This window comes from Panicum virgatum, chromosome 5K, assembly GCF_016808335.1.
Source record: "Panicum virgatum strain AP13 chromosome 5K, P.virgatum_v5, whole genome shotgun sequence".
NCBI classification, from domain to species: domain Eukaryota; kingdom Viridiplantae; phylum Streptophyta; class Magnoliopsida; order Poales; family Poaceae; genus Panicum; species Panicum virgatum.
In genome coordinates, this window is record NC_053140.1 from 13,146,078 (window position 1) to 13,215,500 (window position 69,423).

Consider the following 69,423-nt stretch of genomic DNA (forward strand, 5'->3'; position numbering starts at 1 on the left):
CCCCTTCAGTACACACAGCCTCAGGGGACAGTCAGACCTTCTGTTCCTCAGCAGAATGAGCAGAAGGTATGGGTGCAGCAGCCGGGGATGCGCCCCAATGTATTCCCATGCTATAATTGTGGGCAGCCTGGTCATTTTGCACGAAATTGCCCAATGCCACCCAAGCAAGGTCAGCAATCGAGTCAGCAGAACCAGAAGCAGCAATTGGCTCATTTCAAACCCGGGCATGTGCACTACACCACCCTCGAGGGCATTCCAGAGGGAGCTCCAGTGATGGCGGGTACGTTTTCCATAAACGATCAACCCGTTACGGTATTATTTGATTCTGGGGCATCTCACACGTTTATTAGTAAGGAGTGTGCTACTAGACTTGGATTGGAAATAGGGAATATGTCGATTCCATACAATATCCATTCGCCTGGAGGGCAATTAATAACCAATCAAATAGTTAAGCAAGTACCTTTACGATTCTAAGGAAAAATCTTTGACACTTATCTGATTATGTTGCCAACTCAGAAAGTGGACATTATCCTTGGAATGAATTGGATGAAATTTCATGGGATTTTACTAGATACGTCATCATATGTGGTGTACGTAAACTCTCCCCATCATGGTTTCATGACACTATCCCTGATGAACCATAAGTCGATGACTCCTATTGTGCACCACACTGAGGGCAAGAGCCTAGCCGATATACCAGTGGTGTGTGAATACCCGGATGTTTTTCCGAATGATTTGCCTGGCATGCCACCGGATCGAAATGTGGAGTTTGCCATTGAGTTGCAACCGGGCACGGCACCGATTTCCCGAAGACCATATCGGATGCCACCGAATGAACTAGCTGAGTTAAAGAAGCAATTGCAGGAATTGCTTGATAAGGGATATATTCGTGCTAGCACTTCGCCCTGGGGCTGTCCGGCGCTCTTTGTTAAGAAAAAAGATCAAAGCCTCAGGTTGTGTGTGGACTATAGACTTTTGAATGCCGTCACAATCAAGAACAAATATCCCCTTCCCAGAATTGATATTTTGTTTGATCAGCTATTCGGGGCCAAGGTATTTTCAAAAATCGACCTCCGCTCTGGTTATCATCAGATAAAAATCAGAGCTGAGGATATTCCCAAAACGGCTTTCTCCACCAGATACGGGATCTATGAATATCTGGTCATGTCTTTTGGGTTAACAAATGCCCCTGCTCATTTCATGTATCTCATGAACTCAGTATTTATGCCCGAGCTGGATAAGTTTGTCGTGGTTTTCATCGACGACATTCTTATATTTTCCAAGAATGAAGAAGAGCATGTAGAACATCTTCGCATTGTCCTTCAGCGTCTCAGGGAGCACAAGTTATACGCCAAATTCAGCAAGTGTGAATTTTGGCTCAAAAAGGTACAATTTCTAGGCCATGTCATCTCGGAGGACGGTATTTCTGTCGACCCCAGCAAAATCTGAGATGTGCTAGATTGGAAGACCCCTGAGATAGTTCCGGAAATTCGAAGTTTTCTTGGGCTAGCAGGATATTATCGCCGGTTTGTACCGGACTTCTCCAAAATTGCTAGGCCCATGACAGAATTGTTTAAGAAAGGGGTAAAGTTTGTTTGGGACGACAAATGTGAACATGCTTTCTAGACTTTGAGGAAGTTATTGACGTCGGCCCCTGTTTTGGCTCAGCCGAACATTACTCGACCTTTCGATGTTTATTGTGATGCATCAGGCACGAGGCTAGGCTGCGTCATTATGCAAGATCACAGGGTGATTGCTTATGCCTCCAGGGCCTTCAGGCAGCATGAGAAAAACTATGCCACCCATGATTTGGAGCTAGCAGCAGTGGTTCATGCTCTGAAAATCTAGCGTCACTATCTCTTGGGTAATCCAGTTCATATATATTCGGACCACAAGAGTCTCAAGTACATTTTTACCCAGAGTGAGTTGAATTTACGCCGGAGAAGGTGGTTAGAGTTAATTAAGGATTGTGATCTGGAGATCCATTATCACCCCGGAAAGGCAAATGTTGTTGCTGATGCGCTGAGTCGCAAGACAAGTTGCAACTGCACCTCAACAACGTCGTTGCATGCAACTTTATGTCAGGAAATGGAGAGATTAAATCTGTCTATTGTGTCTGAGGGCACACTTGCCAATGTTTCCCTCACACCTACCCTTCGAGATCAGGTTGTTACTGCACAGATAAATAATACAGGCATGGAAAAGATCAGACAAAGACTTATGGAAAATGATCCTAGGGCTGCATGTTTTCACCAGGATAGTGAGGGTGTCTTGTGGTTTGATAATCGCCTGGTCGTACCTAAAGATCTGGAGCTACGAAAGCAAATTCTTGATGAAGCTCATCTATCGAGGTATTCAATCCACCCAGGCAGTAATAAAATGTACCAAGATTTGAAGCAGCGCTTCTGGTGGACAAGGATGAAGCGGGAAATTGCCAGATATGTGTCGAAATGTGACACTTGTCAGAGGGTTAAAGCAAGCCATTTGAGATCAGCTGGCCCTTTACAGCCCTTGATTATTCCATCCTGGAAGTGAGAAGATATCAGTATGGATTTCATTGTCGGCTTACCCAAAACTTCCAAGGGATATGATTCAGTATGGGTTATTGTGGATCGCCTCACCAAGTCGGCTCATTTTCTGCCGGTAAAAACAACACATACGGCGAAACAATATGCTCAATTGTATATGGACCATATTGTAAGTCTCCACGGAATTCCAAAAACGATTATTTCGGACTGGGGTACTCAATTCATTGCTCGGTTCTGGAAACACTTTCACGCTGCTCTTGGTACACAACTGATCCGCAGTTCAGCCTATCATCCTCAGACAGATGGCCAGACCGAGAGAATAAATCAGATTCTGGAGGATATGCTCAGAGCGTGTGCGTTCACCTATAGCAAGAAATGGGATGAATGTCTACCCTTAGCCGAGTTTGCTTATAACAATAGTTATCAGGAGAGCATCAGAATGGCTCCTTTTGAGGCCTTATATGGGCGAAGGTGTAGGACCCCATTAAACTGGTAAGAAGCCGGAGAAAGGAACTTTTTCGGACCCGATATTGTTTGCGAGGCTGAAGAACAAGTTCGGGTTATTCAGGAAAATTTAAAGATTGCGAAATCCCGACAGAAGAGTTATGCGGATAAGAAACGTCGATCTGTCCTATTTCAAGTGGGAGATTATGTCTATTTGCGGGTATCTCCAATGAAAGGGGTTCAGCGATTCGGCGTAAAAGGAAAGCTTGCACCTCGCTATGTTTGGCCTTTTCCTATCAGTGAGCAATGTGGGCCAGTGGCATATCGCCTGAAACTTCCTGCCCAATTATCAGCGGTTCATAATATATTTCATGTCTCTCAGCTCAGGAAATGCCTCCGTGTTCCAGACAAGATTATTGACATAGAGAAATTGCAGCTGGAGCCTGATCTTGTCTATCCAGAGCATCCAGTGAAAATAGTGGATCACAAGACCAGGGTCACACGGAATCAAACCAGCCATTTCTACAAGGTACAATGGAGCAATCACTCCGAGCGAGAAGCCACCTGGGAAACCGAAGAGTTTCTTAAATCCAAATATCCGGAGTTGTTACAAACTCATCAAGGTAACTAACCCTTACACTTCCTTTTCAAATTAGCACCTTCATTAAATCTCGGGACGAGATTTCTTTTAGGGGGAAGGATTGTAACACCCGACTGTTAAACTTGGGTTTAACTAGCTAACTAGTGATCCAACTCTCTCGGTTACAAGTCGAGTCACAAATCGATTCAAAAATCGATTTCAAATTCTGGAGCCAGAGGAACCCAGATACTCCGGGTTTGAATCCAAAAATTCCGGATTTACCCGGATACTCCGGATCTTCTCCCGGATAGTCCGGACTTGAAATCCTATATCACGTGTTAGGGTCTTTTTACTGTTTCCAAATGGTTAAACATCAGCTTTTCTCTCTTCCTCACTCCCCCACAAGCTCTCCCTCTCTCCTTAGCCCTAAATTCCAAATCCTTCCTTACAAATCCATTCCAAGGCCCAGGAAGTTTCTATCGGCGTGGGGAATCATCCTTTCTATGGGCTTCACCTTGGGGTGGCTTCGGTTCAAGCTCTTGGTGCAAGGGCAGCCTACTCAAGGTACTCGAGCTAGGGTTTAAGGGAGTGATCATTCTCGGATGTTTTAAGCGATTTCTTTTGGGTCAATCATCTCCATATGAGTCCCTCTGCTAGGGTCTAGAAGGGTTTCGATTTTTGTAGGTTGGTTTTGCTAGAAATCAGAATTTCAGTTTTGGTGGCGAAAGCTGTGCAAAACACGTATACTCCGGGTATAAGCCCGGATACTCCGGGTTTGGAACACTCGGGGGAAACTCCGGGTATAGGCCCGGAAACTCCGGACTTGGGGGTCCGGACACTCTGGATCTTGGTCCGGATATTCTGGATCTTGGTCCGGATATTCCGGATATCTGAAAATGTCGTCAACTGATATGGGCGTACCTTTGGGTAGATTATTAGTACCTATACTCGTGCAATGACTAATTTATCATTACAAATCATAATTGCATTCCTCATATCATATGCATACGTGTAGCAGCCGCCGCGGAGGAGGTTGTGTACTAGGTGGTTGCGGAGCCACGGGGGCTGCTAGAGCAGGCCCAGCAGGTGGAGAGGCGTGAGAACCAGGCCCAAGGCCCAGTTGACCCCGGTGCTGAGCAGCAGACTCAAGGCAAGCCCCGGTGCATGTCCTATTAGTTCAACTTATGATTCACTATAAATTATATAAATATGCTTATGTATTGCTTGTGCATTATGTTTTAGGAGTTAATTGGAGCCCTAGTTGCATGATCCATAGGATACCTTGAGTTTGTACTAGTATATAGGGGTCGCTAGCGATGCCATGCTTAATAGGACTCGGTAGAAGCCGAGTGACTTCTTATCACTCGCGAGTTATAGGATGTTTCAGAAGTCGAGTAATTTCCGGTTACTCGCGAGATGTTTAATTATTTATGTACTCCAGTAGTGAGATGTGGAATGCAATGTGGAATTGATGAAAATTTGAGACCGGACGGGGAATGATGGTGGTGTATAGGTATGGCAGCAGGACAGGGTTCCTGGTTGTCTTAGCCCCATCTGTGTCGATTAAGGACTGGTCGTTGTGGCAGTGTTGATCGGGGATTGAACTGTACTAACCGCATGCCGGGAGTAGGAGGTAGTCGAAACCGGTAAGCCTAGTACTTCCTCGCTTCGAAAGTACGGAACTTCATCACCACCCCTTAGGGCTCGAAAGTACAAAACTTCATCACCACCCCTTAGGGCGAGTCGAGTAGTCGCGGAGAAACGGGATGCATATGTTTACTTTTGGTGGTCTCACGTTGAGCTCGACTGACTATATGTAGGTGGGGCGGTTCTGTAGTTCGAGGAGGGGAGGGGAAGGGTTGGCGCGTGGGGTCCGACGGGGCTTTTGCGTGCCGTGTTGGTTAGGTCCACCTTATAAGGTTAAATCGGATCGATTCGCCGTGTCTTGTGGATATGAGGGCCTTGATCTCTTTGTCGCCTCGTAGAAAAATGAGTTAGAATATTGGTGATATATGATGGATACTACTTTGAATCATTATTGAATGCTCCAACATGGTTGCTTTAGATATGCAAACATTAGTGGATAGTCTTTCTATATAAAATATGCGGCTAAAATATTGAAAATAAGGATCCATCTATAGATGCATTTCTGCAAAATAAATCACCAGCCAGAAAGCTTTGCATGTCTAGATATGTGGGCTAAGTATACCCATTAGACGGGTAAGTCTTGCTGAGTATTAATATACTCAGGGTTTTGTTGGAAAAATAATTTCAGGACCCGCACACGTAGACTTCTGTCAGTGTTGCGCTAAGTTCGTTCGACTGGATGCGGATGGGTGGAACGTCGAGGACCCAGGCGCGTAGCTTTGGAGTGTTGGAATTGCACACTCGTGGGCTGAGTGTGTAATTCATTTCCGTTCTTATATATTGTAGTGGGCAGATTCCATGTTTATCAAATTTTGTATAAAAGGCAGATACACTCGTATAATATTAGGTATTTCGAACTCGGTTTGTAAAACTCTTTGTTGTTATCGTTGTCACTCGCGTATATTTTCAAGTATGGTCATGTCGTACGGTTTGTAATTTAAGTGTTTCATAGCAGGGTGTTTGTATTTTTAAGTATGGTGTGATGCTCGTACCATCTGCGCTCACCTTCGTGTGAGACTACCGGTGTTGTTTCGATCGGATTGTGGGTTAAGAAAGGATCGCCAAATTAAGCCGTTAAGCTAATACGCCCGATGTGTTCAAATGACGGCCATTACGCTTAATTAGAGTTTTAATTTGGCGGTTCCGTCACAGGTTTGAACACCAGTAACAAAATGGTTCAAATGGAAGTTAATGAACAAGCAGGCATGTTTAGTTAAAAGTACTACCTAGTGTCCATACAATAGAGAGAAACCTCCTTATTTGCCATTATGAAAGTCCATAGATGTAACAAATAGCCTGACAAATGGGACTTAATGGACCGCATTTGTAACCAATACATTCACAAAAAGTAACCGATGAACATCCATTGTGTGGACACTTAATGTTTCCCTTTAGTTAACCAGTCATTTTTAGGTACTTATCTGGGCCATAAATATACCGTTTATATCTTTGCTACTGAATATGCCATTCAGTCATTGTTTAAAAAGTTTTGATATGTGCTGATGGGAAATTGAAAAGATCATTTTTACATGCACTTGCTTTGCACCACAAATCAGATGCACTGACGTCTCTTTGTTCAACCTTTCAGATGGAGTTTGCAAGCTCTGGAGTTTGCGAATGGTTTAATAGTATTTGAAATCCAAAGGATTAGAGTCTCATCTTCTATTAGAAAAAAAGATTATTTCAGTGGAAGTCTGGAATTAAGTTATCTGACCCTCTAGTTTTTATTTAGTACGGACTTCTCTTCTTAATTTAGTTAATATGGATGCTAAGTATTGTGTTTTGTGATCCCTTTTAGTACCGGGGAACATTATCAAATCATACCCTATTTAAGCTATTATGTGCAGTTGCATCTGTGGATTTTCAGCAGAAATGTGTATGAATGGATCATTTTGTTATTTTTCTTTCAATTTCTCATCATAGTTGTTTTATTTTATTTTCTAATCATACTCAAATCCAATTTGTTATTTGCATATCAAATGTGTTCAACTGCATTCATCTTCAAAAATTCGATGCAAATATAATTTTTTTAACTCTAATCCACTGTAAGTTATTAATATTTTTGCCAGTTAAACACATCTTGAACCACTGGAACTGAACAAATACATCATCAATTTTATATACATTTAGAAATTTTATAAATTTGATCGCATGGATCAGAAATTTAGAATGGCTTTGGATATGAATTTGATCCAAATGCCGTCAAGTGCAAATACACAAATCGTTCACTTGCGGTGTCCGCTGCAGATTAAGCAGGACACAAAATGTTAAGCATTAAATACCAGAAAACCCCCAGCAAGCACAATGCCAGTCAATAAAAAAGCTCGAAGTTTCACTCTGTCAGGCATCTTGCCATTGTCAGTCCTGAGAAACATTGCCTCATATATCGGCCAGCTATTGGCCACGCCATATCCAGTTAACAGCATTTCTGCAACCATGTTGATGTTGTATCTGAAAATTCCCACCAGGAACCCACACAGATTGAGCAATGCCGCTGTGCTTAGTATGACGAAGAATGGAGAATCTACACCAAAATCGAAAGTGCCCTCATCGTACCTGTTAAAATCACAAGGACTTGTAAAACCTCCTTTTTTTTAGTAATATGGTACCAATCTACATGTAATGTTGATATATTCCTCAACTATTTGCCAAAGGAAAAATTAAAATATTAAAAGTTGCTATAATACCGCTTGAGTTGTTCATCGTCCATGACCTTGTTTGTCACATTGAAACTTTGGGTGGAGATGTTGAGCTGCTTGCATGCAAATTGGATTGAACCGAAGGTGAACGAGGTGAGGCTACGCATAAGCCACATCCTCTGGTCACTCCACCAACATCTTAACGTGCCCTTGTGGTAAATGAAGTCGAGCATGTCTTGGGTATAGGCTGCCACAAAGAGGTATGCGTAGAGATAGAACCATGGATCTGATGACTGCAATTTATAGCAACTCAGAATTCCCGCATGTACACTTACTTGCTTACAGATGCAAAATACACTAAATTGATGTTTCTAATTTATGTTCTTTCTTTTTGCAATTGCAAGGATTTAGCCCTTAATATCTGGGTTTACTACTTTTCTCTCAACCTTAGGTGTAGTAATTTTTCTCTTTTCCCCTAAACGATGTTGCTTGTAAAAAGTAAGTACTATAATGATAAATGGTAACAAACCTTTGGAAATAATGGCCTGCTGTTGACCAGAGCCAGCTGTGGCAAAAGAGCATATGTGGTGATAGGGATACACCAAAGACCCCAAAAGGCAAGATGGGAGTAAGTCAACCCCAAACCAAGAGATGTTTTTCTGACTCCAAAGGTTAAGGTTGAGTGTCGAGTAAATCCCACCTGCATCCCAAAAAAATGACCTGTGACAGCATGAACTCATCTCCATAGACTTATACCTAATAAATACATTACCTCATATTGCCCCACAGTCCACCTCTTGCACTGGCTAAGTGCATCGTGCAGGGTCTTTGGTGCATCACCTAGGAAGGAAGCCTGTGGCGGGTCACAAAACACGGAATTCCAACCTTCGCATTGCAGCCAAAAGCCGGTGTGTAAATCCTCTGAAAGTGAACCATAACGGAATCCAATCTGGAATTAGAAAATGCAACGAGTTACAAATATGGAAAGGCAATTACTAATTTTCATTATTTGTTGCCTGTGGATTACTTTTTTAATCAGGGTTAACGCAAACGATATGTAGAATTTTCAGAATTGAACATTTTCAGTTTTGTGAAAAAAACTCTGATCCACAGAACTCAAAAGTTCAATACACAATTATGATGATTGATTAAGCATGCGTGTTTTTCCTTCAGATATTATGATACATCATGGTTTTAAATGGGCACCAAAGTGCAACAGATACATATAAAAGATACATCATTTTGAAACTCAAAAGACAATTTCACATTTTCCAAAAAAGAAGAATACATATAATTTCAAAATAGCTGTGTAAGTATAAAATCTTGATAGACAATTTATGCAGGAGTAATAAATAGTGTGGGAGAAAAAACAGTACAGTTTTGCCCCATTTTGTCCCCGTCTCATAGTTGCATGCTGCAACCTTAGTTGCCATTTCCAAAACCTTCTCTGGTTCGAGCAGATCACGACCACTTTCACCTTCCAATGATGAATCAAACAATGCCCTCCTTGATAGAAATGTATTGCTTCCAAGGTAATTTGGCCCACCAAACCCGTCCATGCCATAAGGGTTCATCTTGTAGAGGTGCTTCAACTCACCTCCATATATGTCGCTCTTGTTGAGTCCTTGAAAACGTTGAGGGAACTGAACATATGCAAGCTTGTTTGAAGCAATAGGGTCTAGAAAATAGCATAGTGCGCGTTGAGGTGAGGTCGGGTCGGTGGAGTACATGTCACAGTCGATTGTTAGGATCAATGGTGCATTTGTTAGGATGCTCGAGGCACGGAGCTATCAAAAAATGAGATATAAATCATGAAACCTCGACATATATAAAAAGTTTCTACCAGTATTTATCAGTATAAAATGAGTTTTTTAGATCTAACCAGAGAATTAAGGGACCCAGCTTTGAAGTGGTGAGGAAAACCAGGACGCTTCTCCCTTGAAAAGTAAATCAGATTGGGCATGGCTTGCCCGGTAATATCTTTATCCTCATTGCTTTTAAGAAGAACCTACAGAGAGTTGAGAAAATATCTTTCAATAAAGCAGTAATCTGACAAGTTAGAGTTTTTTTTTTTGTGAAATCTTTGCAGCAGCTACAAAGGCTCATAAGCGGGTATGGAACTCTTTCCTAGCCAACTGAGCTACCACCCGTTTCTCACAAATTAGAGTTTTTAATCATGTTTAACTAATTGTTTCTTTGAAGCAAGAGAAAATACAACCAAATTACCTGAATAATTGATGGATGGTTGTTGCCAGAATATTCTTTCCACCTTTTAAAAATCTGTTGTTGTTCTTCAGACAAGTCCAATTCGACACTGTCGACATGGATGCCTTTCTCCATCACATCCTCCACCCTCTGTACCATGTTTTGGTACATCACCTACCATAAGAAAGAATGTAAAACCCCCGCAACTAATTAAGGTACTAAACAATGATGATTTAGTAAACAACTAATTCTGGTCTCCATTAAATCAGATTTTCCCAATCTAAGCTTCGAATAATTTTAGGTGACATATATACACAATTAAATTCATCAATTAGATAGAACTCGAGTATGCGGCATTTCATCGAGCAACAGTTGTGCTGCTATCTCTGCCATGTCAATATACAAGATGCACAGAGAGTTAAGTACCTTCAGCTTATCCGCATCGCCGCCACCGGCAGAACATCCAGAAGAAGAAGAAGAAGAAGAAGCAAAGAACACCTCCGGCGACCGCACCTGCACGCCATTCTCCCTGCAAAACGGCAGCCAGTGCCGCGCGAACCTGGCGCCCTCCATGAACGCGAACAGCGTCACATCCGCGCCGCCGTCGTCGGAAACATACACCGACAGATTGCCCGCGGGGTACTCGAAGGCCATGGCCGAGAGGGCTGTGCTCACAACCCCGACCGGGGGCTCCTTCCTCGGATCAGCCGTGCACACGAACACGTCGAGCTTCGGCCAGGCGCCACCCTCCGGCAGTCTGTCGGGGAACTCGCGGCGACGCACCGGCCGCCACTTGAACGCCCGCGAGCAGCCCCACATGAAGGCCAGGACGAGCTCCGCCAGCAGCATCCATCCCTCGGCGAGCGAGGAGGAGGCTAGAATGGAGGTCAGCCGGTGGCACACCAGGCCGAGGATGGCGCCGGCGTAGAGGAGCGCGTGCACGCGGTGCGCGGGGGTGCAGCGGTCGACATGGAGCGTGTTGAGTGGGGCTTTGAGGTGAGGACTACCGTTGAGGGTTTCTTCTCTACCGCTGCCGCTGCGTTGACTCTCCATTGCTGGTGGATGAAGAAGCTCGGAGGAAGAAGAACTTGAGTGAGTGAGTGGGTTGTTGGTGGGTGCATTTCATTTATGCTGTAGCCTGTAGGGGCGTGATTGGTTGGGTGGTGCATGTGCAAGCCAGGCCTCGGTATCAGGTTCTGGGCCAGGTCCCGCCGGCTGCCATGTGCTCGCGATACGCGATTGGATTGGATGCCTGGGTAGTGGGTATCAGGTTCCGGGCCAGGCCCCGCCGGATGCCATGTGCTCGCGACTGGATGGGATATGCCTGGGTAGTGGGTATCAGGTTCTGGGCCAGGCCCCGACGGCCACCTGCTCACTCCACTGCCTGCGCGGCCACAGCGAACAGCAGGCGAGAAGAGGAGCTGCTAGGAAGCAGCGGGGCAGCCGAGGCAAAGGAGCGATCGAGACATGGAGGCGGGCGGCGCGCTGGCGCCCGTGCTCCTCGCGGCCTTCTCCCTGCCGACTGCCGTGCGTCCTGCTCCTCCTCCTCCTCGCGCTCGGCAAGACGGGGCCTCGCCGTCGCGGTCGACCGGCGGCCCGACGGCCCCGACCCGGAGTGCGTGTTCTGCCTGTCCGCGGTCAGCGACGGCGAGGTGGTGCGCGAGATGCAGTGCCGCCACGTGTTCCACCTCGCCTGCCTCGTCCGCCCGCGCGCCACCTGCCCGCTCTGCCGCGACACGCCGACACCCTCCTCCCCGCGGCCGCGGACACGCCCCTCCCGCAACGCCTACGACGGCGCCGACACCGCCGGCTACGGCTTCGAGTTCGGCGGCGACTCGCTCCCCTCGTCCGTCCACGCCACGGCGGCGCGCTCTGGCACATGACCTGAGCACATCCCCTGCCTTATTTTTGTTTGTTGTACTTGTAGTTAATCCATGGCCCACTCCATTCCTTACGATCGAGCTGCTTCTAGCTGCTCAACCGATGGATCATCCGTCTCTTGTCGGACCGACGGGGCTTGCAGCTCTGTACAGAGGGGCGAAGCCAGACCACAAGTTCACCGGGTCCTGTCATTCAAACGATGGGGTCATTAAGCACTATTATAACATGTATGAACAGTGATTTCCATTGGGTTTTACAAAATTCGACGGGTCGGCGGACCCGGTGAGAAGCTGCAGCTCCACCCCCTACTCTGTAGTGACCTGTTTCGCTGGTGGCAACTTACTCCATTCCAAAATATAGAGAGTTTTAATTTTTTTAGATTTATAAATTTGTTATGCACCTAAATATGCATTATTTTTAAATACATAATAAATGCTATGAATAAAAAAAAGCTAAAATGACCTACATTTTAGAACACAACGAGTAGTCTTGCTACCGTTGTTCCACACTGGTCATACTATATTTTCATTCTCTAACAGTGATATTCTATCCTGGTCATCGAGATTTTTGTTTGCTCTATCCCTAAAAAACTCTATCCCTATTTCGAAGGGCGGGCCTGGTGCAGCGGTAGAGCCTACCATCTGTAACCGGAAGGTACCGGGTTTGAGCCCCAGCCTCTGCACATTTGTGTTGGTAAAGCTTGGGCCTTAAAGACAACCCTTCCTCAGACCCCGCACAATACGGAAAGCCTACGGCACTGGGTACGCTCTATCCCTATTTCCTCCGCACTCATTATACTCTATATTCTAGTCATCAGTATTTTCTACTCAAATCTACTCTACCCACCCTTCTATAGTTGTTGAGGAGTGGGACCCACCCCAACATTATCTTCCAACTATACATTATCACCCCGGAAAGGCAAATGTTGTTGCTGATGCGCTGAGTCGCAAGACAAGTTGCAACTGCACCTCAACAACGTCGTTGCATGCAACTTTATGTCAGGAAATGGAGAGATTAAATCTAACTATTGTGTCTGAGGGCACACTTGCCAATGTTGCCCTCACACCTACCCTTTGAGATCAGGTTGTTACTGCACAGAAAAATAATACAGGCATGGAAAAGATCAGACAAAGACTTATGGAAAATGATCATAGGGCTGCATGTTTTCACCAGGACAGTGAGGGTGTCTTGTGGTTTGATAATCGTCTGGTCGTACCTAAAGATCTGGAGCTACGAAAGCAAATTCTTGATGAAGCTCATCTATCGAGGTATTCAATCCACCCAGGCAGTAATAAAATGTACCAAGATTTGAAGCAGCGCTTCTGGTGGACAAGGATGAAGCGGGAAATTGCCAGATATGTGTCGGAATGTGAAACTTGTCAGAGGGTTAAAGCAAGCCATTTGAGATCAGCTGACCCTTTACAGCCCTTGATTATTCCATTCTGGAAGTGGGAAGATATCAGTATGGATTTCATTGTCGGCTTACCCAAAACTTCCAAGGGGTATGATTCAGTATGGGTTATTGTGGATCGCCTCACCAAGTCGGCTCATTTTCTGCCGGTAAAAACAACACATACGGCGAAACAATATGCTCAATTGTATATGGACCATATTGTGAGTCTCCACGGAATTTCAAAAACGATTATTTCGGACCGGGGTACTCAATTCATTGCCCGGTTCTGGGAACACTTTCACGCCGCTCTTGGTACACAACTGATCCGCAGTTCAGCCTATCATCCTCAGACAGATGGCTAGACCGAGAGAATAAATCAGATTCTGGAGGATATGCTCAGAGCGTGTGCGCTCACCTATAGCCAAAAATGGGATGAATGTCTACCCTCAGCCGAGTTTGCTTATAATAATAGTTATCAGGAGAGCATCAGAATGGCAGCTAGGGGCAGTGGTGACCGAGCTCGGGCCGGCGACGACCATGGTGGCGCCCCGCACGTGTCAGGAGGCGGCCTCGCGCCACAGCGGCGGATAGCGGACGGCCGCTCCCTTCGCCAGCTTTGGTGTGCGGAAGCCCATCCGCTACGATAGCAGGTGCTTTACCGTCCCCTGGTGCGGGTGTTTTCATGCCAAACGCGTACTAGAGGGAGCGGTAGCGGACACCGGTGCAGACAATCTTACTTGCCGTACCGATGTCAAAAGATGAATGGATTGGGGACTTCCACTGTCTTAGCATGATGTCTGGTTTATTTGTAGGAAATAGGCTTGCGTGTACATAGTAAATGGTAGTAAGCTTAGACATTTAAACCTATAGAAAATTATTTGAGCTTGATCTAAATGATTAGAAGACATAGTTAATAGGGAAGCATCATTAGAAGACCTAGATAATTAGAGGTAACAACACCAAGCCATTCGTATGGATGATGCCAGAGGTCATCAGCTACAACACCGTATTCCTAGCAAACATCCTAACATATATGACCGATTTCATCAACCGTGATAAAAATAGGTACATGTTCAGGAACCACCACGCACACTATTTTATCCTATTGTCAATACGCCATGAGTTAGCGACGATAACTGCATGAGTGAACAAATCAAAATGTGGCTAGGAGGGGCATATGCCCTACTTGTATTTTGAAAAATAAAGATTGCATTTAACATTAAATCTTTGCTATAAAAGATAGTTCTTGAGATCCTCTTTACCTAAGTTAAACCACATATGCCCTTCGTAATGGTCTACCTTACGCGAAGATGTAAATTTTTCAATTCCCGTACTCCAATCTGTCATTGCTTTTGGAATACCTTATCGTCTCCAAGCACAAAAACAGGAAGAGAGAAAGGGAGGAGGAACATGAACTTTTCTTTCGATTCCCGTGCTCCAATCTGTCATTGCTTTTGGAATGATCGTATAAGATAGAAAAAGGCCTATTTTCTATAAAAAAATTCTCCAAACCTTCTGAAGGAAGTAGTGATCGAGGGGACGACGGAGGACAAACACAAAACATCCGACACGCTCACATCACAATGACTGGCCGCGCGGCACGCCCCGCGTGCACCCCACGGCTGCACGGCACCGCGGCGAGCCAAGTTATCTGTCAGGTTGACGCCGTGGCCCCGCCGCCTCCCCAATCCCGGGTGCCCGGCATGCTGTTTCTCCCCAAACCCGGCGGCCATCCCATCAATCCAACAGGCGGGGCCGGTCAGCTTCCGGCTGCCATTCACGGCGCGCCGCGCCGTCGAAAACCACGCGCCGCCCACCGTCCGCACGCTCGCGGCGGCAGGGGCGCGCCACGCTTAAAATCTCCCGGGTCCTCTCCCCTTCCCGGCCATCGCCGCCGTTCGTAGCTGCGCCACGTACACGATCCCATCACTTCCACTGCCGCTGTTCATCAGGGCTGCTGCCCATCTGAATCTCATGGCGTCCATCGTGCTGCTGCTGTCGGAGCTGCTGGGAGGGGAGAGCGCCAGCGTGCTGGCGGCCGACCGCTACATCACGGGCGGCGGCCGTCTCGGCCTGGGGGAGTTCCGCCCCACCGTGGCGGAGGCGCCGGCGCCGGCGCCGGCGAAGCGGGGCGCCGCGGCGGAGGGCGCGCCGGGGCAGACGAAGCAGGGGAGGGAGCAGGAGTCGTTCGAGGACCTCGCGGTGCCCAGGATCGCGGTCGACGTCATGTGGCCTTAGAGAGCGTCTTTCTGAGCGAGTCATCTGAGCTTTTTTTTTTGGACACGGGAGACGGAGATATCAGTTTCCGCTCATGTAAATGTGTAAAAGGATATTTAAAAAAATGTGTAAAGGATTCCTCAATCAATTGTGTCCCGGCGTTGTGCTTCCAATTTCTTATTTGGCGGGTGTACGCTGCCAAGCAGCAGCGAACGGAAATGCCTCATGTAATAGATGAATGGAACCTTATATCATATAAGTGGTGCTTTATCTCTATCCACATCTTCGTTAGTTCTCTTCCCCTCCGTGTAAGACTTTGTGAGATGCTCTGTTCCCTCCACAACTCCTTCACATGGCCACGACGCTCATGCTCCCCGCCATGACCATCACCGTGAGCCGCGTGTATGGAATTTAAAACTCAAGGACAAAAATCATTTTAACCACGCGGTTAGAATTTTTCAATCTATCTATATAAAATTTAATAGAAACAGTCTATAATTTTTTTTCAAAATACTATGAAGTTGAATATGTACATTTAAAGTTAGGGAGTATATAAAGTTTTATATGTCACACTCAAAAAAAAATTCTTATCCTATTATAAAGTGTTATGTAAAAAATATAAAAATCAATTTTTAATCATGCATTTTTAAAGTTTTGAACAGTGAACATAAACTTTTTGTACGTATAGCTCATAAGTTCTTGTGAATATGGACATTCAAATCGGGGATTCTATAAAGTTTTGCCTGTACGAGGAAGAAGTTTTCTATAAAGGAGTCAAAAGTTTTTGATATTGTATTATAAAGTTATTTATAATCAAATACAAGGTTGATCCGATTTTTTCAGTGTCACAGGGATAAATTTCCCATAAAGTTTAGAATATAGTAGTAAAAAGTTTCTTGTATTATATTATAATGGGTTGTGTATAGAATTTGAAAGTGGAGGTATATATAGATTTTGAAACCCTGCAGTTAAATTTTTTGTGAGCTACAAATGGTAAGTTTTTGCACATGTGTTTGCAAATTTGAATATGAAGTTTCTCAATATATTTGATGTTAAGAATTTTACAAAGCTTTTCATATATTAGTCAAAAAAAATTCGAATTCTTATATAAAGAGACATGTATAGAATTTAAAACTCTGGGACAAAAATCATTTTAATCACGTGATTGGAATTTTTCAAACTATATATATATATATATATATAAAGTTTAATAGAAATGATCTATATTTTTTTTTGAAAATACTTTGAAATTGAATATGTACATTTAATGTTAGGGAGTCTATAAAGTTTTGTATATCACACTCAAAAGTTTTTCATATCCTATTATAAAGTGTTATGTAAGGAATATAAAAATTAATTTTTAATCATGCATTTTGAAATTTTTGAACCATGAACGTAAACGTTTTGTACATATAGCTCATATGTTCTTGCAAATATGAAGATGAAGTTGTGAATATGGACATTCAAATGGGGGATTCTAGAAAGTTTTGCCTGTATGAGGAAGAAATTTTCTATAATGGAGTCAAAAGTTTTTGATATTGTATTATAAAGTTATTTATAATCAAATACAAGGTTGCGTAAAGTGAAGTTTCTGAGCTACAAATACAAAGTTTTGGGTTACATGAGTTCAAAGTTAGTAAAAATCAAGCATAATATCTTCAATATATCTGTTCAGCCATGCATGTGAGCTTTTATTGAATATATTTTTATTTCATGGAATTATAGAGTTTTGGAGTTGGTAGTATAGAGTTTATAATGTTATAGTTGTAAGTTCCTCAACTCAGGAGTGCAAAGTTTTTGAATTATAAAGCTTTTTTTGTTCATAAGTATACTTTTTCAAACACACTAGTATGAAGTTAAGAATGAATGCTCAAAAGCATTTTCAGAATTAATAGTTGAGTAACACATTTACTCTAATTATGTTTGGAAAAAAGAAAAATATTTTGAAGAAGTGCTCTTGCTTTCAAATGTATGTGGAAACCGTCTCCGCCCAGTTTTCTACCCACTCACCCGCAATTCCCGAATGTGAAGTTTTGCATGTATGAAATCTAAGTTAGGTACATAAGAATAGTTTTGTGTACACGATTTGAAAGTTTTTAAATTTTGTGTATGGACCTTTGAATTTGTGAATTGAAATCTAGAATGTAGAAAGTTCTTGTTAAGTATGAGAAAAGCTTGTCATATTCAATGTTGAAGTTTTGTATTTGTAGCTTGAAATTTGAGAATATAGAGAGATGTACCTGTATTTATGAACTATAATAGAAAATTTTTTAGAGCATAATTTGAAAGTAGAGGATATATATAATTTTTTTCATTCATCATTATGTACGCGAATGGCTGATGATCTTTTTCAAAGTGTTTTTTGTATTACAGATCATGATTTCTTATCCATCGGATTTCTCTATGCTGCTTTTGCCTTCATATAGACGTAGAAGCCAACTCCCCCGCCCGTGTACTCTACCCTCCTCACCCGTTATCCCAAAAGGAGAAAAAAAAAGTGCGCTAAAATCACTTTTGTGCTAAGGTTAGGGTCAGTTGGATCCATGCCACTCCAATTTCTTGAAATTGGATCTCATGTTGAAAATCACGCCATTGAGTGGCATGATTTTCAACATGACACCCAATTTCACGGAGTTGTGGTGGCATGAATCGAATTTTCCCCTAAGGTTAAAGTATCGTTGCTAGCTACCTGATTCGTACGGATGCGCAAAAACAATTCAGAGAAGCTTGATATGAGAACGCGGAAGCAACAAAGCTACTAAATAATTTTGTATGCACGTGCGTTGCTAACTGTTTGCAACTTTGGTTCGCTACTAGGTAGTTACGGCGAACGCCCGCCCAATAGTGGCCCCCGTTGTGCTTCCATCTTGGTTACAGATTGGAGCTGGTAGTAGCTGGCAGAGCGGGCAGCCAGAGCCGGGCCATCATTTCCATTCAGGGTACGGGTGCTCGACCGTCGAGGCGTCGACGACCTAAATTTTCACCGACTCCTTGATTGACTCCTCCCCACACCGGTCAGCTCGATGATCCTCACCCCGTCACCCGGATCGGATTGCCATGGGAGCCTTGCTATCCTCGATCCGGAACACGCACGGTGGCGTGAGCTGGAAATTGCCAGCCGGCAGCCACAACAGAGCAGCCGGCTGACGCCAGCGAGCACGTCGATGCGCGAATTCAACGTTCCAGTCGCGAGCGTGCACGCAAACGGGCCTTGACGGCGACTCCTCTTTCCAGGCCGGGCGGCGGTTATAAACCAGCGGGCGCGCAGCTGGACCAGATTCGCGCTGCAGTTTCCAGGCCGACCTGCATGCAGATGCACCCCACCAACCAGAACCTCGGCGCATTCGCGGGGGCGCGCCGCGAGCCCGCCCACCGGCCGAACCAGGCCAGCAGGTTGCCGACCGAGGCGAGTGCTCCTGTGGGCTGGGACCCGCTGGCTTCCGGCTGCTCGGCCTGAATGGACCGACAACTTCTCGGTGACATTGCCGTCAGTTTTACAGGACTGTAGTAACAGGGGACAAATGAATGGATTACGTACTCGACCTAAGAGCAGTTGATTTAAAAGAGTTGGAAACGTTGGTGATGACGCCTGGGCCGGGTTGACGCCGCCGCAAGCAGTTTCTCGGGCACGCTGTGGTTTTTCTGGTCGTCAGACCCAGCGGGCAGCCACCTGACGGCTGATCGACGCCCGCGCCTCGGTCACTCGGCCAGCCGGCCACGCACCTCTGCATATACATATACTTATATAAATCTCTCGCCTCCTACCCGTGCCATCGATCGTCGCCGTGTACCACGACGTACAAACTCCAGTGCACAACAACCATCCGATCCACTCGCGCGAGCGATCCGCTGCTGCTTCTTCGTCCCATGGCGTCCATCGCGCTGCTGCTGTCGGAGCTGCTGGGCGGGGACAGCGCCGGCGTGCTGGCCGCCGAGCGCTACATCACGGGAGGCGGCCGTCTCAGCCCGAGGGACGAGCTCCTCCGCCCCGCCGTGACCGAGGCGTCAGCGGCATCGCCGGCCACCAAGCAGAAAGAACAAGGGCCGGAGAAGAGAGATGGCGAGCCGTTGGAGGACCTTGCGGCGTCCAGGATAGAGGTCGACGTGATGCTGGCCTCCGGGCTGGCCCTGGGACACGGGCACGGGACGCGCCGATTGTTGTGTTAGTTGATTCGTTGCTTGATAGACCCGCACAGTATTGTCCTGTATACGTTGCGCTCGTTGCTTCCGGTTAATAACATGTGTATAGATATAAAGGATTGCTGGAATGTTTTTCCGCGCACGCTGCTTTATTTAATAAATCTGTCTCTGAAATGTTCTGTAGAATACATATCAAAGTAGCAGGGTGGAGGATCAACACGACTGGTAGCTCGCTCGTTGCCAGAGCCAGACTCTGCCACCAAACTAGTTCGTTGTGGCGCAACAAGGCATGAGAAGCACAAATAGTATGTCTTAACTAGAAAATGAGGAGGGACCATCAATCAACTAATCAACATTATTACATGCATGTTACAACAGAAGGTCATACGCAGATTCTAAAATGCTCGATCGGGGAGCACACAATTATATTGCAAGATTTGAAATGCGCGCACAGCTTACAATGCAAAAGAACTTTTTTCTGTAAGTAAAAAACATTCAGATTTCAGAACACTAGCAAATGTCGTCATCACACAGAGCGAGGGGCACTGAAGCTCTGCATCCATGGCGTACGCTCAGCAATCCCTAGGCAACCCCAGCGTGCGACCCATCTGGCACGGTAGGGTCTCCGCCTCTGGACCTAACCTCAACGCGCTGCAACAGAGAAATGGCATTAGCCTCTGGATCACACTCGACCGGATGGATGGGATGCATGTGTGTTCGACCACTAACTGATGTGTGTTCATACCTGCACGGTGTTGAGCTTTGTGGGCTCCTGCACGTCCTTGCCGCCGGCGACGCGGTCGATGAGGGCGAGGAGCTTATCCTTAACTTGAGCAGCGAAGTTGGCCATGGGACTAGCTAGGGAGCTTTGTTGCTAGCGGAGTAGCAGTATATGTGCAGTGTGCAGGCAGCGGTGCTACTGCTACTGCCTGTGCCTGACGCCCTGACCTGTCGATCGAGCTTAATTAATTAGCTGAGTGATGGAATAGTAAGGTCAGTCTCAATGAGAATTTCATGAAGAGTTTCATGACATTAAATATCATTAATTTTGCTGACGTGGCAAGGAGAGAGAAGGATGGAGTTTCATGGGATGTGAGGAGAATTTTATCACCATGAAACTCATCTGGCACGGTTATATAGTTTCTAGTTTAAATATCTGTGTCTATGAAACTCCCATTGAAACTGGCCTAAGGGCTAGACCTACACAAGAACTGAACTAGAGAGCTCTCCGATGAAGTGCTCTGTGCTCAAGCCGAATACTCTCATTGAAACTGGCCTAAAGGCTAGACCTACACAAGAACTGAACTAGGGAGCTCTGAATAGCTAGCTTCTGTTTCTTGCTGTGTTCTCTGGGTGGATGCTGGAGGCGATCACGAGCACCCCCATTTATATAGACAGGATCGTCGATCGACGAGGCCGCGTGAGATTGACCGGCGGGCCGGGACAGCATGCGCGCATGCCCCACGCCGTTCGGACTTCGGACATCACACATCAGACAGACCCACGACGAGGCATCAGAGAATTTCTCGCTCGCCGCCTTTTAATCAAATGTGTGAGAGCACCTGAAGACGGGGCTCTCGATCTCATTATTAGCCGGTTAATTTATTCCCTCGCTTCTACGGACTGCTGGCTGAATTGTTAATTATTGCCCGCGCCGCGCACCAGTACGTGTATGCTAGCTAGCTCCACGTAATACTAATATAATCTGATCGTGATCAGTGATGGCGGCCACGGCAACTAATAGCATTGTTATATATATATATATATATATATATATATATATATATATATATATATATATATATATATATATATATATATATATTTGTTAAGTATATGCGACTATGCACTCTGACTAAGGGTGTAAAGAGGTGACTCTTAGGTGCACCTCAACTAAAGAGGTTTGGAGGTGCATCTAGGGGACACCAATTTGCACCACTAAGTTTGACGAAGTTATATATGTTGTTGTCCCAAAATTCCGGGTCAAGCGAGATCCCGTTGTTTAATATTTGGCCCCATGCCCAGGGTTTACAATTCCGGTAAACAATTTTTTCGGACCTCATCCATAAACACGAAATATCGGAAATATCGAAAACTTTGGATCAAATTTAAATAAATTCAAAATAAATTTTAAGAAAATGGGCATGATTTTGTTTGAAACTATATCTATCCCATCATATATACATCACAATTGCACATAACAATAAAGAAATAATGCAACATATCACAAGGTATTGCGCCTATAGTAAACAACGTAATCTGAGCAAATTTTACATTAGAATCTGACATATGAGCAATTTTGGGCCAGTTTGGAATAATAATTGGGCCACTTTTAGAGTTGGTACAGGCTCTAGATGGGCCGGCCAGTGGGAAAGACCATTTTGAGCCAGTTTAGCGTTGGGAGTCTAAATTTGGGTGAGAATATTTTACCGGTTTATAAAATTTTCGCACCCCTACCCTCCAATAAAGAGCGATATTTTGGATTTCTCGCCAAAATATTACCGAAATTGCTATGGTGGCTGCGAAACATGTAGGAACGCTCGCGATATAGGTGTGGGGAGCAGGGAAAATTTTCTCGGTGAAAAAGCTGCTGAAAAAAGGGTTATGCACGCTGCCATGAGGCAAGCCGACAGAAGTGTTTTGCCGATCAGGTTGGGTATCATCGACCTCGCACGACCAGCCGCCACATCACCCGACGGGCCCATCGCCTTTGATCGCCAGTATAGAGGCAGAAGGATGACCACAGCAATGCCAGAACCCACGAAACCTCCAAACGACCCCTGGAAATCCGCACTCTCCCAACCATGCTGACTTGGCAACCCATACTCACCTACTACGCTTCGACGGGCCGTGAGATTTGGAGTGGAAGAGGCCACCTTGGTGTGGAACTGTGGATGTGGAGGTGTGGACAACGGCGGAGCCAAGGGGGGCTAGTAGGGGCCACGCCCCACCCCCCGCCCAACTGCACAGATTTTTTTTAATCTTCCCTCCTCTTTGTAGCAAATATAATTATACAAGTGATTCTACGACAAGCTTAATATCTAATAGCTCATGTTGCATTTTCAATTGAACTCTAGCAGATAGCTTAATAGGTAACATCTACAAGCAAGACATAACTTCCTCACCGGCTTCACCACTGTCAAAGTGTCATTTTTAAAATGGTTTCATTACGGGGCCTGTGAATAAGCCGTAAAATGGCTTTGCCTGCGCGACTGAAGCTGTTTCACTAAACATTTTTTAAATAGCTTCAGCTTGAACTTCATAAAAAAATTGCAACCAGAGCTATTTCAGTAGGAGCCGCAGATTGAAGAAGCCCCTGAGATGGGGAGTTGGACGGTCGCGGAGGGTGATTCTAGGTATTTCAGTAGGAGCCGCAGATTGAAGAAGGCCCCGGGGACGAGGAGCTGGACGGTCGCGGAGGGCGATTCTAGGCGTGCCGCATGCGGAGGCGGGGACGTCACGCACGCCCGTGCCGTCGCCGTCACGGCCATGGCTCTTCGCCTTTCCTTGGTGTTCCGGCCCCCTTTAGAATTTTTTTCTGGCTCTGCCACTGGATGTGGAGCGTGCAAGTAAGTGGGCAGGGGCTTCAATGCTTATAGGCCATGAGGTTGGGAGTTCGGCCCAGCTACTACGCTCAATCGCTATCTCCCACCCTACTGGTATCCCACCCAACTGATATCGTCATATCTTAGATATCAAAATAAATTTAAATATCGAAAATATAAAAAAATCGGATCAAATTTAAATAAATTCAAAATTAATTTTAAAAAATTGGCATGATTTTGTTTGAAACTATATCTATCCCATCATACATCACAATTGCACTTGCCAATAAAGAAATAATGCAACATATCACAAGGTATTGCGCCTGTAGTAAACAACGTAATCTGAGCAAATTTTACATTAGAATCTGACATATGAGCAATTTTGGGCCAGTTTGGTATAGGAATTGGGCCACTTTTAGAGTTGGTGCAGGCTATAGATGGGCCATCCAGTGGGAAAGGCCATTCTGAGCTAATTTGGCGTGGGAGTCTAAATTTGGCTGAGAATATTTTACCGGTATATAAAATTTTCGCCCCCCCCCCCAACCCCCACCGATAAAGAGCGATATTTCGGATTTCTCGCTGAAATATCACCGATTCTAGTTGTTTGGTTGGCCCAGAAATGAGTTGGGAGCTGGTGAGATGGCCCATTCTAGACTGCAGGAATTTGGTGGTCTCCATACGGCGGCGATGTGGCGGCCTAATGTGCTGAGCAATTTTCACATTTCTTTTGACCTATACCTTCGCAGATAATAACATGGCTTCAGATTTTTGGATCATCATCCTTTCAGTTTCCTACATGTCTGTCACACAATGCCCCTAATATAAAACAATTTTCATGTCAGTCTACAGTATTTCTCCTAGGAATAAACACTTCCTTTGGATCCTCCATCTGAATTTGGAGGTCTAAGTGAATTTGTGCAGGCTGTTTTACTCTATCAAAGAGAAGTGTGGTGTCCCGGACTCCCAGTGACGAAAATCATAAACTGTTTGTCTTGCAAGTCCGACTGTCCAAGTATCTTGATTTGAACAACGGAAATGGTTAATAACCATGACAACATAATTTAAATATATTGTAGGAATGATCATGCACAAGTATCCTATGGAATCCACTCGGAAAGGAAGAGAAGTTCAGAAAGCAGCTAAGAAATAAGGTATATTTAATTTGCTTTGAAGACAACTCTTTTTTTCCATTTCCTTTATTGGTTATTCATATTTTCAAGACGAAGATTACATGGCACCGGCAGATCAACCAACCAATCTACATTTCTACACAGAACATGGCCATATATCGGTGACGACGAGCAATCGGAAAGATGAACCAGCAGTTGCATCGCATTGTTTCCATTACTATACCTGTTGAAGATAGTGTGTGATTAGGTTGTTTTGTTTTTACAAAATCTCACGCGTCGCCTGAGAAAAGCGCATTATTCGCCCCCCCCCCCCCACTTGTGTTTTACAAACATGGATTAGGTGCTACTACGTTCGTACGCGTAAGACGAAAAAGGCAGCACGGTGCCCGCGTGGCATATCCACTCCCGGCAATCATATAATTAATTAATGCAGCATGCATGATCAGCGAGCTACATGTACAGTGATGACCGCGTGTAGAATATATATTATTATTATAAAAAAGTAGACACGCGATTGGTTTTAGCGACCGTGTCTAAACACGTATTTCACCGAGAGGAGGAAGAGGATCCAGCAAAATAACGTGCAGTAGTGGTCTGCGCTGGTCGCCTTGTTTCGCTAAAAGGTCTCCCATGCACATCTCCGGTGTCACATGAGAACGATCAGCAGGAAGGAACGTTCGTGATTAATTCCACACGTGGAAGCATGTGCCTCGTAGTGGACCACAGGACCAGGATTCAGGAATCAGAACTACTTTATTGGCGTGCCCTACCCTTGATGTAGTTGGGGTTGGTGGAGAGGTTGGAGCTTCCATGCGTCGATCGTGGAGGTCGGTCGATCTGTAGTGTCTGGACTCCCGGAGGGGAGGGTGTGGGGGCGCAAAAATAAAACTAGCTAGTGCATGCAAGTGGTGGGCTGGCCCACGTGTGGCATGATAAAAGACTTGGGTTGGGCTACATTAGTATGGCACTTGGGAGTTTTTATTATTTTTGAACCTCCTTACTATCGATGATTAACTGGCTGGGGTTTTCTAAAAAAAAAAACTGGCTGGGGAGTTTTTTTATTTACTTTGAAACCGGCTTTTGCAAAACAAGTATCCCAAGGCATATATATATATAGACACACACTTAGCCCACCAACTCAACCAACAAAATTTAAGATCCGCCAATTCAAATTGCAGAATTTTGATACCAACAAGACAAAGGGCCCCGCAGCACATCTTAAAAAAAATCTTAACTTCTTCTCATGAACTGGGCTGAAGATAAAATTTAGGAAAAAGTCTATATCACCCCTCCACCTATGGGAGGTGGACTACATAACCCCAAACTATGAAATGATCTATATCACTCCCTGAACTTTTCAAAACAAGTCAAATTACCCCCTAAAGCAGTTTCAAAAACTCATAGTAAATCACAGAAAAAACATAAAATGAAAAATCCAATTGTGTTAGACTCCAAATGAGTAGATCTACACAATAAACATATAATATAATATGCTTTAATATATTTTTTGTTGTAGCTTTAGATCTATATTTTTTTCATAGTTATAAAAAATTGTACTAAAGCATACCATATTATATATTTACTGTGTAGATCTACACATTTGGAGTCCAACACAATTGAATTTTCCATTTTATGATTTTTTTGTGATTTACAATAATTTTTCAAAACTGCTTTAAGGGGTAATTTGATCCGCTTTGAAAAGTTTAGGGGGTGATATAGACAGTTTTATAGGTTGGGGGGTTATGTAGTCCAACCCCCATAGGTGGGGTGATATAGATTTTTTTCTAAAATTTATATGAATATTATAGGGCTTGATGAGGTCGGCAAATTTAATTTGTTACATTTGAAGCAATTTCAGCACCCAAGTAATCGATAAAGTGGCCTGATCTGCTACTCCAAAAATAATTTGTTGGGGCATTCCAGTTTTTTTTCTAGGGGCGGTCCAAAAGATAACTCACTCCTACAAATTAAATGGAACAGGTTACTGTAGCAATTCACCCATCTCTAGAAATACATTTCAAGGTCATTTCCAGAATAATACCATCACCCACCCCTAGATATGGAAACACCATCAACCGCCTCTAGATATGAAAACCCACCTGCTCCTAAAAATCCATTTCCAGGTGCAGGTGATAACGTTATCATCTTAAAATCCATTTCCAGGTGTGGGTCATGCTCTTTGGATGTTAATCTGGTGGCCCAGATTGAAGTTTGCACAGTTTGCACGGAGATGTTGGTTTACACCTGATATATTTCCTTTAAGGATAGAACTATTGTGAAACATTTCACTAGTGATTAATTAGTTTAATTATTGTAGAGTTGTGGCTAATTTACGGCTGACTGTAGCATGTCTATACGGCCGTCCGCTGCAGAGCACTTGGGGTACCGTAAACTATGAGGGGGCAAGGAAAGATAGAAAAAAAGGAATGACACATAAGCACATGCATGCATGCATATGGGAGAAGAAGAATAGATAGTTAACGGTGCTCATGCCATAATTTCAAAAATAAAAAGAAAATAAAAAGACAGTTTCAAAACGGGAGAGCTTCGAAGCAAGATCTCACACCACTATGTTTTAATGATATATTTTTATGAGAGAAAATACTTTTTAGTTATCTAATTTGCTTATTATGTTTGCAAAAATTTCTTATGACTTTACAGAATATTGTTCCACACGCCTGAGTTCGATTAAGTAGTTAATGATATTCATGTTGTGAAGATTCATTGTTTGGTGTGGTTAGTGGATGGATGTAAACAACTTTGTTTTATAGGTGAATGCTTATTGCATTTAGCAATAATAGGCAATTCTAGCAGATCAGTTGAGCATTTTAACTAATTTATTTTGTTATTTTAATTTTCCATTATACATTAAGCAATTTAATTATTTTTGAAAAATATTATTGAAATATATGCAAGTGAGATCTTGTTTTGAAGGTCTATTCAAGAGAGATACAGCTGTGCATTTTGAATTTGATTGATGGTTTAAGAACTACAATTTTTTTAAGTTTTGAATTTGTTTGCATGTGCTCACCAGCCCCACTAGGTATACATTGCACGCAGGGTGGATGAAAAATTAGGTTGTCCTGCAATAGGGCAAATGTACGGCTAGTCCGAATAAAATTATTACCCTATTTTAATTAATTAACGACATGGATATTTGAAAGATCCATTCCAAGGGACACCATATCCTCTGGAGCTTGTATTTATATAACATTCACAATCAGTGAGAATCTCTTGCATTGACACTATAGCAACTCTTTGTCACTTTCATTTCTCTCCAATTTCACTTCCAACAAAGGCAACAACAACCACGGGAGCACAACTCACGTAACATAAATAAAAACACGGACAGTGTGTACTACATCACAGCATCATCATCAGTTCGTCACCCATCTTCATCCGAGCAGCTCGAGGAACATTGACTTGAAGGTGTCCATGTGCGCCCGCCGGAGCATGGACACTGACACCTGCACCCCGTCGCCGTCCCTGGCGCGGACCAGCGCCACCTGCCCGTCGTGGTTCATCGTCACCGGCACCGTCCGCGTCGGCCTCCCCCACCCGAAGTCGGCAGCTTCATACGCCCTGAAGCTCGACGACCCTGACACGTTCACCAGCCGGTCCATGGGGATGGAGCAAATGACCCTGATGGCATCCCAGCCCCTGACCGGGTCCTCCAACATCTCGCGGATCGCGCCCTGGATCGCCGCCGCCGCCAGCGCTCGCTCGCCGCCGCCGCCGCCGCCGCCAGCGCTCGCTCGCCGCCGTGGAGCTCCCGCGCCGGCAGCGCCGCGACGCACGCGCTGAGGCACGCGCCGAAGTAGTCCGCGCCGGCGGGAGGGTCGAGCCGGTCGCGGACGTCGGCCAGGAAGCCCAGGAAAACGTCCTTGTCCGCGGGGACGGACCTGCAGCGCACGAAGCACGTCCAGGGCAGCGCGGCGGCGGTGACGAAGCTGGACGGCCGGCGACACGGCGGCGCGCCTTCACCGAGGTGGACGATGCGCTGCTTCAGCCGCTCGATGTGCTGCGCGTCCAGGGGGAACGTCCAGCGGATGAACTGCAGCCGATCTTCTTGAAGAATCGAGGGCGTCGTCGCCTATGTCCTATTTCCGGTTAGAAAATGGATCGAGTTCCTTCACACACACACACACACAGCGAATTAAGAATGGATCCAAGGTAGGAACGTACCACGGGCAGGTTGGGCGCGTATTTTCTGAGGACCGTACGGGCCAGCTCCTCGCCGCCGGGCAGGGGCAGCTTGACACGCGAGCGATCGAAGCACGGAGGCGGCACGGGCGGTGTGCCCCCCGGCACGCCGCCGCCCACGCCTCCACGTGGAGTAGCTAGCCCAAAATTTTAGCTGGGGCAGAACAGAAAGCAAGTTGACGAGTGACGATGGCGTGCATCGGCCTCCCCATGGCGTCGCGCACCGCGCTGCGTGCGGCGTTCCTCATCCTGATCACGGCCTTGAGCTCGCTCCTCGCATGCAGCAGCTCCCTGAGCTGCTTCGCTAGCTTGCACCAGATCAGCTGGGACTCCTCTAGCACCGCCGCGTGGGAGACTCGCAGACCTTGATGTGGAGCATGCGTGAGAAGATAGGGAGGAAGACGGCGGCGGCAGAGGTGGCAACCGCGCCGAGGCCCTTGGCAGAGGTGAGGGCGAGGAGGACGCGGCGGGAGCCTGAGCGGCCGTAGCCACGTAGGTGAGAGCATTGAGCAGGTGGGTAACGCCACGCATATGACGATAAAGGTGCCGAGCTGGAGGAGCACCCACCGGAGTGGCGCACGTGGCGAGGGCTGCCGCCAGCGGGAGGCGGCTAGGTTCCGCACGTCCGCTCCAGGCTCCCGACGAGCCTTCGATAGGTCGAGGCGTCGGAAGAAACGACCGAAGGAAGGAAAGAGTCAGGAGGGGCGAAGGGAGGAACGACCGGCGACGACGTTGGAGGAACGACCGGTGGCGGCGCTGGAGGAACAACCACCAATGGCGGCAGCAACGATCTGTTCGGGAGGAACGACCAGGGAGGAGAGGTTCAGAGGGGGCGTTGGGCCAGAGGCTTCGGTAAGCGGTCAATGGGCCAAAAACTAAATGGGCCGACTAGCCACCAAAACAAAATCACACGTCTGCTCACCATCTCTTCCTCCAGCAAACAGATCACCGCTGCCTGGAACGCCATGGGAGGGGCTGAGGGGAGGGGTTCCGCTCCACTGGTAGCTGGGGCAGCTGCCCCACCCTGCGGTATGGGAAGCTCCGCCGCTGACCACGAACTTCCACAACGACCGCCCGTCGGCGACGGCGTGGTGCACCGTGACCCCGAGAGCCACCCCGCCTCCGCCCAGGCGCGTGGCCTGCACGGCCAGCAGGGGAGCCGGCAGCTCGGTCATGTCGACCTCCGGGACGAGCCGCTCGAACGTCGGCACGTCGTACTCCTCGTCGCCGGCGAGGCGGCGGACGTCGGCCTCGGACTCCGCGACGACGAACCTGACGCCGCCGCCGTCGGAGGCGGAGCAGCGGATGGCGACGTCGCCGGTGTCCGCGAGGTGGACGAGCTTGCCGGCGAGCGGGGCGTAGTCGGACAGCGTCGCGGCGAGGGAGCACCGGAGGGACTTGACAACGGTGTCGAAGGGCGGCAGCTGGTTGCCCTCGAAGAAGAGGAGGTGCTGGAGCAGTGGAAGTACCACCCACTGGACCTCCATGGCATTGAGCTTGACGTCTCCCGGCGGCAGTGCAGCAGACTTTGCCGGCGGTGCGACGTAGCTGACGTCGACGATTCTCACCGGAGCCATGATGATAGATTGGCAAGACGAAGGAACTGTCTGTTAGAATATCGAGCAGCTGAATTGATCGGCGTATGTCCGATTGTCAGAGATCCAGTTAAAAAGCTCCCGGGATGTGTGAGATTCACCAGAAAATTAAGGCCTCGTTTAGTTCTAAGTTGCTGTTACATCGAATGTGGCAGATGCTAATTTAATATAAAACTAATTAGTAAATGGTTACTATAGCAATTGGTGGTTAAATTATGAACTAATTAAGCTTAATAGATCCATCTCGTAATTAAGTCATGACTTATGTAATTAGTTTTGTAATAAATCTATGTTTAGTACTCCTAATTGATATGTAAACATGCGATGTGACGGAACTTATGACTTAAACCGAAAAAACCAAACGATACCTAAACATGCCCCACGCACGTACCACGATATACTGTCAGTTATATAGTAATAATCTAGTGAAGATACTTTATTAGTTGCATCCTACTATCAGCATCTAAAAATCCGAAAACTCTCACATGGGTGTAAGCATGCTTGTCACCTAGCTACTTACCCTACAAAAAGTCATCTATATAAAAAAATAGAAATAAGATTATCACCAATCACATGAAGACTGTTTCATGTTCCCATCGGTGAAACGTCATTTGGCCTTCCTTTCAGATTCATTTCTTGGATGCCATTTGAACAATGAAGCATCCTGCAACTTCTGCTCTTGGGAGCGTTTCCTGCTCATTCTCATCTGACTGCCAACCAGCACAATAAAACAAAAGAGCATGCATAGCTAGCAAATAACCTCTTTCAGGAATATGCTTGAGCACGTATTCAATAAGACCAAAGTCCATATGAAATTGGATCGTGCGTATTAAATTAACAACAACAGAAGTAAAGGTGAACCTAACCTTTCAATTCCCTTGAAGGTCCACATGCTCCTTCCATTGCTCATGGCCAGTGGCGGATGCAGGATGAGAGGCAAGGGGGGCTGAAACAATGAAAATGTTAATTTGTGTGAAAATTTAATGGTGATTTGATACTTTTGCTATAGTGTTTTACGTGTAATTAGGGGAGCTTAGGGGGGGCTGGAGCCCCCCCTGCTGGATCCGCCGCTGCTCATGGCTGCCATCACCAACAGCAAGCACCCATTGAGCTCAGCATCTCCACTTGCACTCCATGTGAGTGGCGGATGGCAACCTTCTCTAACCATCATGGCTGGACAAACAATAGTCACACTAATCTACAACCAAACTTTTACAACACAAAAACCTCCCATCCCCTTCTTTACGTTTCTGCATTTCATATTTGTAATTTGTGTGCATTTACTTTTTTTTAGAGTGACATCAAGCTGGGATTTGCTATATATTGCAAAACTTATTTTGGGATGATGATTTCACACTAATTGAACTATAGGTGCATATCTAGATAGTATGATCTAATTTATGTTTTGTGAAAATTAGTTTGTGCCATAAGTTAAAGTTTTTAGTTCACTTATCTCACCCCCACCAATTCCTCTGGACCGGTGAAGAAACCTGCTCAGGCGGCTCCCTGCCTCATCGCTTGGGACAAAGCATGCTTGCCTAAGATTGAAGGTAGACTTGGAATCAAAGATTCGGCTACCCAAAATCATTGTTTGCTCCTCAAACTCGTTCATAAGCTCTCTCTGGCTCCCTTTCGTGGCGCAATTGGATTCTCCATGACATAAATTATACATTGTGACCTTGGAGATGGTCCCCCGGATGACTCTTTAATTTCCTCCAACATCCTGTGACCGAACTCTAGCGATACCGTGCACTTACCCGCATTTTTGTGGGGAATGATGGCAGCTCAACCTCATTTTGATTTGACATTCCCAAAAAAAAACCTCATTCTGGTTTGACGATTGGCTTCCTTCGCTCTACCTTCGTTTTTCTGCTCTCTTCGTGATTTTACCACTCCCAGTGAATGACACTGTGGGACCATCTGTGTCTATGAAATGTGAGTCCAATAGCAAAACTGCAAAGACCAATATTTACAGTCTCATTTGCAAATTTCTCTCTCCTCTCCCATGCGGTTCGACCCCATTATTCTGCGGCTTCTGCTCCTCAACCGTCCCTAAACCTCAAGCTTAATTAGACCGCCGCTCGGTATGAACTCACCTCCTTGAGGGAGCTCGTGGCTGGCCTAACACCCTTTCTGCTGAGACGGATGCACGTGTCATGATGCGACCTTTTCTTCTCCTGCTTACAAGTACCTAGCTGCAACTGGGGAGCTCGAGGCCAATGGTGAGCGTATCTGGGTGACAAGGATTCCATCCAAGGTGAAGCTATTATTCACTTGGCTCTTCTCCAATGACCGGCTGCCGACTCGAGCCAACCTCCTCTACAAACACATCCTACGATGCATCGATGAGCAGAATCGACGCATCCCAATTCCTGATTTCCTCCACGATTCTGGATTTTAAATCTCGAACTCCCCTTTCCAACTCTCACCACCTTATTTTTATTTTTCATTGTGCTGCAATTTTAAATTCTGAATTTTTCAAATTGCAAAGATAAATATTCGTCATCACGCAGAACCTCAAATTCCATCCTCTCGCTCCATCTTTTTGTTCAGACTTCACGGATGGTTTTAAATTCATATCCATCCTTTATTGCTTTTAAGTTTCAACAAGGCAATAGGATCGAGAAATGGCAAAAAAAAATCTTCTTAATAAAAGACACTCTTGGTCTAGGTTCTTTAGAAATGACAAACCAAAATGACCTGGTGATTTATGACATCATGCTTTCACTGCGAATTTATTTTGATGCTCTAGAAAAAGTTCAGGATCTTTTTGTTTCCATAAGCTAATAATGGTGACCGCTGTCCTTCAAATCTCAAAGCATGGGGAACTGTTACGCTAGGAGGGTGCCAGTCATTACTGTAACAGCTTCCCCCTGAATTCGCACCCTCCTGCTTGCAGGCTCCAACTCCAAGTGTAATATTCCACTCCGTGGAGATGCCTGGTGGCATAGAGAAGAATCAAAGACATTTATTATAAAAAAAAGAAGAATCAAAGACCAATTTGATAGTTGATTGAGGAAACAGTAAAGTATTTCGTTTACAAGAACATACTTGGAATGCCATCAGTCTTTGTTTCCCCAGCTCCCCACCCCAGTAGGGTGCTAAAACACAATGTGCGCTGCCACAAACGGGATCCTGTTAAAGCATAGTGATTAGAGGGTTAGGCCATAGGAAATTTGCAAAGTTAACACAAGCACAGAAACCAAAACAGAATACTGGAATGGGCAAGGAGGAAGTCAGGACACTGTACCAGTCACAAATATTCTTTATAGAAAATCCTGTATGTTCAAGATATTATAGTTTTGCACATATTCAAATGCATTACTTTTTAATTATATTTTCAGAACATTGATAGTCATAAAATTGAAGTTTCCTTCCACCAAAAGTGGCTGTTAGCCAAGGTGTTTGCACAAAGTAGTGAATGCTTCCAACAAGCTGAACAATAAGATACTTAAGTTCCAGGATAACATAATTTCGTTGAGGCAATGATTGTTATTTATAAACAAAACAAAAGCAGTGAAACCATATTAGTAATGTGCTAAATGCTAATATAGATAGGTGGAATATGATGGTATCAAGATACATCATATTTATTCTAATATAGGTTATTCTCCATGTACACAGTATGTATAGCTTCTAGTCAAAAGAAGATGTGTTTCTAACATCACAATTGGGACAAATACATGTTTCTAAATGAGAAAAATAAGTCATAAGAATATGGACAAGACAGGCAGGAAAACAAAGCATTCATGAGGTACGAGTAAGTTACATCATGAGAGGCCGTTACAAAGTCTGTATACTTATTTGATACTAAAATAGATAATGTTCCATTTTTAAGCTTTATGTTAAGCAATCTTAGCTCCTCCAATGTATATTTTGGAAAAGAGTACGACATCACCTCATCTACCCCAAATTTTGGGTTGAAGAAACGTGTGAAGAAGTCAAAACCAGATCCAGCAGGTGCTGGCCCTGTAACAATAACTCCTCTGCCAGAACACACTTTAATTTCATGAATGTTAGGGATGATATCAGCAACCTCTTTTCCTGATGAAAGCTCCACCTGAAAGCCAATCAGATTTTCTTTTTGTCAGTTACAAGTTTACAACTGAACAAATAGAACTCCCTGTTTATATTTGTTTTTTTTACCTTCACTTGAAGTTCAGACAGCCTAAAATTAGTTTGTCTTATTGTACATAGAAATATGATGTTGTTGAGCAACTGTTTGGAATATGTTACATCTACAGTCATAGACACTGAAGCAGGTAACAACTGAAGTAAGGAGTAGAGGAATTACAATGAGGTCACCAGCTGTCGCCGATTTGTGGACGCTGACAACAGAGGCTCCGTTCAGAGTCTCGGGGATGGACGGCAGCTCGGCAGGATGGCAATCGACAAGGTCAATCATGGGGAAATCCAGCTCGATGAACAGTTTCCCCTCACCTGAAACCGCCGCACTCGCCGGTGCAGCTACCTTCTTGGCGGTGAGAACCCCCGACTTGGTCGCGAATTCGACGAGAGTCTCGTGCTCCGCGAGAACGGATGTGAAGAGGAAGTGGGCGGAGGCCAGCGTCGCGTGGCCGCAGAGCTCGACCTGGAGCGGAGCGGCGGCGCGAAAAAGGGCTCGTGTCAAAGATTGGGTAACGAGCGACTGCGCGACGGTGAGGCGGGCGGGCGGGCGGGCAGGTACCTCGGCGGCGGGGGTGAACCATCGGAGCTGGAACCGCGGGGCGGCAGCGGCGGCTGGGGAGGAGTCGCGGAGCAGGAAGGCGGTCTCGGAGAGGTTGAACTCGGCGGCGACGGACTGCATCCACCGCTCGTCCGCGGCCTTGGCGGCGTCCTGGAGGAGGCAGACCGCGGCCGGGTTGCCCTTGAACGGCTCCGCCGTGAAGGCGTCCACCTGCGACGACCGCACAGCGCCACGTCATGCCTCGTGCAAATCGAGAGAAGGCTGGTTCAAGAGAGTGCAGAGCAGAGCAGTACTGACCACGGCATACTCGATGCCACCCTTGGCCATTCTTGCGACGACGAGTACACCGGGGCTCTCTGCTGTCGCCGGCGCCGGCTGCTGCTCCGGCAATTTTGTGTGTTGGGGTCTTGTAGCGGCGGTAGCCTTCAGGTTTCGCTCATGTGAGTGCGTCGTGTGGGAGTCGGTGAGTGCGTCGTGGCGTCGTGCTGACTGTTGTGCTGACTGTCGAGTGCAGCAATCAGCAGTGACGACATTCAACTTGTCCTGTTCCTGGTGGAGAGTTGGGGACCCACTCCAATGGAGCCAAGATAATAAACTACATATTTTTTCCAAGAAAAAGATAAGAACTACCTGCACACAGTACTGCCTAGCCTGCTAATGTTTGGAACGGTGAGAAATGGCGCGGGAATTGCATTGCAGCGTGGCGAGATGCCGAATTTGAAACGGAGACGTGCCTAGCCAGATGAAGCCAGAAGACGCCATGGTCACTTGGCACTTGGTCAGGCTTCCACTTGGGCATCAAATACAGAAATACTCAAGTCCTTCACGGTCCAGTCGAAGACTCAAGACACTGCAGTGTATCCGAGACAGTATATGGGAGCACCTAGCATCTTTAGTTCTTTACAAAGATAAAAGGAGTTTTCATTTATTTACTGCAGCTGAGCAAGCATGCTGCACGAGCAAACTGAAGGCATCCCAGGTTCGTTGGTAAGCTCAGATCTGGTCAAGAATCACCTCCGCGCTAGAAACCTTGAAATTGGAGGGTGCTTCCTCAACATTGAATGACTTGATCTTGCCATCATCAACGAAAGCCGACCACCTGATGTTGTCAAGATTTCAATTCGATGACAGAACAAAAGAATTACAAATCAGTCATCAAGCTGTATGTTTTGCGGCAATGAGTACTAGAATTAGGGCATATATTTCATGCTCCTTGTACAATGGAATTAAAGAAAAAAGACACTCTTAAAGCTGTTGTTGCATTGTTACACCACATGATGCCTTCTATACTATTTTGAACATACTGAAATGAAAGCAACATTTCAGCAGATGGTGGACAGTTTCGTTTTGCATGCAGCTGCAGCAGGTTTTCTGGGTGATAATATGGGAATCGCTGGGATATAACTTGCATAAACGATCCTAAGAGAAGCTCAACTCAATGAAGCCAAATTTAGTCAGAGAACTAGGGCAATTTAACTATCAGGCCATGTGATAGGTAACTCGAACTAAACTACATCACACCTTTGTCCAACTGTAAGATAAAGGTTAACAGTTTAAGAATAGTAAAGAGTTGACTCCACTGACCTGTGAGATCGACGGCCGAGCAAAGCAGCAGATAGGTCTATCTCCAAATCCAAACTTTTGTGGAAACTCCCATCAAAGTCACCGTAGAACTCAATCTGATATAAAATTTCCAACATCATGAAAATAGATGAAATATGAGTATGTTATCTGGACAAAATCAATATAAATGACTATGAGCTGGATGGACAAAAAATTGCAAATCTGTATATGCAAAAAATTCCTAAATTCAGATCTAAATCGAAAATTTAATTTGTTCTGCACGATCACTCTAGAGAAACTTACGCTGAACTTATATGAGACATATGACATGAAACTTGCAGAAGCATCACATTCATGCATAATCTCAACAAGTTGGGGGTGGAGTTGCCATATTAGGCAGGAGAACAAGGAAAATATCACATCTTGTTTTCATGTGGAACACAATTATCAATAGTAAACGTATTAGTGAGTTAGGTGGTAGGGGAATACAATGACTGAACATCAAATAAGTATAAACACTTAATAGCATAAGGCAGGTGGTCATATCTCATTGACAATAGCACGGTCTTGGATACATTCATTACATACCCATATTAGAATTTTTCTTTCAGCTAAAATGGTAATCATGTAAACAATGGAGATTAAAGGGTGATTACTTACTGCATCTTTAGCCTGTAGCTTTTCTGCCCATCCATTCAGGACATACGGGTCATTCACAGCTACACAGATAACAGAGTCAATCCCTTTTGCTTTCAACTTATCAATGTTGTTCTTGTAACTAGGAACATGTGATTGTGAACAAACTCCTGTATATGCCCCCTGGAATAAATTGAAAATGTAGTTACCAAAACATATGTTCGGTAACTCATTCAAAGTAAGAGGGTTAAGTCTTCTTTCAGAATGAAGGATGGAGAAGGCAGATCACAATATAAAGAATATCCAAGGTGTAAATCTACAAATCCAATGGATTGAGTCAAGGATTACCAAGCAAGATCAACAGCAATGCCTAGAAATTCTGAGTGCAGGATGAGATATTTGACAATGAATTCTAGTGGCAATAGAAAATGAAACACAGATTATGTGCAATGCTCATTCAGATTACCTAGAGTACTCATATCTTCACCTCAATGCCCTATCAGACGAGAGGAATTGAATGTTTTTTTTCAGACAAAAAACTATCCCCTGCTTTGTTCGAAGCATAGTACCAGGTTCAAGTATGAGTCTGCTATCCTAGGCATTAGAGCTAAGCATTGCCATTTTGTAGGTACACAATCTGACATATAGTCTTCAACAAGCTCCAAAGCCCAAATAGAGACAGTAGAAGAGCCACCTCAGATTCCACAGTGGCCACTGAGACGACTGAACTTGCCAATCCCTTCGTCAATTCCCCAATCAACGTCCTACCAATAAAAAGCCCACAGCCATTCCCTAATCCCCAGATGCAAGTTCAACACTAGCACACCTAACGCAACAATTCTGCAATAATGTAGACAAAGTCCTCATCTAGAAACCCTGAGATGACCAGGCATATACATGAAGAACAACAGAATCAAACAAGTGGGGGGAGGGGAACTCACAGGCAAGCCGAAGATGACCACCTTCTTCCCCTGCAAACACAAGGAAGACACGCCAAGGATTTCCGGTCAGCACACGATCAGACGATGGAAGGCGGTCGCGGGGGAGGCGGCTGTTGCGTACGCAGAAGATGTCCTTGAGAGGCGTGGTGGAGAACTTGGAGGCGACGCCCTCGTCCCAGGACCGCGCCTTCTGCAGCGACACGCCGGGCGCCGCCGAGACGATGTCGGACCCCACCGACGCGAACCCCCTCGCCGCGCCCCACAGCACCGCGGCCGAGCCCCTCGCCCTCCTCGCCGCCAGCGCCGACGCCATAGATTCCTTTCCCCCCCCCCTTCTCTGCGACTCTCCTGACGTCGTCTCTCACTCTGTCTCAGTCTCAGCGGCGAGATAAGATGGGAGTGCTCCGTAGGCAGGCTAACAATGCTGCTGCCGATTGGATCAGGATGATTTGGGCTGCCGTTGGAAGAAAAAGGAGTTTAATTTCAGTCCAGGCCCACTGCGGATAGACAAGTGCAACTTGTCTGTTCATATGTCCAGGCCCACTTTCACCGTAAACAAGAAGCTACAAGTTTGAGAGAATACTTGGTGCCATGTCATCGTTTTTTTTCTTTTGGTGCATGCCATCTTCGGCTGTGTTTAGTTACAAAATCAAAATTCCAAATTTTTTTTTCGACACTTGTATGGAGACTTAAATCTAGACGAAATAAAAAACGCATTGCGACTGCTGTCTGTAAATGGCGAGACGAATCTAATAAACCTAATTAGGCTGGAATTAGATGCTAAATTGCGACAGTAATGCTACAGTAAATAACCTCTAATGATGGATTAATTAGGCTCATTAGATTCGTCTCGCAATTTACAGACGAGTTCTGTAATTATTTTTGTGATTAGTCTATGTTTAGTATTTCAAATGTAGAAAGATGCATTTTCAAAAACTTTACAACGTGCAACTAAACACGATCTTCTTCTTTTTTTCTATGTGACACCTCAATTATAATAAGAAAAAAGAAGTCGTTGTTGACTAACCAGTAAGAGTCATGGCTCACGAGGGAACTCTGTTACGGGGTCACACTCGAGAGAGAGCAAAGCAGTGTGATAAAAAAAATCATAGTAAGAATCAACACATTGTTATCAGATGATGCCATCTCGAATATACAGACTGTTTAAGGGAAAAGGAGCTACGAAAAGAACAGAAAATGAAAGAAAGCCAGTCGACATTGGATGTACTAGCGTTTCTCTCTCTCTATATATATAAAAGCGCCAAACCTACTCGGAAGGGTACATGTCGAAAAAAACTCCATCGCCATTCGATCTCGCATCCATGGTAGAAATTTCATGTGCACAGTACTTCACCGAAGTCATCATTTTACAGGCGTTTCAGGTCATCGGTTCACACGGCACGGCAGCCATTCGGCCTCCCCTTCAGCGCCTTGTCTTCTCAAACTGACAAGGCTGTGTCACGGCAGCGCACGCCTCTCCGCGTTTTTACTGTACATGCCGCGCTGTTTTCTTCCTTTCACACTGCAGCGCCCGCCTCTTCTCGTTTTTTTCCATGTTTGGTTAGGGGTGAAAAAAATTTCATGAAAATTTTTAGCAACTTTGACCGCTAATTAGAATACTAAATAAAATCTAATTACCGAATCACCTCCAAAACTATGGTATTGTAGCACTTACTGTGGCCAATGAGACATTTGACCGTACGATTAGGAAATTATTAGACGCGGTGACTGTAGCATCATTGTAGTCAATTATGATGAAATTTAGCTTATTAGATTCATCTTGAAAAGTTATATCTATCTATAAAAAAGTTTCACAAATAAATTTTATTTAATATTTTATGCACGCATTTGTTTTTTTGAAAAAAAATTTCGTCATGTAAACCGAACACGGCCTTTTTTTCAGCGGCACCCGCCGAGCGTCGCTTTCCGTTTCTTCCTTCGCCACTACTGGCGCGGTCGTGAACCCTGTCTACTGATATCAGGTTTGCGGCTTCCACTGCAGCTGCTCCTCCGCACCGCAAACACCCCCCGCCCCCCGCATCCCGCGCCGCCGCCGCAGCCCCGCCCCCTCCACGGACCCTGCGCCGCCGCCGCCGCCGCCGCCGCGCGGCGAGGCGGATCTGACATCCGCCGCGTCTCCCGGCGGCGCGGCGGGCTAAGCTTAGCAAGCTCGGCCTCGACCGGCTCCTCCCCGGTGGAGCTCGGCCGCGGCTCTTTGCGCACAGACTCCCGGCGGCGCAACGGACGGAAGACCCCAGCGGCGACGACGGCGGCCGGCTGCCAAGGCTCACGGCCCTTGAAGACGCAAGATGAGAGGGGGAAGATGGACGGGATCTCGCTCGACGGGCGGATCTCGGCCTCGAGCGGCAGGCGATCCTCAGCCGCGTCTCCTGGCGGCGCGACGAGTGGAACCCGGCCAAGGCTCCTAGCGTCGCGGCGGGCGAAGCTCGGGCTCGATCGGCTCCCCCCCGGTGGAACTCGGCCGCGGCTCCTCCCCGGCGGGTGGAGGACTCCGGCGGCGGCGGCGGCCCACCCTCCTCCTCGGCGGCGGCGGCGGCCCAAGAAACGATATGAGGGAACACGGCGTCCAGGAACCCCGCCGGCAGGTGCGGCTGCGTGTCCGGCCGCACCACCCACAGGAACGGCCGCCCCGTCGACGCCAGCCCGTGCGCCATCTCTGCGACCTCGCAGGGGGTCAGCACCACCACGCTGCCCACCGACGCGTACACCACGGACCGCGGCGGCTGCGCGTCCAGCCACTCCGCGCAGTCGTCGGCGGCCTTGATCAGGTCCCCGCGCACCGCGTCCTCATCCTCCTGCCCCTCCTGCTGCTGGAAGCTTGATGAGCGGGCCCGCGGGTCTTCACAGGTATTTCTGTGTGAGAGTTGTGATCCGGTTAGTTTCTGTTCACATCGATGGATCTTTCTTTGTACTTTCTCCCTTTGCTGGAAAAAAAACTCCCTTTTCTGCTCTTCGCGTTCTTGCAAGAAAAACTATGGCGGCTTCTCTCTGCTACTTCTTTGTTTGTTTAGACTTGATTTTCGTTTTTCTTGCTTTCTATATGCGTGTATATCTACAACGAGGCTCCGGTGCAGTAACTGCACGTGCAGTTGTGCCGCTGACACGTGGGCCCACGGCGCATGGGCCCACACGTCAGCGTAACTGCACGTGCAGTTACCGCACTTCTTTCCCTGAGCTGGAAGGTCTTAGTTTTTTGGTTCTGAGATTTCTTCTCCTAGCAGCTAGATGACTAGATCGCTAGATCTTTGATCCTGGGCAAGGCAAGACGTTTTATATCTAGCCAACTCCTGTCAGCTTCTTGATTTGCGAGTTTTTTGGTAACCAAATTATATTCTTGGATAAAATTTCCTTGCAAGATTGAGTTGCTCTTTTTACATTTGATCCTTTATTTGCTTCGGCAAGTTGTTGTTGTTGAACGAGAAAAGAAGCTCCTTGATTCATCTCAGTGGCTTGCTGCTGTTTCAGGATTTCATTTTTTAGCTTCTTTCCCCCAACAAATCCTGTGTTCTTTTGGCTGATTTCGTCGGATGAATTTGCTTGCTTGATCGTAGTGTGCTACTACCTCTCTACAGCGGTTGGATCTTTAAGCTCCTCTCATGAATCACGATATATGCGCTTCAGACGATCAGAATCTGCGCTCTCATACATGTGAAAACTTGCTGACTTTCAGCCGAGATCTCCAGCATGGGGAGGGCAAGGATTGAGATCAAGAGGATCGAGAACAACACGAGCCGGCAGGTCACCTTCTGCAAGCGTCGCAACGGGCTTCTCAAGAAGGCTTACGAGCTCTCAGTCCTCTGCGACGCTGAGGTGGCGCTCATCGTCTTCTCCAGCAGGGGCCGCCTCTACGAGTACTCAAACAACAGGTGCGTGGCTGTGCATCGATAGATCTCTGAGCTTGCATCTTGGTAGCCTGGTAGCCGTGTATGCCTTGTATAACCTGACTCCGACTTTGCTGGGTTTCCCTCTTACATAGTATTCCTGCACTTGAAATCAGGGAGTTCTCGCTGAAATTTTAAAACCAATAATAGGGAAGGGACTTAAACCTATTGATACCTGGAAGCAAAGGGGAAAAAGTTAGAAAGGTTGGATATTGAATCATATTTTCTGTGCTTTCAAGTTTGCACTGAGTACAATACTGCATGTTTTTCTGCACTAATCTATGCCATAGCCTATGCTGACCAGTGGCTTACGCTCCAAAATGCAGTGCTTGATTTCTTCCTAATTCGTTAGATCTAATTAGTGATTGATTTACAGGTCACAGGGACGCCCATGGATTTGTTGTTACCAACAAAGGAGCTCTAATAGTGAGTGCATCATCTCAGCACCCATTTACTGCCCATCAAGCATCGTTTGGTGAATTGAACTAAATTTCTTTTAATTAACTGAACTATCATGCTGCTCTTACTGAAATATTAGATATTTCAGAAAATATCAATGAGAAAAAAAAATACTTACCTAAAGTTTCAAGAGTTTGTATAGCTGAAAGTTGCTCTGCAGATGCTGTCTTGAAATAAGAGTAGTAGTACTTCCCTGTGAAAAATGTGTTATGCCAAGAGTTTTATCTGCTGATATGCAGTTCCTGAAACGTAAAGCTCTTATTACTTCTGCTTATCAGCACTAAGCTCTTGTACATTTGATTTAATCAACCAACCTTTAATTTTAGTCTTCATAGGATTACCGTTTGCAATAAAAACAAATACAATAGCATCTTCCTTCCATCATTTGTTTGACATCTAAATCCATTACTACAGCCCAGTCGCATGTAGCTAACATGAACCTTGTAGCAGTAATATTGTAGTGACAGCTAAAAATAACTTTAAGTATGAAACAGCAAATTGTTAACATAGTCTTCCACCATTTAGAAACAACAGTCTCGTCCATGAGCAACATGGCATAATTGTCGCTCAGACATTCCACTGTCCCCAGGAAAAAAAGTAGAAGAAAATAATTTCAGAATTAATTGTAACTTGCAGAGCCAAGTAAGACCAGCTAAACTGACAGTAGTAGTCATCTGCCCCCGAAAGTGAGGCTCCACCAGTGAACACGACATCTGCCCCTTCACTTATCATTCAACAATCACCATATGGTCAGCTAACTAACACACCTTTGGTTCGCATACTTATATTCTGGCTGTCCAAATGTATCACTTTAAACAACTCCAAGCTATAAAAAAAATGCAACTATCATGCCCTTATTTGTGGGCAATTAGGCAAACTATTTTTTGCTGCACACTATAGATTGCTTCATGCCCTTCTGAACTCGCACTATGATAGTATACTATGTTGCATACTCTTTATATATTTAGAATTCAGTAAATTGTTTTTTTTGGCCTGATCCTAACTCAAATATTTCTCTGTATAACCTTTCAATACTGTGTACAAAGCACACTCATATATACAAATTTGATACTACAATCACTTCTCATCAACAAAGGAATTAAATTGCATACAGCAAATTTAAAGTAGGATCACCTTGTACACCATACTGCATTCTGCACACTGCATGCATTTGTAAATAAAAAAATTGCGGATATTGCCTTTGACAGTTCATGTCTAATTTCTGAATCATGAGGCCAAATTCAGATGCTAGACTACTTTGTTTCCAAGGTAAGCCTGCCTAGACAAAATACATATGTTACTTTCAAGGTTTTAAAAAACGCTAGACGCTAGGTGAATGCTAGCCTATGGTTTAAAGTTTTTTGTGATTAAACATAGATTAAACGTCTTTTGTAATTAAACGACACTGTGATTAAACGCAACGCTAGGCCAAAGTTTAGAGTTTAATCAAGATTAAACGTAGTTTTAAAACGTTTTTTAAAACAGGGGTTACTTTCTTATGCTTCCAAATACATATGCTTACTATACTAGCAAAATTCCTCCTAATACTACCTTTGTGCAGCAAGAAGTGACAAGCCTTCCGTAGCCATTGGTGGAAACGACTATCAAGCATCTTGTCAGCTGCATTAGTACCATTACACGATAGCATCGAAATCTACATTATCTACCTCCTGTAGTACCATCTGCCCAGCGTTACCCAAATCACCTATGCTGCCACTAAGCGTGGTCACCACTGCCCAAGCAATGTAGCTACTTCCTTTTTTAGTTCTCTTCCCCTTCGGTCGTACTGACTCTGTTATAATGAACCATATGCTGTATAATATCTAGATGTATTATTGGTTGCCTACAATCTGTAACTTCCTAATAATGTTTAAATGTCGAATCAACCGTACCTCCATTTATTTGTGGAAAATAAAATACTCAGACAACCTAAATTGCAAAATAGAATTTACAGAGTAGGTATCCTTGAAACTGGATCATATACACAGAGTGATACATGCCTTGCACTTAGCAATTTTCACATTGTAGAAATTCTGTGGAATCCTATTACTGCAGATATCCCAAACATTTATGCTATCGTTTGTAATGACCACTGCTAAGTGAACAACAGTACTGTCAAACCTCTTATGTATTGTGTTCGGCTGCATTTAGACATTTATGTCCTAGAAACAATAAACTTCCTTAGTTGTATGCACTATTATATATGTTTATTTCCTGATCTTACATTTGGTTGCATATAATATGTTGCCTATTTGTTTGCTACTATATTTACACAACAAACTTATACACCTCGGCCAGCACCGCGTGCGATGGCGCGTTCTCCACTAGTATACTACATACAACGAGACATTCTATATACTACAGAACAGAAAAACTGACTGAAGCGTCTCCACATGATGCTCGCTCTGAGTCACCCTGCGCAGGCACCAAACTTCTGAAACAAAGCTACAGAAAATGCAGCGAAGTCTTCCGAGGAACATGAACGGGCTGCTGAAGTATGGGGTGTACCTTCAGGCCTGAAACTGCAGAAATATACAATGAAATGAGTTGCTGAATGTGCATGTTCTATCTCCAGATAGGAGTTCGACACTTGGTTTTAGGCTGCACTAGGTTTTCTTTTTCCAAAATTGTGACAATCTAAAGGGTGGCAAAAGCTTTGCCGCAAATTTTATTATAAGAATCTTTTTAAAAAAGTAAAGTGCTCGCCTTGTTTCTTGTGTGGAAACCGGATAAAAAACCCACAAAATAGGAAGGGTGGACGACCCATCCGTACATCTGCTGACTGCGGTACAACGACCGAACAACTTATCAGAGTAACATGTGCTAGTTTTATCCCAATCCCGAGCTACATAACCTAAGAGACTGCAGTCATCTATTTGATGTTCAGTTTTTATCCAGTTTAACTATATATATATATGCACTGGTAATATATATATATATATATATATATATATATATATATATATATATATATATATATATATATATATATATGCACTGGTAATAAAAAAACATGCAGCGGAAAATGGAAGATGCATTAAGGCTCCACCAAAGAAGAATTGTAGCATAACAAATATTCATAACAACAAAGAATGTACCTTTTGCCCTGAAGAAGGAAAGGGATTTATCTCTTGCTGTCGACTAAGCTTTATCTGCATTGTCGTGCTCATCTGAAGGCTCATTTTGCTTCCGGTAATGAAAATAAAGGAACTGGAGAATAATCTGTGAAACATAGTTAAGGGTCTCGGATGTACAGTTGTTCGGACATTTAATGCAGAATAGACACACTAAGATTAAAAAGTAGCTAGAAACAGCTTGATGCTCATAGGAGAACAGGTGAAAAGGATACAAAAGAATCCAGTAAAACACATACTCCAGCATCAACAAGCCAAGGCAGATTTGGCCTAAGTTTTGACCATTCCAGGCTATTTACAAGTATACTGCAATGGAAAAGAAGAACCATGAGGACGGTACAACATGCCAGTAAGTTTCAATATCACATCAGAAGAAAAGATGGATTGCTCATATTAGATGGGTGAGATACTATTGAAAAAATGGAATAAATATGTGAAAGTTGGGTTCATGAATCATGAGTTACCTTCCTACGCATGTCGAATTCCCCAATAAAGCAAAGGTAAACATTAATGGATTGAGCCCCTGAACATTACAAGCAATATTAGTTAACCATCATAGGAAAAAAAAATATACCAACTGACCTACCATAGCAGGTGACAATTGGATAAATTTATATAATTATCATCTTTTCACCTAACTTTATCTGGATGATTTGTACGGTTTTTTTGTTATCTCTGTGATATGAAGTGTTAGTGAAATGTGCAAAATTACAAACAGCATAAGAAAAAGTGGAGGTATCAGGTATCGCCTGCAGTAGCAACAAATTGGAGAATATAGGAGGTGAAGCAAACTTGCCTCAACATGGCCTCTTTGCATCTGAAGGGTAATAAAGAAAGGTCAGAACATGGTGCAATCACTCAGACAGAGACTTGCCTAATTTTAACTAGAACATCTACCTATTGATAACAGGAAAACCATTACGAAGATGTACAATAGGAATGTAGGTGAATGATCGGCTACGATTTCCTCACATAGACATTTTCCACCCATCATCCTGTTACCGTGGATGAAGATGACGATCGATGGTGTGGCAAGAGTCTTGATGTGTATATGTACAGAGAAGAATATGGGCCATATGGGCCATGGGTCATGGGCCTAATATAGATAGCTTAACACTGTACCCCCCTCAAACTCAAGGCGGAGGTGGAGGATCTGAAGCATTGAGTTTGAGCATATGTAACCGATGTTGCTATTGAGTTTGTGCTTTAGTAAAGAAATCTACCACTTGCAGTTCTGAAGGCACATACTGAAGAACAATCATGTTTTGGTGACAGTGAGACCGAGTGAAGGAAGCATTAACACCAATATGCTTTGTAAGTTCATGCTTCACAGGGTCTTTGGCAATCAAAGAAGAGGTGCGGGAGCATCACAAGAAACGCCAAAATCAGCCAATAGCCATCGAAGCCATATAATCTCAAAAGTGGTGGTAGCAAGTGCCCAAGTTCTGCCTCGGTACTAGATAGAGAGACAGCTGACTGCTTCTTGGACTTCCATGCTAGAGGAGACGATCCAAGAAAAATACAATAACCACTGACAGAACGGCGATCAATTGGATCACTCGCCCAAGTGGCATCGGAAGAGGCATGAAGACAAAGTGGGTTATTATGAGCATAGAATAAACACTGAGATGATGTCCGCCTCAAGTATCTCAGCACGAAGCAAATGTCCAAAGTGAACTGAAGTTGGAGCACTCACAAACTTGCTTAAGATATGTACTGCATGAGCAATGTCAGGTGTGGCGACAGTGAGATAAACAAGGCTGCCCACAATATGCCTATATCGAGAGGGATCGTCAAGAGGAACACCATCTGTAGGACGAAGCTACAAGTGAAGGTCCATGGGTGTGGCAGCCGTTCGACTGTCAGTAATGCCAGAGCTTGCAATAAGGCCCCGTATATACTTGGATTGGGAGAGATAATAGCCCTTGGAAGAACGTAAGACCTCAATCCCTAAGAAATAACCGAGAGGACCCAAGTTAGACATATGAAATTGCTCACCAAGTTGTTGCTTCACATGATTAATATGATCAATATCATCTCCAGTAATTAGCATATCATCAACATGTAGAAGCAGCAAAGTACGCCCACGTGGAGAGGGATAAATAAGGCAGGATAATGATCACTTTGTGAAAAACCAGCAGCTCTTATCACCGATACAAAGCATTCAAACCAAGCACGTGGAGGCTGTTTAAGACCATATAAGGCACGACGAAGACGGCAAACATATCTTGGAGGTGCATTAACACCTGGTGGTAATCACCATGAAGAAAGGCATTCTTAACATCCATCTGAGAGATATTCCAGGACTTAGAAGCAGCCACAGTAATCAGAGTATGAACCGTGGTCATGTGAGCAACAGGAGCAAGTCTCATCATAATCACAGCCTTGAGTCTGCTAAAAACCTCGGGCAACCAGACGAGCTTTATATCGCTCAATAGAACCATCAGATTTGGTTTTAACTTTGAATACCCATTTACATGTGATAGGTACTATATGAGATGGTAATGAAACAATATCCCAAGTACCTGTGCGCTCAAGTGCAGCGAGCTCCTTAGACATGGCAGTCTGCCATTCCGGAATGAGAGAAGCCTCATGATAAGTGGATGGATCATCAAGAATAGCATTTGCACGTGGAAATCCCAATTTATCAGGTGGCTGAATATTGGTGCGATCACGCAGATTGTAGCTCGGCCCAACCTGTGACTCATCAGGAGCATTAGAATCAACCAAAACAGGAGCATCGGGACTAGCCGAAGAAGGACTAGATGGAGGCTGTAGTTGAGTGGCAGAGAGACGCGTGTAAACATGTGTGATGGGTGGTTTACATCGGTGTTTCATGAAGTAGAGCCAAGTGTATCGAGAATGATCATCAACAAAGATAACATAATATTTATGGCCACCTTTAGTAGCAAAAGGAGCTGGGCCCCATACATCTGAGTGAATAAGATCAAAGGGTTTAGCAGAGTGAGAGGCACTAGAAGGATAGGGAAGCTGAATCTGTTTTCCAAGCTTACAACCCTTATAATGAAAGTTAGACTCGACAGATGTATGATCTAAATAGTCCTGATGTATTAATGTGGACAAGTGAGACCTGCAGAGGTGACTAAGTCGATGATGCCACTTCGTGAAGGATGACGGAGATGATGATGAAACAGATGACACGCGAGCAGCAGAAGAAGGAAGATGCAAGGTGTCCAAAATGTAGAGGCTAGAAGCACCTCTACGGCGATGGCCAGTCCCAATCATAGTCCCGCTTTGACGATCCTGAATAAAACAAGATGCGTCATCAAATCCAATAAAACAATTATGATCAACAATTTGGCCCACTGAAAGAAGATTCATGGACAACTGAGGTACAAATGAGACATCAGGTACAGAAAATTTGGTATTACAAAGAGAACCCCGATGAGTAATATAACAGGGTGTACCATCAGCTGTCTGAATAGAGGCACCGTCAGGGATTGGCTTGCAGGTAACCAATTGGGACGGATCAGATGTCACGTGAAAGGAGGCCTCGGAATCAAGAACCCAAGCCGGCTGAGAGACATCAACAGATGAAGCAGCAACAATAGAGATAGAACCATCTCGAGTAGTGAAAGAGGTACCTCGGTTGACAAGACCATCTCGAGTAGTGGAAGAGGTACCATGGCCACGAGTAGCACGAGAAGCTCGACGGGCACGATACTCAGCTAACTTCTCTGGATATGCAGAAAAACAATTGGTCGATAGATGAGTAGTCTTGCCACAATGCTTACATGTCTCTGAAGATGTACCTCTAGGTACAGTGACCCGCTGAGAGGCTGCCAGCACACTATGAGGCGCTGCCCCAGAGGATAAAGAAGACATAGACTGCAGGCATGTCTCTACAGCAAGTAATTCAGCCAAGGCTTGGTCCATGGTTAAAGTAGATGAAGTATGAAGCAGCCGAGTCCGAATGGAATCAAATTCTGGCTTCACTCCCATGACAAATCGATATGTCAGAAATCTTTCAAGGAATTTGTGTGCTGGGCAGTCAGCTGCTGTGCACTCATCCACTATAGAGGTCAATGAACTCATCAAACGATCATAAGCAGAATAATAATCATCAATAGACAAATCACCTTGCTCAATGACATGAATTTGCTGCATGATATTATGGAGAATAGCACCACTGTCCTGAACATAGTGCTGCTTTAAGGCAGACCATATTGCCTTAGCTATTTTAAACTTTCTGAGACTCATAATCATAGACTGTTTAATACTATTAATCATAGCAGCCATCACCTTCCCATCATTAATTTGCCATGTGGTGATAATACTAGCATTATTGCCATCGGATTTAGGTGGATCATCAGTTAAGTGAGAATAGAGACCTTGACTCAAAGCAGTTTCAACACAAAAAGACCATTCCGGATAATTTGAACCATCGAGAGTGATATTAATAACAATGGGACTGATCTGAGACATGATGTAAAGAGCTAGTACTGAATCAACAACAGAAGTACACGGAGAGGTCAACAGCAGTAGCAGAACCCAGTGAAATCAGACCAGCAGATAGCAGCAGCCAGCAGAAACTGTCCAAAATTAATGACAGATACCTCTCGTGTAGGAGAAAATGGGTTGCAGCACAGCAACAGATAAAGATCCAGGCAAAAGCAGAGCTGCAGATAGATGTGCGTGCATCTTGATGTGTATATGTACAGAGAAGAATATGGGCCATGGGCCATGGGCCTAATATAGATAGCTTAACACATCCCATAGAAGTACTGAACTATAGCGACTATGTGGCACAGCCATCCTGGTAATGTAGTGCCAAAGATGTATTTTTCATAAAAAAATATAATAGGAAAAGTGTTCAATTGTTTGTGGTGACTCACATTTAAGAAAATCTGGGGCAGCCGTCCACCCATATAGATTATTGCCATTGCCCAACCAAGAAAGCTTCCGATTTCACTTCCACTGCCATGGCTGAAAGATGAATGTCCTTGATCATCCTGCGATGCATGAACAAATTAATTGGTCATGTGAATCGTCATTCAAGTTACAGTTCCTTTAAATCAGTAAATTTACTTGGTGCAAAATGCTTCGGGTACCGGGTTCTGCGACAACCCACAAGTCTGAAACTGGAGAGCAAATATCAGCTTACCTTAAACAGTAAAAGTCTTCTTCCCACTGGTATGACAGTTCCACTTGGCACCTCCCTATGTGTGTTTCCAACTAAAAGGTGCAAGAGGCATGTGCTGAACAGAAGACCCAGCCATGGTACCTGAATTACATTGACACTTTTGTAGCTCCAACCTCAGGAAATAAAGTAAAAAGTTGGTCGCAGATTAACTTACCACAGAGAGGGCATTTTTTGTTCTAGTAGGTGATGCAGATTGTGCTGTGGTGATCTCACCAATTAAAGGTAGTGATGCAGATTGTGCTGTGGTGATCTCACCAATTAAAGGTACCCTTTGGCCATTCGTTTGTGGAGGCGTCCTTGACGACTGACGACTATTGTCCAACCATGTACCAGCAGTTGGCACTGGACTCCTTGATAAAGATCTAGCTGACCTGTAAAATCAACTAAAAGTTAAACGCTCCTGATCAATTTGTGTCTGTTTGCATATTTCTTAGTCCGCAAGCAGTAGGAAAAACAGCATCATCTAGCACAGTAGCCACTTAAGAGCATACTCCATTGGCCTATCAGTACCATACAAGTAAAGAAAAGAAATAATGCATCTAACATTGTTCGAACATTAGTAGCTCAAGAACATTACATATAGTAGTAGTCTGAGGTGGGGCTGCTTGGAGTATGGTATTGTTCGGCAATTTTCGTATTAACAGGAATAGGTGAGCTTGGAATAGGAATTGTAGCATCTGACTGGTGGTTGTTTCTGGATGCCCCACCATCCTTGGCACTCAAAAGCTTCTCACATAATGAAGTATCCCCTCGCTGATGCTTCTGAGGCTGAAAATCATGAGGATCCCCAAAAGAAGAGGAGAGAATTTATTTAGAAGACAGTAGTAGTTAAAGTTCTGTGACAATATCAAGTGAATCTGGCCTAAAAACAAATAAATATTCGCATTTCATTAAGAATAATCTAATAAGACAACTGACAGCAATGTCCTACCAGGGCGCCTCACAGCATATGAAGAGCACTAATAAACTACTAATATATGGGTGAGACAATTCATGAATAAATGAATCCATAAGTACAAGTTATATGTGGTTTGAGTGTTACAATTGTTAACAGATTGTCGCATTATTTTCCTAATATATTAAAAAAAATTATCCATGCAAAGGTGGTGCAGATTATCTACACAAATTTTGAGGTAGTCACCTTGCTGGTTGCCCTGGATTCCTTCGCTTTAAGATGGTGGTAGATGTGGCTATAGTATATCGTCTGTCCAGTTAGGATCACAGTAGTTATTGTATACAACTGCATTACAAAAGCTAGGTTTAATCATTCGGCTGCAGGAATCAAAATAATACAAGTCCAAAAACTTGGTATTACGCCTTACTAATGCCATGTAAAACTGGGTCGGCAGCTGCAACATAAATAAAATGAAAATATTAAAATAGACACATATTCAAAAACCAAAGCTCGTGTAATCTCATGGATAGATTTCATCTCATCAAACAGGAAAAGGCTGAGTATATAAATTCATAATAGAGCAACTTATTGGCAAGCAAACATCAGAGCAGTAGATGCCACATGATTACAGAGAACACAATAGATCTATTGGGACAAGTCTTTTTCAGACCTAGAATTGGAATTCTTGTCTAAGTGTCCCTATTTCATAGGACAACAGTATCCTGGTTCACAGATAATTGCAAATGTACTATCTGAGCTTAATAATGCTGGTTCACGCCTTCAGGGAATAGCACAGGCTGGCAGAAATGAGTGGAATAATCCCCATATGTAGGAATAATAACAGCTCGTTACACTATACCAAATAATGATATTATATTTAACGAGTAACAGGTATTCTATCAAAGACAAAACTATTATTCATTAAATCAGATACAAAATTGTTAATGCCCTACAATATCGATGTGTCAAGTTATTGTTGAAGATGGCTCAGAAAAAGGACAAGAAACAGATCTTACAGTAGCAGGCTCCAGGAAGCAGCCGACAAGGTTAAACAAATCCCTGTACAATTATAGAAGAATAAGAAGGAACATTAGACAGGGTATTGCACATAACATCGGCGTACAACTACAATTATGGTGATATAATATAATCACATCCAAAGAACACAAGACATGTGAAACAACAATAATCACATCCGAGCAGCCGAAGACATGTGGAACAGCATACCCAACTATCCAGGTCATTAGAAAAGCGATAGAGAGCCCTTCTGTCGACTTCTGTCTGTAATTTGTTATTATCTGCGGCACCTCGGCGACGCCCCAGCTTATGACACTGATCAGCCCAAGTGCCAGGGCAGCACTGTCCTTCAGGCTGCACAAGCAGTACTTCAGGTAGGTTCGGGCCCATTCTGTGCAGTGCCGAGATGAGGGGCAGGTCGGAGGAGGTGTTCCACTGAAGACACTCATCTCTGCTCCAGACCTGAGGCACAAATTCACTGCGTTCGGCAGGCTGGAGCTGGAGTGCTGTGAGAGAAAAACACTATTACCTGGCTGGTGGCTGGAGGCTGAAGCTGGAGGGATGTGAGAGGGATTCACTGTAGCGCTGGAGTGCTATATCACCAGCCGAACATAGTGATTGCAGAAACAGGTGGAACAGTGAGCAGTTGCTTCGCCAAATTGATCTTTAACAAGTACAACATATACTACCCTTTGCACAACAAACTTTTTTCCTACTCCAAACGCCTCAAAAAAAAATCCATGACTGTTTTTTGTCTCTTAACTCAACAGAGGAATAATCAAATGTTTCAGCTCAACCTTTCAAAAAAAAAGGAAAGGAACACAGATAGCGCAAATTACTGAGCAACGTGCTCAACCAAACTGAATAATGAATAGGATCAACTTAGAATATACCGTCTACGAGCGAATCTCTCGCGTGTTCCCGGAAAAAAGAAGAGTTTAGCTCCCCACAATCCACGTACGGACAGAGAGGCGGAGAGAGAGAAGACACCAACAGAAAAAAAAAGTTACATCCAGCGTTTGCAGATGGATGAGCAACTCCGCGCATTTTGAATTTATAAGGCATATAATTGCCAATTACGTCCCTGAAACTTTGCTCTAAGGGTCATTTTGGTCCATAAACTATCAAATAGACCACTTAAGTCCCTCAAGTTTCTATTTTGGATCAAAATGGTCCCTAAGCTGACTTAGCATAACAAGTGTTCTTGCCATGTCAGCATGGGCATCATTTAAATGAGTCGGCATGATAAAATGGTAGATTTTTCACCTTTGATTCACCATACCTATTATAATGGTTGTGTACTAGGTATTATTTATTACTGGATATAAGATTTTGTGGTGACTCGTTAACATAGGTTTCTTGTATACTATCAAATCCACGTATATAATTGGATGAAACAAGGGTTAAATAAGATATTATAATATATTCACTCATCCAAGGACAACTAAAACTGACATGACATGAATATATGGCATGCCACCTCAGCCAAAGGACCACTTTGATCCAATGTGAAAAGTTGACGTACTTAGGTGAACTATTTGATACTTCAGGAACCAAAGTGACCCTTGGACTGAAGTTGAGGGACATATTTAGCTATTTCGTCAATTTATAAAGCCTGCAAATCATATAGGTAAGGCGGCCTAGTGGTCCTACTCCACTATTCTTCGTTCCGCATGAACCACCCACTCAAACAGCTAAACACCGTGGACAAAATTCAAACTTGTCTGTCTTCCCTCTCCTCATTTTAATTCCCGGCTTCAAACTAGGCTGGACAAGGTAATGATTGTTGCACGTCAAGAAACAGAACGCCACACCTGAAGAACAAAACCTCGATACATGGCATGTAGAACCGACTCCCAGATTCGCGCGTTTTGAACAGACCGTCGTCCATAAACGGAGACAAACAAAAAGATCGAATTCAAAACTGAGCGCACCCACCCAATCGGGCTTAACCAGGCAAAGCGCCACCCCCCAGCAAGAAAAATCTCTCAATGCGGTGGAACCGACGAGGCAATCTCGCCGGCGGTGCGGGTCGAGGAAAAAGGCGGCATCTTGGCAAGCGCGAACGAGGACGGGGAGGCACGGCGGCGTACGTACCGGGACGGGAAGGCGGAGCAGGGGGAGGAGGAGGAGCCGGTGCCAGGGCGGCTTTCCTTTCTCCGAGGCCGGGGAGTTGGGGGGTGGGGGGGGGGGGGGGGGGAGGGGGGTTCAGGGAGCTACGGAGGTAGGGGGAGAAGAAGACGGGGGCTGCGGGATGGGAAGGCGGAGGTATAAAAAAAAATAAAAAGTCCATTTTTTTTTGCCATCGAACTCGAGCGGGTTTGTTTTCGTCCATCGAACTGTGAAACCAGAAATATTTGAATATGGAACTGTGTAAACCGGTTAAACATGACCACTAAGCTGGTTTTGCTCCGTTTTGACTGGTTTTGACCGCCACACTGGATCCAGTCGCCACATCACCGTGCTGACTCAGCAATAGGCCCACACGTCAGGTCGCCTCCGCCCTTATCTATCCACGGACGGCTGCGTGCGGCTGTAAAGCGGCGGCGCTAGGGTTAGAGAGGAGGTGGAGACTTCGCAGCCGGAGTGGAGGACTGCGGCGTGGAGCGGCGGCGCTAGGGTTAGAGAGGAGGCGGGGACTGAGTGCGGCGTTGGAGTGGAGTAGGTGGGGACTGAGCGGCATGGCAAGCTCGTGGAGCTCCAGCAGCTCGATGGATCCGGGAGGAAGAAGGGGGGAGGGATCATCCGCTCCCATCCCGTACAGGGAGGGGCCTCTGGAGTACTCGCCGCCGACGATGTGCAAGTGCTTGAAGAAGGCGGCGCGGTGGATTTCTTGGAGCAACGATAACCCAGGCCGATGTTACTTCACGTGTTATCATCGCCGGGTGAGTACATTGCTTCGATTTCTTGGCGATTTGTTGATTTCCGTTGAGATTTGGGGTCTTGTTTGATTTGGGAGTCCAAATTCGTACACAGGAGGGCGGATGCAACTTTTGGTGCTGGTTTGATCCACGACCTTCTCCATTCCTCCGCGAGCTGCTTGTGGATTTACGTGACACGGTATGGGCATTGAAGAGGCAAAACAAAGAGTTGATGAACCAGCTTGCTGATGCAGCAGTGACGGTCGAGGAACACAAGGGAGAGGTTACTGTATTGAGAGCAGAGATGGAAGCACTTGCAAAAGAAAAGGAAGAAGGGAGTGATGTTCTAAGGATTAGACTTTCCAGAGTGGAGAAGGAATTAGCAGTGTACAAGGTCATGGTGAAGTGTTGTGTTGTTTTTGTGCTAGGAATAGTTATGAACAAGTGGTTGCTCGGTTGAGAAATTAGATGTGGTCAAGTGATTGGCATGTAACCAATGTTCAGCATCTTGTTTGTAAGATGGTTGCACCTAAATCATTATGAATGAAGTTGTACATTATTTTCTTATGAAATGGATACAATATTCCTAGGAATTCCATATTCGTACATGTTAATGGAGATTGATACTTGAGTTGCACATAAATCATTGGAAACACACATTGTCAAGTTCAAACACAACTAAAAATCAAGTTCACACAGAGCTGAAAACCAAGTTCACAGACACAGAATTTAGGACCCAACAACTAAAGTTCCCACAGGTAGTAGCCATTAGTTTGGCATTACAACTGAGATTAACCAACACACAACTAAGATTAAAGTTGACACACACAATGCATGGTACTTCAGTCAGCTTCACTAGGACCTTTGAGAAGTAATTTTGGGGCTGCTGCTGATCTTCTCACTTGAAGCTTCTTCCTGGTAGGTTCTTGGGCTCTAACTTCTGCTTGTGCCTTTCCAGAGGCCACATTGATAGTGACACTGCAGCTGGCTTGGGACATAGGTACATCCTACACCCGGCAATGAAACCTTTCTTTAGTGCATCCAAGCAGATGTACATCCTCTGGAACACCCTTCGATCTGATCTAATAACCACAGTGCTCCCTGGATTAGACCTTAACAGTTCTAGTTGATAGTTGTACAACCTCTTGTACTGATCCTTGGTAGCATCAAAAGCCCTTTGCATGACAATGGACTTGGCTCTTTTTAATTTTGATATGTGAACATCAGCAAACATGTCCTCTTGCACAATTGTTTTCATTGCCTCTAAGCTCCAAGTTGGATTGGCTATGACCATTTTCTCATATTTTTCAGCAATCCTTCGTGCAGTCACAAGCTTGTTGTCCCTTCTTGGTGGACAAGTATGCACATCATTCATACTTGCAATCTGCCAACTGCTGCACCTAGAATTAACTGAAGCCAAGCATCTCCACTGGCATGTAGGCCAATCACACTTTGCAATCATCCTATCTGCCTCATTCTTGAAAAACTTGATGAATCTCCTCTCAACCAATCCATGCTTAATGACTGCTTTCTTAAACTGTCTCTTCCCATTGAACTTCATTCCTATCTCAAATTTTGGAATTGGCTCCTTATTGTTGTACCTTGGATATTTACTTCTCTTCATGGCTACCTCATCATCGCTTAACTCCTCTACTGAATCTTCTTTAGCACTACTATCCTCATATTCAGTTTCCTGGGCATCATCTTCTAACTCATATACTTGTGACACTTCTTTGGGTCTCTCCAAAATCACATCATCTATGTTTGCTGGCTCCCCAGCCTTCAGCTTTGACTTGAACTGCTTGAAACTCTTAAGTATTTGTATTGCTTCCTCATCCTCTTCAGATGACATATCATCACCTGGCAAGTACTCACTGTCACTGGATGAATTTTCATCTTCTGCTGGAGGGCCATCTGAGTGCTTCTCATCACCTGAATCTCTGCCAATTGTGTTTTGTGCCACTGATGGTTGAATTGAAGACTCACCAAATCTCTTTGCCACCCCCGCTTTGCTAGGGCTATACCACTCCCTTACAAACTGAATTTGTCTCTCAATTTTCTCCCTACTTTCAGTGATGGCACTAACCTTCCTGGAACTGTTCTGACCATCATGTTGTAGGTCATCATCAGGTAATTCAATGATATCAGGATCCTCTACATAAATTTCAGCCACTCCTCCTTCCACAATTGAATCTGCCATCTCAATGCAGGATTTATTGTCTATGAGAACACGCAGGCCATTCACCAACTCTTTGCCAGGAAAGAGCCAATGCAGTAGAGCTCCTTCATTGACAGTGCAATGATCCTTTAGGTGACCAACAATCTCTGGGAGAGAAACTTTGTCTCGATCAATGTAGGACATTTGTTCCCTTCTACCACTGTAAAACAACTTCTTCCCTGCGCTTATGAACTCCCCATTGAAATGAAATCTAACCGATAATGTACCCAAAACATCCATCTTTGCCTTCCTACCCTTAATCACATGTATCTGCACCAAATGCATAAAAAAAGCATCAATGCTCGTACTATTTTATTCAACAAACATCACGCTGCACAACAAAGCACATGGGGATTGATAACTACTCTGCGTTCTGTACCAAACAAACCACTAACAAACACCACATTCACCATATCCAAGCAATAAACTAATCCTACTTGCGACCATTGGGGCCCATAAACAAATCGATGGGACCAAATTGCAGAAAAAATTTAACCAAATCGAGGTTGCATGCGAAGGGAGTACGATGGGTACCAATAGAGAACCACTAACCCGTGCTTCATCCACCCGGAGTCCTCCGCTTGCCAAATCGACCGTCGCAAGTACTCGCCGGTGATGGATTCTCGGGGCGGCGGCGCGTCTCGCGGCCACGGCGTGTCTAGGGTTCGTCCCCTGCAGCGAGCCGTCCGTGGATAGATAAGGGCGGAGGCGACCTGACGTGTGGGCCTATTGCTGAGTCAGCACGGTGATGTGGCGACTGGATCCAGTGTGGCGGTCAAAACCAGTCAAAACGGAGCAAAACCAGCTCAGTGGTCATGTTTAACCGGTTTACATAGTTCCATGGTCAAAGATTCCTGGTTTCACAGTTCGATGGTCGAAAACAAATCCGCTCAATAGTTCGATGGCCAAAAATGGACTTTTCCTATAAAAAATAGAAATTGTTTCGAAATAAAATAAAATGTTTCATAAAAATAAGTTTTGGAACAAATAAAAATATTCCAAAAAATATCTAGAGATAAAAATTATTCCGGAACAAATAAAAATATTTTAGAAAAAATATTCTCTAAATATAATCAAATGTGATAGTATCACTTCTAGTCGCACATGCGATGAATAGACGTCACGCTGCTGCTCCTCTCCCTCGCGACGCGGGAGAATTCACATAATAGCACTTATTTCATTTGGTATTTTGGTGCTCAAGAAATAGCACCGGTAACTCGCACATTCTTTTTTTTGTTTTTTTGAGACCAGGGAGTTTCATTCATTACTCAAGAGCATGGTTACAATTAGTTTCAAGGTATCCTTGCACGCATGATGGAGCTTGAAGCCACTCAACATCAACATCAACATCAACATCAACATCAACAATATCAACATCAACAAAGCCTTTTAATCCCAAGCAAGTTGGAGTAGGCTAGAGTTGAAACCCAACAAAGACCATTATTCATGGTTCTGGCACATGAATCGCGGCTTTTCAAGCACTCCTATCCAAGGACAAATCTCTAGGTATACTTCAGCCTTTCAAGTCTCTTCTAATTGTTTCTTTCCATGTCAACTTCGGCCGGCCCCTGCCTCTCCTCATATTACCGTCGTGCTTTAGGATACCGCTATGCACTGGTGCCTCTGGTGGTCTCCGTTGGACATGTCCAAACCATCTCAGCCGGTGTTGGATAAGCTTTTCTTCAATTGTTGCTATCCCTAGTCTATCCCGTATATCATCATTTCGAACTCGATCATCCTTGTATGCCCACAAATCTAACGCAACATGCGCATTTCTACAACACTTAATTGTTGGACGTGCCGCCTTTTTGTAGGCCAATATTCCGCACCATACAACATTGCCAGTCTAATCACCGTTCTATAAAACTTGCCTTTTAACTTCTGAGGTACCTTCTTGTCACAAAGGACGCCAGATACTTGGCGCCACTTCATCCATCCCGCTTTGATTCTATGACTAACATCCTCATTAATATCTCCATCTCTCTGTAGCATTGATCCCAAATATCGAAAGGTATCCCTCTTGGGCACTACTTGGCCTTCCAAACTAACATCTCCCTCCTCATGAGTGGCGCCGAAGTCACTCCTCATATACTCAGTTTTAGTCCTGCTAATCTTTGGACTCTAGCGTTTGCCACCACAACTCCAGCTTCCTATTCACTCCCGCACGGCTTTCATCAACTAACACGACATCATCAGTGAAAAGCATACACCAAGGAATATCACCTTTTATGTCTCTTGTGACCTCATCCATCACTAGGGCAAAAAGATACGGGCTCAAAGCTGATCCTTGATGTAGTCCTATCTTAATCGGAAAGTCATCTATGCCACCATCACTTGTTCGGACCCTAGTCATTACATTATTGTACATGTCCTTAATGAGGGCCACATACTTTGTTGGGACTTTATGCCTATCCAAAGTCCACCACATCACATTCCGTGGTATTTTGTCATAAGCCTTCTCCAAGTCAATGAAAACCATGTGTAGGTCCTTCTTCTGCTCTCTATACGGCTCCATGACATGTCTTATTAGGAAAATTGCTTCTATGGTTGACCTTCCAGGAATGAAACCAAACTGGTTCATAGTGACCCGCATCATCCCTCTCAAACGATGCTCAATAACTCTCTCCCATAGCTTCATAGTATGGTTCATCAACTTAATTTCCTGGTAGTTGGTGCAGCTTTGAATATCCCCTTTGTTTTTGTAGATCGGCACCAATATACTCCTTCCCCACTCTTCAGGCATCTTGTTCGACCGAAAAATATGGTTGAAAAGTTTTGTTAGCCAAACTATATCTATATCACCTAGGCACCTCCACACCTCGACTGGAATACCATCAGGGCCTGTCGCCTTACCTCCTTTCATCCTTTTCAACGCCTCTTTGACCTCAGATTCTTGAATCCTCCTCACAAAGCGCATGTTGGTGTCATCAAAAGTGTCATCCAGCTGAAAAGTTGTATTCTCATTATCCCCATTATACAGTCTGTCAAAATACTCTTGCCATCTAAGTCTGATTTCATCCTCCTTCACCAAGAGCTGATCCATATCATCCTTAATGCACTTAACCTGGCTGAAGTCTCTCGTCTTTCTCTCACGCACCCTTGCCATCCTATAGATGTCCTTCTCTCCTTCCTTTGTATTCAGTCGTTGGTACATATCCTCATAAGCCCGACCCTTCGCTTCACTCATAGCTCGCTTTGCGATCTTCTTTGCCACCTTGTACTTCTCTATATTATCTGCACTCCTATCAAGAAACAAACGCTTATAACACTCTTTCTTCTCCTTAATAGCCCTCTAGACGTCCTCGTTCCACTACCACGTGTCTTTAGTTTTGCACCCACCCCCTCTGGTCATCCCAAAAACTTCCGAAGCTACCTTCTGAATGCAGGTCGCCATCTTCTCCCACATGTAGTTTGCGTCGCCCACTTCATTCCAAGAGCCCTCCACAATAACTCTTCCCTTGAATACCTCGGCCATCTCCTCTTTTAGCTTCTACCACTTCGTTCTTGCGATCTTGGCTTGTTTAGACCTACGGGCACGCATCTGAAAACGAAAGTCGGCCACCAGCAGCTTATGTTGGAAAACTACACACTCTCTGGGTATCACCTTACAATCGAAGCATGCTCGTTTATCCTCTCTTCTTGTGAGGATAAAGTCGATCTGACTAGTGTGTTGGCCACTACTGAAGGTCACTAAGTGGGACTCTCTCTTTTGAAAGAAAGTGTTGGCTAGCATTAGGTCAAAAGCTACAACAAAGTCTAAGACTTCCTCCCCTTCCGGATTTCTGCTACCAAAACCAAAACCCCATGTGCCGTCTCGAACCCTGTGTTTGTGGTTCCTACATGACCATTAAGATCTCCTATAAAAAGCTTCTCCCTAATAGGTACAGCTCTAACCATGTCATCTAAGTCATCCCAGAACTGTCTCTTAGCACTCTCATCATGTCCTACTAGGGGGGCATAAGCACTAATAACGTTCAGGACTAAGTCACCAACAATGAGCTTGACTAAGATGATCCTATCTCCTCGCCTTCTGACATCCACCACATCATCCTTGAGGCTCTTATCAATCAAAACTCCCACTCCATTCCTATTTGCAGTTGTTCCTGTGTACCAAAGCTTGAAGCCAGTATCCTCTACCTCCTTCGCCTTCTAGCCCTTCCATTTAGTCTCCTGAACGCATAGAATATTTACAAGCCTCCTAATTGCTGAATCAACTAACTCTCTTAACCTACCCGTAAGGGACCCTACTTTCCAACTACCTAGATGAATCCTAGTTGTCTTGACTAACTTCCTTACCCTTCGCACCCGCCGAGTCAGATGCAAAGACCCTTGCTCACTTTTCACTACACTCGGGCGCCGATGTAGCGCGCCACTGAGGAAGCGACGACCCGATTCTTGCTCACTTGACACCGTATCCAGATCAAGACACGTCACGCCACTAGGGTGACGACCCGGCCCTTGCTTACTTAACACCATATCCGGGTTCCGATATGGCGCGTCTCTAAGAGGGTTACACCCCAACGGTTTTCTCTTGGGTTTCATCTCCATAAGAGTGGCAAGGTTTTTATGTTGGCTCGCCAAGCCTTAACACAACCCTCCTCCTTTACCCGGGCTTGGGACCGGCCATGGCGGAGTTTTGAAGCCACTCAACCATCACGCAAATACTAGACACCTGCTTGGCCAGCTCATGAGCTACCAGATTACACACTCTACAAGCAGAGCACAAAGAGAAACTAACTAGAGCTACTTAGATCATGAATCTCCATGAGGATCATGGCAATCATCGATCTCTGCTCATCCTCCATCGTCCACAGATGTATCAGATTCTGACAATCTGTCTCAAACACCACTCTTGTGGCACCTCTCTGCTTCGCAAGTATAACTGCATCTCGAAAAGCCAAAGCCTCCATCGCTAGTGCATCCATGCAGTAGCCATACCACTTCGCCGATCCCCCATGAAAGGTGCCATTATGATCACGAATAACAGCTCCCGTTGCACCCTTCCCATCTGGGTAAAAAGCTCCATCAAAATTGCACTTGAGCCATCCGTCACCTGGTGGATTCCATGCGGGATACTGCATTTGATCTCCAGTAACTCACGCATTCATGAAACAGCACAACAACCACCCATGCGATTCACAAAAGCATCGGTAACTCGCGCATTCATGAAACAGCAGAGCAAACCACCAATGCGATTCACAAAACAGCATCGGTCCTCATTTTCCCTCTGTTTTAATTTGTTTCCCATAATTTTATCAAAAGCAAAAGACCAACTTGCCCTTCGTGATTGTCGACTGATTCCCGGGCACAAAGCTAGAGTCGAATGAACTAAAATTTATATGTGCTAGTGTGGAGAGATGAAAATGTCTAATATGTTTATCGGTGATCGGCTGTAGATGATTTATTCAGTTTTTGCATAGTCTTAACCCGTTTAGTTGAATTAGCCAAAATATGTGTGCTAGTGTGGTATGATATACTAAAATTATATTTCCTATGTGATGTATATGCATAAGACTCTATTTATTAGAAGAGTTGACGATTGATTTTCATTTTATTTATTTTTTGGTTGATGCATTTCTTTAGAGATATAATATAACCAGTGAATTGTCACGGACAACGCAGACTATTGCGAAATCTATAACAACAGGTTAGTAGGCTACCAACCATCCGAATAGCAATGAGTTATCAGATGACAAAATGCTACAACACATCTGCATGTGTGAATTTTTAGCATGGTAAAATCTGTTGTCCCACTGTTCAATCTGAATGGAAGGATAAAAAGGGAGGCTCTTGTACCAGCAGGGGTAATTTGGTCCGTTTTCATGTGAAGAAATGTTTTTTTTTGAAAGTAGCCGGAAGCACCGGCCTGTCATGTAAGAGGTTGGGCGCCTACGCTAACCGGACTCAACACAGATGAGGCTGCCCGAGCAGTCTCGGAACGTGCCTACCTAGCAAACTCACACGCACACACCCACACACGCACACCCCATGCTCGGTCCCAGTGCGACACCCGTGTTGCTCCTCCCGATGGGAATCGAACACAAGCGAGCTCGCTCGCGCACCTGGCGAGCTTGCCAACCGAGCTCGCCAACCGGGCTACGGCTCGTTCGCATGTGAAGAAATGTTAAACGAGAAGTAAAAGAATAAAAAGAGTATGAGAAGTACTATTTTACAAATTCAATTTATGAAACCGGTGTTATTTGGTGAATATATGGATTTGGAGTGCTATTTGCTGAACACCACCTGAAAAGTAGTGTTGTTTCGAGAATTCCTCCTCATGGGGCCCTTTTGTTTCGGCGGGTTACGCCACGTGGTGGCGCGGCCGCCTGCCGCTACCCCCCGGCCCCCCGTCCAGCCTGGTCCGACCTGCGCCGCTGCGGCCACTCGCCCGCGCCGAGCCACGTACGCGGCACGTAATCTCTGGGCGTGGCCCCGTCACTACTACAAAATCTGATTAACTGCGACCTTTATAATTGGGCTCGGAGGCGAGCAGTCCGGCGGCCCGCCTCGGTTAATGGCGGCCGGCCCCCCCGGCCGTGCAACCGCCTCGGTTAATAGTTTAACCGAGGCGGACTCCTTAAGAAAACCACCTCGGTTAATCGTCCATTAACCGAGGCAGTTGCGTAATGCCAACCGCCTCGGGTATACTGTAACACAACCGCCTCGGTTAAAGGATGATTAACCGAGGCGGTTTCTTTAATATGCCCGCCTCGGTTAAGTTTCCCATATATAACAGTCGAGCCCCCTTCTTCTTCCCCGCGGATCCTCCATTTTTGTGTGTTTTGAGCTCAAAACACCAAAAATTACCATTTTAGATGGGGGAGGTTTTGCCCTTAGATTTAGTGAAGGAGGGCACCGCAAGAGGTTGATTTCTTACCTCTACTACTCTCATCTTCTCTCCTTTACATGATTTATGTACTTTTGGTCTAGATCTAGATCTAGATCTAAATGGAGGCGATAGAAAATCGGATTCGGTTCTAGATCTGCTTATCTGACTTTAGTTTCTCGCTGTGTCCAAGGTCTCGTTCATGGACAGGGTAGAGTGGATGTACAAGATACCGAGGGTCGGCAACGATCAGACTTTCTTGCATCATGTGAGAAAATTTGTTGCTGCTGCGAAAAAGCGTCGTGTGAGTCTGGGCCGGGAGCGCACCATTTGTCCGTGCAATAGCTGCCAGAACAAACTTCTCCATGAAGATAGCGTGGTGCAATGTCACTTGATCCGGCATAGTTTTGTCGACGATTACACCATCTAGATGTTTCACGGCGAAGGAGATTCGAGTGTCACCGGTGCATCTGAAGGAAACTCGTCGACGACCTCAACGGTGAATGAAAGAGGACAACAGCTCTCATCATCAGCAGCAACAGCGGGCGGTGATAGTATGAATCGCGATTACATCAACATTGATGAACTTCTCCAAGACATGGCAGTCAATGATGGTGATGAGGATGGTGATGAGCAGGGTGATTTGTTGGGGCCCGAAGATGCAGAGATTTTTGAAAACCTTGCTAACCGTATGGACCAAGATGATGTTTTTGTTTGGGAATCCGAAGTGGCTAGAGAATTTCAAGGAGATGAAGCAAGTGGCAATTGATCCGTTGTATAAGGACTGTTCGAAGCATTGGACGGCATTGCGTTTTAACCTCCAGTTGCTGCAGCTGAAGTCTCGCCATGGGTGGTCCGACACTAGCTTCCACAACCTGTTACGTATGCTTGTTGACACATACCCAGAGGGTAACAATGTGCCCACCAATATCTATCGAGCGAAGAAGATGATTCGGCTAGTGTCGATGAAGCTTAAAAACTTCCATGCGTGCACTAACCACTATATCCTGTATCGGAGCAAGTATGAGAACTTGCAGAGCTGTCTGCACTGCGGCGCGAGTTGGTACAAGAGGAATGCCGGTTGTCGCGCCGACGTGGATGACGAGGGACCCAAGTGTAGGCAGAAGAAGAAGAAGAAGAAGATGGTCAAGCAGATCCCGGTTCCTGAGGATGAGGAAGAAGAGGGCTACATGCAGAGCAAAAGTCCTGCCCTATCAGTGTGGTACTTGCCCATGATCGATCGCCTGCGTGCTCTATTCGGGAACCCAGAGGATGCTAAGCTGATGTCGTGGCATGCATCGGCAGAACGCATCAAGGGCGATGGCAAGCTATGACACCCCTCCGATGGCAAGCAGTGGAAGAGTTTCAATGCCAAGTTCACGAAGGAGTTTGGTGACGAGGTGAGAAACGTCAGGTTCGCACTAAGTACAGATGAGATGAATCCGTTCGGTAACCTCAGTAGCACCCACAGTACTTGGCCAGTCATCCTGACCATCTACAATTACGTCCCTATCTATGCCAGAAGCGTTGGTATCTTTTACTTACCATAATTATTTTTGGCCTGAAGCAGCCAGGCAATGATATAGATGTGTTTCTGGAGCCACTCATGGAGGACATAAAGATGCTATCGGAAGATGGGGTCAAAATGATGGATGCGACCGTAAAGAAGGAGTTCACTCTAAAATCCATCATCTTTGTCACCATCATCGATTACCCTGGCCTTTTTGCACTGTCGAGGCAGATTAAAGGGAAGTCAGGTTGTGTAGTTTGCATTGACAATACCTGCTACACTTATCTTAATGGATCGAAGAAGTTGGTGTACATGAGGCGTAGGCGATTTTTCAGTAAAAAAAAAGGTATCGGCATCCTTCGATGAATCAGTTCTTTGACAATGAGCCCGAGCCTCAAACCGACGAGCTAGAGAAGACGAGTTATGGGCAAAAGGTGTTTGACATGGTGAATGGCATAAACGTCGAGTTCGGAAAGAAGAAAAAAGGTAAGAAAGATGGGATCACAACAAGGAAGAAAAGGAAGCGGGATCAGATGGAGGAGAAACTGTGACACCTCAGGTGTCTACTATAATAGAACATAGGATAATGTGTGCATTGTGTGTTTATTCTTGTTTGGTAGTTAAAAATTTTCAATGCAAATCAGGGGTATAATTGTAATTATGAGAAATTACTAGCCCCTTTTTGCAAAAAGTTTTAACTTAGGGAATAGTTTCAAAATTTTGAAGGGTTTTCTTGCAAAAAACAAGTAATCATGATTTTGGCAGCTTTATTGCATTTAAGTCCAAAATTGTGATAAATTTGCTATCAAAAACTAATTTTCCTTTATTAAATAAAATTTCTTTGAACTTCTGAAAATATTTCAAAATCCTTTGATCTAATAAAAATTTGCACAGCATGAAAGTTGTAGATCTTGAAAAACTGAACAACTTTCATTTTGGGCACTTTTTTATTTGAGCCCTAGATCAACTGGAAATTTTAATTTTCATTTTAGTTTTCATTTTAGTTTTCATGTTGTTTCGATCCGAAATACAGTGGTGTTATCGAGATTTTACTCGACAGACTGTCAAATTTCTCCATTTGAAATGCGTGTTAACTATTTTAGCAGTAATAGATATGGTTAGCGCATTTAAACTGGATTAATTTAGGCGATTCTACCACAGAAACAACCACCTGTCACCCCAGTTCCTTTCAAGAAACAGTCATGCTTCTTCAAGTACCTATCGTACTGGAAGGAGATAGATACCCCTCATGCCATCGACTGCATGCACCTTTCGAAGAATGTCTTAGAAAGCACGGCCGGGATCCTGCTAGACATCAAGACAAAGACGAAGGATGGTTTGAAGTCACGTCAAGATCTAGTAATTATCAGAACATTAGTCCCGAACTTCATCCGACCTCGGCGGCGCAAAGCGGGAAAGTGGACCTTCCAGGCACGAGCTAGAACCTCACGATAAATGAGAAGAGGGCCGCGTGCCAGTGGCTTAGGGCTGTGAAGGTTCTGACTAGTTTCTCTTCCAACATCAAGAGTCTGGTCTCGATAAAGGACCTCACACTAACCAGCTTCAACGCACATGACTGCCACATCATGCTCACGGTGTTCCTCCCAATTGTCATCAGGGCAATCGGTCCAGAGTACATGAAGATGGTCATCGCACGCCTCGGTTACTTCTTCAACTGGATCACACACAAGGTCAGCGATGAAGCTGAGCTGCCAGGCATGAAACAATTCATCACAAAGATGATTTGCCAGCTCGAGATGTGCTTCCCGCCGTCTTTCTTCGATATTATGCCACACCTGATAATGCACATGGTTTATTAGATAGAGGACCTTGGGCCTGTTTACCTGCACCAGATGTGGATGTACGAGAGGTTCATGTCGATACTGAATAAATATGTCCATAACCATACTTACCCAGAGGGCTCTATGATAGAGGCACACACAACAGAGGAGGCCATTAACTGCTGCACCAAATACATCCGGGATGGGAATGCGATTGGGTTGCCCGTCCATCCGCATGAAGGCAAAACCTCTGGGATGGGGTGCACGGGAAGGAAAGTACGCACTGATGTACTAGACAAAATAGTGCAAGAAGCTCATCACAATGCCCTTAAGCAATTAGTGGTCATGGAGAAGTGGGTTGACAAGCACCTGGAGGAGATCCGCCGTGGTCGTGACGGACGCACAGAGGCATGGGTACAGAGACACCACAAGATTAATTTCATGACATGGATGAAACAATAGGGCATACCTCTCTATGGCGAATCTGATGAATCAAGGCTTGCGTCCGGCCCGTCCTCCCAAATCACCTCATGGCAAGGGTACAACATCAATGGATACAGGTTCCACGTGAAAGAGAAGGACAAGAATAGCTCATCACAGAACAGCGAGGTTCGATATGAGGGCATCGACAAGGCCACTGCGAATACCAAGGCATACTATGGGCAACTTGAGGACATATGGGAACTTGACTATGGCGGTGAACTATAGATACCCATCTTCCGGTGCCAGTGAGTCAAGCCAAATGCGATTGCCGTGGACGAGGGCTAACCACCGTGGAGCTTGGAAGTGTCGGCTACAAAGATGATCAGTGGGTACTAGCAAACCGCGTCGCTCAGGTAGCCTACTACCCGAAGCCCAGAGATTCCAAGAAGCATGTGGTTGTGTCAGGAGAGCAGAGGATCGTGGGAGCTGATGGAGTGTAGAGTCTCGAAGAATATCACAACTACGCGGAGTTCTTGCTCTTTACTGATCATCCATGCAAGATCAAGCAAGTTGAGAACCGCGTCAACAAGACCAAGATGAAGCCTTGGTACCGCTCCGACGGTGAGAAGCGGACAGTGGTAGCGCCAGCGCCAAAATGATATGCATTGCACACAACATATATTAATGTACTGAGTTGTTCAACTAGAGGATCGCGACCGTCGATTTTGTAACTTATTATTGTAATGGAATCCAAATGTATGCCGTTACATTTGTTGGAAATATGCGCATTATTCAATTACCAGATTTTAGTTTGAGGCATATTTCATAAACAATTAAACAGAAGATGCGAGCTAGTCCTAGCAGCAGGTAGAAAAACACAAATAAAACTAGATGTGACATGCTGCTTTGGAATTCTGAATGGACCCTAAAAAGGCCAAATTCCAACAACATTTAGAGAACTTAGTTTAAGATAAGATTTGGATTACATTTGATGAAATATTTAGAGTAATGGAATCCAAATGTAACTATCCTTAATTGCAAGCTGGAAACTGGAAAACTTGAAAAGCTGTGAAACTGGGATATCATTTGTTTACATGGAAACGTTTGGCAAGGATTGCAAATTAGAATAAAGATTCAGAGCTATTTTTAACACTATTTGTCCAGAGCAAATTTTGAAAAGGTTAGAGGCCAAATCAGCAAAAGTTACTGAAACAAAAACTGTAGAGAATTGTCAAACCCACAACTTTGCTTTTTGGATA

At 44.8% G+C, this 69,423-nt stretch overlaps 8 protein-coding genes and 1 pseudogene across 13 annotated transcripts; 5 read left to right on the forward strand and 4 right to left on the reverse strand.

Annotated features, from left to right (window-relative positions):
• Positions 1-7,286: 7,286 nt before the first annotated feature.
• LOC120706455 (cellulose synthase-like protein G2) lies at positions 7,287-11,180 on the reverse strand. Of its 2 annotated transcripts, none has more exons than XM_039991115.1 (8): positions 10,470-11,180; positions 10,065-10,217; positions 9,721-9,846; positions 9,215-9,625; positions 8,611-8,787; positions 8,368-8,538; positions 7,887-8,131; positions 7,287-7,755 (listed from the first exon to the last, which is right to left on the reverse strand). In XM_039991115.1, exons 1-8 carry the CDS (start codon positions 11,094-11,096, stop codon positions 7,467-7,469), a joined length of 2,199 nt encoding a protein of 732 aa, XP_039847049.1. In that variant the 5' UTR covers positions 11,097-11,180; the 3' UTR covers positions 7,287-7,466. The 2 variants fall into 2 exon arrangements, 1 of the variants encoding a protein (XP_039847049.1); XR_005688300.1 differs by having other exon boundaries at positions 7,289-7,755; positions 7,887-8,085; positions 10,470-11,167.
• An 83-nt stretch (positions 11,181-11,263) lies between these two features.
• LOC120709704 lies at positions 11,264-12,314 on the forward strand. The gene has a single exon (XM_039995372.1). The coding sequence runs from the start codon at positions 11,264-11,266 to the stop codon at positions 11,924-11,926; it is 663 nt and encodes a 220-aa protein (XP_039851306.1). The 3' UTR covers positions 11,927-12,314.
• A 2,305-nt stretch (positions 12,315-14,619) lies between these two features.
• Positions 14,620-15,678, forward strand: LOC120706458. Its single transcript, XM_039991117.1, has one exon. The coding sequence runs from the start codon at positions 15,292-15,294 to the stop codon at positions 15,553-15,555; it is 264 nt and encodes an 87-aa protein (XP_039847051.1). The 5' UTR covers positions 14,620-15,291; the 3' UTR covers positions 15,556-15,678.
• Positions 15,679-19,337: 3,659 nt separating this feature from the next.
• On the forward strand, positions 19,338-19,826 carry LOC120706457. Its single transcript, XM_039991116.1, has one exon. It carries the CDS (start codon positions 19,402-19,404, stop codon positions 19,699-19,701), a length of 300 nt encoding a protein of 99 aa, XP_039847050.1. The 5' UTR covers positions 19,338-19,401; the 3' UTR covers positions 19,702-19,826.
• Positions 19,827-27,537: 7,711 nt separating this feature from the next.
• On the reverse strand, positions 27,538-30,152 carry LOC120710531 (annotated as a pseudogene).
• A 2,558-nt stretch (positions 30,153-32,710) lies between these two features.
• On the reverse strand, positions 32,711-35,274 carry LOC120706459 (uncharacterized isomerase BH0283-like). The gene is made up of 6 exons (XM_039991118.1): positions 35,132-35,274; positions 34,835-35,044; positions 34,442-34,738; positions 34,046-34,207; positions 33,199-33,282; positions 32,711-33,094 (listed from the first exon to the last, which is right to left on the reverse strand). The coding sequence occupies exons 1-6, from the start codon at positions 35,159-35,161 to the stop codon at positions 33,002-33,004; spliced, it is 876 nt and encodes a 291-aa protein (XP_039847052.1). The 5' UTR covers positions 35,162-35,274; the 3' UTR covers positions 32,711-33,001.
• Positions 35,275-35,527: 253 nt separating this feature from the next.
• Positions 35,528-38,420, reverse strand: LOC120706460 (peroxiredoxin-2F, mitochondrial-like). The gene is made up of 5 exons (XM_039991120.1): positions 38,096-38,420; positions 37,975-38,004; positions 37,058-37,216; positions 36,419-36,513; positions 35,528-35,933 (listed from the first exon to the last, which is right to left on the reverse strand). The coding sequence occupies exons 1-5, from the start codon at positions 38,285-38,287 to the stop codon at positions 35,828-35,830; spliced, it is 582 nt and encodes a 193-aa protein (XP_039847054.1). The 5' UTR covers positions 38,288-38,420; the 3' UTR covers positions 35,528-35,827.
• A 1,530-nt stretch (positions 38,421-39,950) lies between these two features.
• LOC120706462 (agamous-like MADS-box protein AGL11) lies at positions 39,951-44,221 on the forward strand. 5 transcript variants are annotated; one of them, XR_005688303.1, is made up of 5 exons: positions 41,167-41,312; positions 41,461-41,569; positions 41,666-41,861; positions 42,253-42,302; positions 43,897-44,202. XR_005688303.1 is itself a non-coding variant. In XM_039991122.1 (4 exons), exons 2-4 carry the CDS (start codon positions 41,680-41,682, stop codon positions 43,962-43,964), a joined length of 300 nt encoding a protein of 99 aa, XP_039847056.1. In that variant the 5' UTR covers positions 41,165-41,255; positions 41,666-41,679; the 3' UTR covers positions 43,965-44,184. The 5 variants fall into 5 exon arrangements, 2 of the variants coding, with proteins under 2 accessions (XP_039847056.1, XP_039847055.1); XR_005688301.1 differs by lacking the exons at positions 41,167-41,312; positions 41,461-41,569 and adding an exon at positions 39,951-40,842 and having other exon boundaries at positions 43,897-44,221; XR_005688302.1 differs by lacking the exons at positions 41,167-41,312; positions 41,461-41,569 and adding an exon at positions 40,756-40,842 and having other exon boundaries at positions 42,253-43,604; positions 43,897-44,184.
• Positions 44,222-54,802: 10,581 nt separating this feature from the next.
• Positions 54,803-56,329, forward strand: LOC120706463. Its single transcript, XM_039991123.1, has 2 exons — positions 54,803-55,430; positions 55,522-56,329. The coding sequence occupies exons 1-2, from the start codon at positions 55,227-55,229 to the stop codon at positions 55,864-55,866; spliced, it is 549 nt and encodes a 182-aa protein (XP_039847057.1). The 5' UTR covers positions 54,803-55,226; the 3' UTR covers positions 55,867-56,329.
• The last annotated feature ends 13,094 nt before the right edge of the window (positions 56,330-69,423 follow it).

What these genes read in the sequence shown, in the direction of transcription:
- LOC120706462 (XM_039991122.1), top strand. Translation starts at nt 41,680, where the DNA reads ATGGGGAGGGCAAGGATTGAGATCAAGAGGATCGAGAACAACACGAGC. An exon ending in TACGAGTACTCAAACAACAG is followed by an intron (nt 41,862 to 42,252) that starts GTGCGTGGCTGT and finishes ATTGATTTACAG; the next exon opens with GTCACAGGGACGCCCATGGA. An exon ending in CCAACAAAGGAGCTCTAATA is followed by an intron (nt 42,303 to 43,896) that starts GTGAGTGCATCA and finishes ACCTTTGTGCAG; the next exon opens with CAAGAAGTGACAAGCCTTCC.
- LOC120706463 (XM_039991123.1), top strand. Translation starts at nt 55,227, where the DNA reads ATGGCAAGCTCGTGGAGCTCCAGCAGCTCGATGGATCCGGGAGGAAGA. An exon ending in TCACGTGTTATCATCGCCGG is followed by an intron (nt 55,431 to 55,521) that starts GTGAGTACATTG and finishes ATTCGTACACAG; the next exon opens with GAGGGCGGATGCAACTTTTG.
- LOC120706457 (XM_039991116.1), top strand. Translation starts at nt 19,402, where the DNA reads ATGGCGTCCATCGCGCTGCTGCTGTCGGAGCTGCTGGGCGGGGACAGC.
- LOC120706458 (XM_039991117.1), top strand. Translation starts at nt 15,292, where the DNA reads ATGGCGTCCATCGTGCTGCTGCTGTCGGAGCTGCTGGGAGGGGAGAGC.
- LOC120706460 (XM_039991120.1), bottom strand. Translation starts at nt 38,287, where the DNA reads ATGGCGTCGGCGCTGGCGGCGAGGAGGGCGAGGGGCTCGGCCGCGGTG. An exon ending in CTCTCAAGGACATCTTCTGC is followed by an intron (nt 38,005 to 38,095) that starts GTACGCAACAGC and finishes TTGTGTTTGCAG; the next exon opens with GGGAAGAAGGTGGTCATCTT. An exon ending in CTCGGCCGTCGATCTCACAG is followed by an intron (nt 35,934 to 36,418) that starts GTCAGTGGAGTC and finishes TGACAACATCAG; the next exon opens with GTGGTCGGCTTTCGTTGATG.
- LOC120709704 (XM_039995372.1), top strand. Translation starts at nt 11,264, where the DNA reads ATGTGCTCGCGATACGCGATTGGATTGGATGCCTGGGTAGTGGGTATC.
- LOC120706455 (XM_039991115.1), bottom strand. Translation starts at nt 11,096, where the DNA reads ATGGAGAGTCAACGCAGCGGCAGCGGTAGAGAAGAAACCCTCAACGGT. An exon ending in ACCATCCATCAATTATTCAG is followed by an intron (nt 9,847 to 10,064) that starts GTAATTTGGTTG and finishes AACTCTCTGTAG; the next exon opens with GTTCTTCTTAAAAGCAATGA. An exon ending in GACGATGAACAACTCAAGCG is followed by an intron (nt 7,756 to 7,886) that starts GTATTATAGCAA and finishes TGATTTTAACAG; the next exon opens with GTACGATGAGGGCACTTTCG.
- LOC120706459 (XM_039991118.1), bottom strand. Translation starts at nt 35,161, where the DNA reads ATGGCCAAGGGTGGCATCGAGTATGCCGTG. An exon ending in GTGGCATCGAGTATGCCGTG is followed by an intron (nt 35,045 to 35,131) that starts GTCAGTACTGCT and finishes CGGTCGTCGCAG; the next exon opens with GTGGACGCCTTCACGGCGGA. An exon ending in AAAGACTGATGGCATTCCAA is followed by an intron (nt 33,095 to 33,198) that starts GTATGTTCTTGT and finishes ATTCTTCTCTAT; the next exon opens with GCCACCAGGCATCTCCACGG.